Source organism: Manduca sexta, chromosome 24 (genome assembly GCF_014839805.1).
Source record: "Manduca sexta isolate Smith_Timp_Sample1 chromosome 24, JHU_Msex_v1.0, whole genome shotgun sequence".
Taxonomy (NCBI): domain Eukaryota; kingdom Metazoa; phylum Arthropoda; class Insecta; order Lepidoptera; family Sphingidae; genus Manduca; species Manduca sexta.
The window spans coordinates 7,485,618-7,557,706 of NC_051138.1; the positions used below are offsets into that span (position 1 = coordinate 7,485,618).

General features: G+C 33.6%; 1 protein-coding gene across 1 annotated transcript; it reads right to left on the reverse strand.

The window, feature by feature from the left end:
- Window positions 1-32,346: 32,346 nt before the first annotated feature.
- LOC115446672 lies at window positions 32,347-50,283 on the reverse strand. The gene is made up of 3 exons (XM_030173431.2): window positions 50,236-50,283; window positions 34,829-36,425; window positions 32,347-33,466 (listed from the first exon to the last, which is right to left on the reverse strand). The coding sequence occupies exons 2-3, from the start codon at window positions 36,349-36,351 to the stop codon at window positions 32,623-32,625; spliced, it is 2,367 nt and encodes a 788-aa protein (XP_030029291.1). The 5' UTR covers window positions 36,352-36,425; window positions 50,236-50,283; the 3' UTR covers window positions 32,347-32,622.
- Window positions 50,284-72,089: the final 21,806 nt, after the last annotated feature.

The following is a 72,089-nucleotide window of genomic DNA, read 5'->3' on the forward strand; positions in this document are numbered from 1 at the left end:
TGCTAACTACCGTATAGTACGTCGGAATCGTTACAAATTATTTAAATGTTTGAATCCAGTCCGCCTAGTGTGTCGTTCATAATTCATGCCTTCCTCAATCTTGATTATTACAAAGGATGCCAGACGTAGGAAAGCGACTGCTGTTGAGAGATCAATCTGTGTGACCAAAACTTAGTTAAGTTCCAACTCTGAAACTAGAGATTGGTCAAACAGTCCCGCAGTGAGTTGCTATTAGCGTTTCCTGCGCGTAAACCATTGGTTGTGTATTTCTCTAAAATTATTTATGTAATGAACACTTTTCCTCGCCCTCGCCGACAGAGAAAATTAAAAGTGTTCCGTAAAAATCTCACTCGAGTTCATTGCGGGACATAATGTAACTGGGAGTGAATAAACAAGAAATATGCGGTCGCCTGGTGTTTTGTTTCAGCGTTTATAAACCCCGGGGCCTTTATGGTTTATGACTCAATAATATAGGCCATAAAAAGGGCCGAACCCTCGTCCGATCTCACTCTGCCACGATTGAGTCGTCCTGTAGATCCATTCGACTCCTTTAGGACTTCTTGAATAATTCCGTTTTGTATCTACAAAGCGGAATCATTAAATTAGGTATCTACCTAACTTAATGAAAATATACTTTGTGCGCCTTCCTTTGTTGTGTTTCATGTATTAAAGTCGCCATATATCTGTTATTACAAAATGGCACACTCTTACAGACGGCACAAATCTTGTTACGATTTCAAAGCCGACTAATGGACCCTCAGCTTGAATTAAAAAGAAAGTAATTAGTTTTAACTTTGACATCAAAACTGTCTTTGTTTCATTAGTAGGGTGTATCCAGATTGTACGTCGTAGAACTTACTGAAACATTAGAGCACAAGACTTTTGTAACTTTATATAGGCACTCGAAACGCTTAGAACTTATGTGTTAATGTCAATCGTATTAAAAATGTTACTTTAGAACGCGATGACGCTCAAAAAATCTGTACTTATAATGAAAGCATAATGTTGTTACAGGGATAGTTGCTAGCGCAGATACTGCTTACTTGAATTACCTTTGCCAATCTCGACTCAAGCTTTATTCGCGGCTTCGCCCGCGTGAAAGAGTTTTCCGGGATATTTTTTTCCCAACTTACTTGATATGTATCGTTATATCATGACTAAATTACACAAAATGATTATAAATTTTAGTCTATGTGTTATTGTGATGTATAACCAATATGTAAAGTTTCAGCCAAATCCGTTCAGTATTTTTTTTGTAAAGGAGGAACAAACATTCATCCATATATCCATTTCACAAACTTTTGCATTTATAATATTAGTTGGACTAATCACATTCACATTTATGAAAATGAAAATTACGTAAACCAAGTATTTGAAGCACGTATACTACGAATACAAACACACGTGTTATAATAATTAATATTTTCAACTACTTTATTTATCGTATATAAAAACACTTTTACAAACGAAAAACTTGTAACAAGTTCCGAACTAAAACGGTTATGTCAACCTTCGACCCAACCAACACAAATATCCATAAAAGTAATATAGAAGTGAATAAAAGAGCCCAACTTTCAACGCAAACCCGAAATCAATTAAACCACTACCGAAGTTTTTGAAAACAGCTTACTCACACAAATCGGTATAAAAATTTCGAATCAGCTATCAAACAACCCTTAATTAGGAACCTCGAAATAAATTTAAAGCCTATTTACGCAAGGCTACATTTATACGGAATGTTAAAAACTTGAAAATTGCCGGTTAATCTTTTGAGCACTTCTCAGAAGATTATAATAATCTGCACCGTCGTTCGCGATAGATTCATCGATAAACTTCATCCCAGACTTGGGTAAATGGCCTTCCGACTTTCCACAATTTGGTGAAGCGAGAACCTTGCTATACAAATTTTAATACTTTGTGCGTTTATAAATATTAAGCTAATGACAGGTTTTGTATTCATGAATATTAGCCTTCAATTTACGTGAAATGTCGTTAGGTATGTACATACATACATCGCAGTTAGTTTTTTTATTGCTTTGACTGACGAGACGATCTTGCCATTCACTTGATGGTAAGCAATATGACCATAAACAGTAGAAACACCATCCAACACCTTGAATTATAAAGTATTGTATAGAATTCCACTGCGCTCGCCATCCTGTGACATGAGATGTTAAGTCTTATTAAGTCTAGTAGTTACATTGGCTACAATGTTCTTCAAACATTTGTATTTATGATATTAATAAGAAATCATTTGTTTAATATAAAGATTACAGACAGGATAAAGTACAATGTTCATTAAACTAAAGGTCACAGATAGAAATTCTGTTTAAATACAGCACAATCTAAATAGATAATGACAAATTTAGATTCCAAGGAATTTGTACAATAGTCATAAGCTAATGTCTCGAACAGAAGGTAACAATTTTTAAATTTCACAGTTACAGGAATAAGTTTTAAGGTATTAAGTATATTTGTTTCTTGAAGAAATGAGATTTGAACTAGCGATAACTTTTATTTTAAAAATAAAGGCATTATATTTTCTTACGCACTCAATACGTTAAATCTATGAATTTTAGCATTCACATAGGTATATCAAGGATTGTAATAACGAAATAAGCAAACGATCGAAGATCTGCAATGTTTTTGTTCGTTAAATAAATAAAATGGTAAATGAGCGAACGAATTATTAGGTTAGTGGAATTGGGAATCTAATGAATAACGACCTGAAAACCGGGTTTTCTTGTTTTCCTTCTTAAATTAAAGATAAACCAGTTGATGATTACAAGTGGGGTCATAGCCCCGCTCAACTGTGAAGGTTTCCTCTTAAAGCAAGCCGGTAAGAGAAAATGAGTTGTCATATGTTAAGCGATTACCGCCTTCATAATTACCAATAGTATTAGAAACATTGTTTAAGTATTGCCGATCTACAAGTAAATTATTCAGCACAAAACTTCTAAACTAAATCTTCTCCATAACCAAAAATATTTTGGTAGGAGCAGAATATTTCAAATATATCTATTTACATTAATATAACCAAGAACTTAATATTAATGGATTGATAGAAAAATATACGAATTGATATAAAGAGGTCCTTTATCGCTGTGCTATGAAAGTAGGCAAAATCGAAATAAATCAACAGAAACCGACGAGCCGACAAAAAAATGAAGACACGGGATCACGAATGCACCAAAGATTATCCGTTTTTAATGCATCCGAACAATGAGGTCGCACAATCGCAAAAGCCCATCACAAATTACAAACTAATCATAGTCCACCAATTGGGCCGCTCGGAAGTGGTTAATTTTCCCAATCCCGCCGCCGCGTTAACGTTCTGCTCGTAACTGCCTCCCCACCAATTAGCTTTTACTGCCCTTGCGGTCCGATAACTACTCCACAAGACTTATCTGTCGGCCGATCCCGGTATTATGTCCCAGTAAACACCACTGGAATTGTGTTTCAACTCTGTTAAATCAATAAAAGAGTTCAAATTACCTTGTCACGTAGTAATCTTAAATTTGGAGTTAATTAAATTTATTTATTTAAAATGGATATACTAGAAGCGTAGCGTGAGATCAACCAGCTGTGATACGAAAAGCAGCTTGTGTATTTGTATTTACACAAACGTCTTTTGTAATGTATTCCGTGGATATAATAGGTATTATAGAATAGCGGCTTATAATAGATATACCTAATATTATATATTATGGATAATTTAATAATAGTGAAAAAAAAATGCGGAGAAAAATCTGCAATCCTGTTTCTTATTAAACCTGTTCCATATATATAAACTATAATGCTTTACACGCCATACCTAATGAACATTAAAAATATTTTAATTAACTTGTTAGCGATAACGTTTATTAAAAATTGCATTTCCACAAACAAAAAAGTTATAATATTGCATCGGTTTTGACGTTCAAATGAACGGCATTTCCTCGCTCCGACTTCGAATCTCAAACTATTTAAAGTAATTCAATTCAAATTTATTTGCAAGTTGTCATTTCACTCGGTTAAAAAAGATTAACGTTCCAACTGGAACGATTTTCGAGTGATTTTGAGGCAGCAGTCCAAATTTGTCCTACAATCTGTAAATGCATTTTCCCTGTTTGTTCCTCACGGAAGACTTGTCACTGAACAGGTATTCCCACTTTACTATTATAAAACTTGCGCATTACTTTACGAATAAATACATCCTCACTGTTACATAATGTTGGCATGTTTTAAACTTTTTCTGGTTTAAGGTATTAACAGTGCATTGCAATACATGTGAGCTGCGAACCGTAACATACTGAGTGCAATTCAAGCATGCTTTTAAAGGTACAAATGAAACCTGTGATTACATTCGTAATATTATTTCAAATAATATACGACTAGAATATTGTTTTATTTATAGGTACGAATTTAAGAATATATCACATCAATTTATTAATAGTCAGACCCGACAGAGACATAAATATGATAATGCTCCAATTTATTTTTCATTTTCTTCGTCCAAATAACAAAAGCTTTCATAAAAATATTGAGTCAATGATTCATATCTGTAAAGCGGAAATTACTAAGAGGGAAGCTTTTTATCAAACATTTAAAATGCTTGTTTAGAGAGCTTTCGTATAATTACTATACGGAAAGTTAATATACAATTTACACATAATTTTGTTAAATGAAGTCGTGAATATTAAATAAAATTATTAAAGTATTAAGCCGCGAGCCTACACAAACTTCGATTATTATAAATCTAATACTCCGTTAGATGTTACACGATATTTCAACTTTTGCCACTGCAAAAATTATAAATATATTTTAAGCAGGTCTATAAAAAAAATTGGCAGATCTACAGTTTAATTGTAAAGATTTTTTAAATTCCAAAAAGACTTACATTATCTTCTTAATATAACAAAGATAGAAGATGTTATACACATAAATATGAAACACATGTTTTACAGCAACAAAAACAATCATGTTTATATTTTTGAACATCAAAAGAATCCTCTGTGCAATTGTATCACCGGCGTGTCTTCAGCACGGAAGTGTACTCCAACTGGCTCCAACAATTTCTTCCTCGCACACAGAAACATCTATCCGTGTATTGTTTAACTTTCCTCTCTGGGCGCAAAACATAAACTCATCGCAAATCCTGCACAAGGTTTGAGAGCGTCGTCTCAAAAATTTTCCAAGTCAACGAAAGCAAGAAGCGACAATCTCGCCGACCTACGTCTTATTTTTCAGGAGAGCCGACCCGTTACAACGACACAGATTTACATTTGAAATAGGCTGAGACACTCTTTTATTTCGCTCCTTTTATTTTTTCTGTCTGTTCGTATCGCTGCAGTTCGCCGGGCTCGCGCTCGTTTTTGCGCCGCCATGTAAAACTATGTATGAACCATACCATTTTATTAACAAAAATACTGAATGATTTATAAAAACATCCGCCGCGTCATAAGGTTTGAAAGTCCCGTTGGATTTCAACCAAATAAATTACAAAACATGCTATTACCCAAGTTATTTACTGCTTAGTGATCTCAAAGCGAAGCGGGCGCCCGCTTATTTGATTAACGTACTAATATTTAATTATGTTTCACGTCTTGGAATTGACTATACAAATGCAATGTTATTTTTTGGAATAACAGCAAAATAGTCCCCCGAAAATTATAGAATTTATCGTCAAGTTGTATATACAAATATTATAAAAGTCATGGCTAGCGGTGTTTTCCATACAAGCATCCTTCATCTATAATAAACTCTATTTATAGACGAAATTCACTATAAATGTTAATAAAATATTAATCTTCCGAAAAAAATATTTTTATAGCGATGCACCGTATGGCATAATAGCAGGCATAGCCATAAACACACAATATAGTATAATTCATATTTAAATATCTGCACTACTGTACTGAGGTATGGGAATGATTTTGTGTCGTTCATCAATAGCATTGTTCGGCATTAATTAGCTAAAGCCACGCTAAAATGGTACGATTCTGATATCGGGTATCCAATTTATTCAACATACAGCGGTTACAACATAGATACGCAGCTAAATCCGACAATACAAACATGGCGTACTGATTAGAAATTGAATTAATTTTCAATTCGTGAGCTCGCATTGCACAGGCAAGTGACTCCGTCAAAAAACATTTTCTACATTTATTAAAATTATATAGATATGACAGTGCTTTCTCACTAGAAATGTATAATATGCCGCTTAAGATCGAGAATTGTTTATTAACTGAGCTCTAACGCGGCATAAGTGCCGCATCGCACCACGACTCATGGTTGCTTTATTATTAGTCAAAGCAAAGTCGACAGGTCTCGGCCATGGTTAAATTTCAAAAAAATCGCAAACAAACCTGTTAAACGTGAACAAGAAGCAGAGTGATAAGCCAAGCCAAGAAAAAGGAACTGGCGGCGCAGTAACCGTGTCCACACGACTCATTTGGAATCAGTTTTGACCAAATGTTTTTTTTTTATTTAAACAGGGGTTTATGGTTAAAATAAGGGTATTTTAACAATAAATTCAAATTTTACATATACATTATGGGTGAATATTTGAACATAGACATATTCGGTGTTCCTAAAATAAATTCAAATATTGCTCCCAATCGCGATCTTTATCGATTCGATGTTAAGTTTATCGTACTTATATACTATATAAATCAAAGGCACAGTCTGTAAATCGATATTCAGGTCGGAATTTTAATTTGAAAAATGTTCTCGAATGGCAATGAGAAATGACACATATGGTAATTAGTATTTGAAAAATGGTAATTAATATTTGCTAAATAGCAATTATAGTAGGTGCTTGGTAGATAATAAGTTAATAAATAAATACCGTTAAAATCATATATTTTATTATATTTATGAATTATATATATAATATAATATATAGATAAAACAAACATATCTACTCATTGCCACCATTATAATATATAATAATTGTAATGCAACATGATTAAACAATTTTGCTCTTATTAATCAACAAAGTTTGGTCAGCAAAATAAATGCATCTAACAAAACAATAGTCTTGTTTAATTATTACAATAATATTATATTTTTCAAATCAACAGAAATATGAAAATCCCTTATAAGAATGTGTTAAACATCGATCTTGACTTAATTCTTCAAGGAAATAATGCTAAAATGATACAATAACATGTCGAATGTCAACGGACCACCTGATATTCAGAGGGACTAGTTGCTTTGGGTGTTTGGAAATGAATTGTAGACATACTAAGTATGTCGGAAAATTACAATGTGATAGCAAAAATTAATCTACTAATACTATGAATAAAGAAACTATTATTGACGAGTTGGATTGGTGAAACGCTTGTGCTAGACGATCTGTCAGAAGACCCCGGATGTCCTGTTGTTAAAAAATATTATGAATCTGATTCCAATTCAAGTTTAAATATCTTTTAAGTTCCTATGTAATCATTTATCAGTTTGTCTCATAACCTTAATTAAGAAATACATTTACATGCGACTAGTTCAAAATATTATTTTTAGTTGATTTTATTTTTCATATAACAATTCCGATAGGTCTAAAATCTTTTCATCATTTCTTTTTTTGCAATCTTCTAACTCTTGGTGTTAATTCTTAAGCTGATAATATTTTTTTCTATGCTCTTCGTTTTTTTTATAGTTGTTTTTCTTTCTGGTTTTCCTGAGCGTATAATATACGATCAGCTTTAATTTTTGCGTATCTATTTCTAAGCACAATTCTCAAGGCTATTGGTTATACTTCTTCATTCGATTTTTTTATTCCGAGGCATCTTTAAACTGAAAAACAGTGAGGGTAAGCGATACGATCACCTATAAACAGTAGCAAGTCTACCTGGAATTTAAAATTACAACGTACTGTGTGGTACTTCACTGCGGTTGTCATCCTGAGAAATCATAAGGCGTTAAGTCTCAAAATGCCCTATAATTACATTGTTTACAATTTTCTTCGAACCGACACACAACAGTGCATACACACTGTTTCTGGGCGGCAGAAATAGACACTCAAGAGAGCTACCTTCATTTTATCTAAAACTTCTATTGACTGGTGGTAGGTCTCTCATATGTGCGAGTCCGCCTGATTAAGTACCACCGCAATGTCTATTTCTGCCGCCAAGCAGCAGTGTGTAGTCGCTGTTGTGTTCCGGTTTGAAGGACATTGTAGCCAGTGTAACTGCTGGACATACTAAGACTTAACATCTCTTGTCTCAGGATAGCGAGCGCAGTGGAATACCAAACTATACTTTGTAATTCAAGGTGTTAGATGGTGTTTCTGCTGTTTATAGGCTGTCGTATCGCTTACTATCAGGCGAATGAAGGGCTCGTCTCATCATTCAAAGCTAATAAAATAAAAAGAACTATTAGAGAACTCTCCTAATATAAGAATTTATTAAACTATTAATTGCATAACTATACTATTGATTACTTTTTAGGGATCAAATAACGTTTATTGTCTAGAGTTTTAATAGACAAAGTATAAAATCCGATAATAGTACATTTTTGTTTACTTCAACTTCACGCAATACTAATTACAATTTGTTATTGCCAATTGCCGTTTACCAAAATTCAAACGGTAAACACGGTAATTATAACGACGGTAAGTAGTTTTTGCTAGATTTTATTTTATAAAACATTCTTTATACTACTTTATAATTTAAGAAACCATAAAACAGGGCAGATTTTTTATGACGATAATTATAGTTAATCCAAATTGTACATAAGCAACACAGACTTACCACAGCAAGCTCAAACGGAATTGAGAAAAAATAGTGACAAACGCTTTTTCGCGACGATAAATACGAGCAGGGGCCTTATTCTCTATCCCGCACGTTATTTTAACAGTGCGTAACAAGCACGTAACACAACGTGTCATGTTTAGGACTATAGAAATTTGACTTACAGAATACCATTCCACGCACAATTCTCGAAGATAACATGACACGGCCGCGTTACGCGTTTACACTATCATACAGAATAAGGGCCCAGCTCTATCTAATAGCTATTGAAATATTAACAACGAAAACCGCTATTTTTATCACTGACTTAAATTATAAAAAAGAGAATGTTTATGATTTGAAATAATATTTTTCGAGGAATAGCTTTTTACTAACACCTACATCTACCTTTTTAGCCTTTTGAAATCATTTTAGCAAAAAATATATATTTTCACCTGGGGCATGATTCTCTACGACAATGTCGAACTTGTAACACGGCGTGTTTCGTTAACTTCGTGTTATGACTGTGTAAGAGTATTCTGGATGCTAATTTGACATTTCATGAACATGATGAGGTGTGACACATCCGCCTTACGGGCATGTTACGAATTGTCAAAATAACGTGCGGCAATCCATCGCGTCTATGAGCGTTTAGACAAATTAATTATTTAGATACAACGACTATATAATTTCTATTGACGATAGTATCCTCTTTACATCGTGAAAACTCAAATATAATATTCTACCTTATCAGAAACAAAAACAAACATAAATCCTAAATGATCGAATTAATATTCAAACCTATGTTTTTGTATCTTGATAGTCAAATTTGTGTTATGGGCTCAGCGGTGAAAAATAAGCTACTTTACTACTGGCAACCCGACTTTTGACAACAATTGAGGTCAATCAAGTTTATTTTTTATTACTTCGATGTAATATTTCTATTAGTAAATAGATAGGCAAACAAATATAAAATACGAATGAAGGTATCTTTTTAAACAATGTTTTCTTAATTATGTACATTACAATTAATACTATGTAGTTTATTTGTGGTGAAAGTTTTGTACCTATAAAGTTTGATAACAATAAAGATTATTGAAGAAATTTTTACTAGTTATACATTATTGTTGTTATAAGTAATTGGTAGACGTCTTAATCAAGGGCTTAGCCAGCTTTAAATTAAATATCAAAATCTTCAAAATGTGAATATCGATCCAGAGAAACAAAGCAAAAATTTCATGTAGGTAATCCCAATCATTTTAAACAATTACATACAAAAGTATGTAATCATGTTGAATCTAAAATTGTTTGTACAAACACTTCCTTTTTTATTTTAGGAGACCAAAGGCATCTTACATTGAATACTAATGTTAACAAAACTGATAATATCAAATGTAATAATAAAATTATTTACTTTTACAGGATAGTGAATGTAATGCAAGATATTCCAAATAAATAATAGTAAAATATACTCAGTTTTAACAACACATTATCTTTGTTTTATTTTTTATTTGTTGTTCAGTCTTAGATAACATAAGTAAAATTTCTATACATGAGTTTGAATGTTTGTTAATTAATCAGTTTCACCTTAATAACTAAATGAATGTGTATGAAATATGGTACTCAGACAGTGAGCTGTGGATTGAAAAGAGGACTTTTTATTCCAAAAAGATTAATGCCGGTTGAGCGGCTAATAGAAGTTACTAGGTAATAGAGCTATAAATTTTTAAAAATAACGTTTAATAGGCAATATACACTTATTTTAATTATTGGTGGTAAGTCTGTTATATGTGAATGTCTGTCTTGATAGTTATAAGGTGTCTATGGCAATGTCTGTTTCTATAGCCAAGTTAAACTGTGTCCATGCACTGATGTGTACCAGTTTAGAGGAAATTGTAACTAGCATAATTACTTTATAAGACCTAAAATCTTTGTCTCATTCTGAAAACCTACTGTGGAACGTCACATAGTGCTTTGCAATTCCAAGTTCCGGGATGGCATTGTAACTGTTTATGGGCGGTCGTATCGCTTATCATCAGATAAACGGCATCCTCGTCACATTATTTAACTAAATAAAAAAAAATGAGTAAATGCCTTAACAATTTTGCACAAACTGCATTAGCACAACAGCATTTACTATTACTCATATAACAGCATTCGTGTAAAATCTTCAGTAGCATTAAATATATCAATTCAATTCAATTTTTAAAATGTGGCTTTAGTAAACAAATCAAGTAAATAAGTCTATGACATTGACATTTGACAATCATTTTGAAGTAATATTTTTCGTTTGTAAAACAATCACAGTCTACAGAAATTTCTTTAAATTATTTTTATATTCCTTTCATGTTTCTTACATTTAAGTATATACAAAAATGGGATTAAATAAAGTTTGGCAGTGATTTATTCGAGTTACATTATTTAATATCACGAATACAAACAAAAAAAGCCTTTTCAAAAACCGATACTTGCCGATTCGAGGGGATGAAAGATTTCTGAACGCATTAACACATCGTAATATAAAAATATTAAGCATAGACAACCTATCGTATGGCATACACAATACCTATTTATCAATTACGCATCGTGGCGCGTGTATGAAACGCGTTTGTGTTTAGAGCTTGTTTTGACAACACGCGTTTACGGTGTGTTATCGCGAGTGGCATAGGGAATCAACCTACTGTTTTAACTTTATGGGAGAATGGTGACTATTGATGTTTATATAAAGAAATTTCCCGAGTACCCCCAATGCTTGCCACAAATTTCAATTATTTTGTTGGCAAAGTTGACAACCACGCATATTCTTAATATTGGACTAGGAATCCATTTTCACATTCAAGTTATAGAAAGGATAAATATTTATAACGAGCTTTTCTCGCAACTCTGCCCAATGCCGCGTTTGATTGGGAAGTTTACGTAACGGATTACTATTTAATGACACCACCTGGCACGTTTATTCAACCTTTTAAACTTAAATCCACTGTATTTTCGATGAATATTAGCTACCTACAACCAACAAAGAAAATTTAATGAACTAAGAATGCTTGTGGTGGTGCAATTATCCAACTAATCATTCATTGGTAAATATATCTGATTTCATTATTTGAAATTAGACGTACATTCATCGAGTTTATTTTATAAAGTTACAAGTGTTTTAATAGTGTAGTTTCTTAAACAAAACATATAATTTATTGCGAGAGCAACAAGGAAAATTCATTATTCTATTAAATTGTAGCATCAGGCGCGTGCCATGCATTTCGATGAGCGAATGTCAGAGGAGAGGTACATTTTATTCAAGGTTCTTATACTATACATTTGGTTTTACTTGACTTTTATGTACATGTTGAACCAAAGAGCTTGCAAATATAACATCAACCCACTATAACTATCTTACACTTTTTATTTTACTTGGTGATTAATCACGTAGGTTGCCGCTCCTTTACTTAGACGAGAGTATTTACTTGGCAGTACCAGCTGAAGAATTTCACTTAGTTACTCACATTGGATAAATTAACTAAACTATTACTCCATGATATGTAAATGTAGCATCTACTTAAGTCAGTGCAACGAAGGTTGTAAATTACTTCCAAATATTTTTAACAGTAAGTAGTTTTGTCTGCGAGTCCTTCGTGATCTCGTTTGGGTGAATACCCATTTTACGCCGTACCTACTTTATAATATATGATGGCTGGAATTGATTGACATCGATAAATTATATTGGATTAGTGTATAACTATGCAAAGAAATTAACAAAAAACATAAAACATGGGAAAATACATATATATTGATTACTTTATAATTAATTTTATACTTTAATTCATTAGATAACTCGGCCAAGAATGTTCAAATGCTTCGTAGGGAGAATTTCCACTGCTTTAGAAAAAAACTTACGCTAAAAATTCGACCTTCTTTCGTCATAAAAAAGTATCGTCGAAACTCTTTTTAAAGTATGTTTTTTATTACAATTTTTACGAAGTTTTATGTCTTTTTTTACAAAAATATGGTGCTTTCTTTAATTTGGTTTTTACAGTAATATTTGGAACATTAAATTTGCTTTTTTATATTTCTTAAAGATACTCGATAATTTTAAAATGGCTATACATTGGACAAAGACACTTTTTTAAAGTATGAACCCTGATCACTTGTACGAGGTGTTTATTACACCTGAAAATTTAAAACTTTTTCTTTCACAACTTATATTACGACTACTTCTGATTAAAAATAATAAAACCAACTTAAACTTCCTATTGTTCGAGTAATCATAACGAATAACTTTAAATCTGTGGAAGCTTCCGTACTAGGTACCATTCCTTAAGGAAATATAAACTTTTTATTCACATTTAATCCTACATCTGTTTCTTGCTTCGATACTCCTTGTACCAAATTTCTAAATTCACCCCTGAATACTCTATAAATTAAGATCATAAATAAGTTAATATAATTACATTTTATTTACAAACTATTTCTATAGATTAAATATGTGTTTTGCAAAGAAAATGCGTTGATAAGGAGATCAATCTCACATAATCTCACTAAATAGACAACAAGGTGATATACGGTTTTTATTTTTTACTTAAGCTTAAAAAAATATTTATACGACTAAAATACATACTAATAAAAAATATAATCAAGAAGATAAGTACGTGATTTCATTTATTAACGCAATGTCAAAATAATTTTGTACAGACACCAAAATTCCGAAATAGGAAACAATCATATATGACTGGTTGATTAAAACTTGGTTTCTCATGAGTGCGATAGTTTTGAGTGCAAGTAAGTGTGCGGCACTTTATTGTGGCGTCATCACCGCCCGCTCCCCCGTGACAGCTTACACATGAATTCGGGGATAGACAAAGAGTGCGCGCGATGAAAGAGCTTTTCATACGTCTCCTTGCTCGCAGGCAGAGTTTCGCGAGGGCTGTGTATGCCGTGATAACAGTTAATGAGTCCTTCAAAGTCTATACAATTATTCACATCTCATTGTTTTATGAGTGTTGTTCTGTGCTGCGCTACCGTCGTTTCTAAAATAGTGCTTAGTTAATCCAATTCCTAATAGCTAAGCATTCATTCGAATTACAACTAAAAATTATTTATTTTTGTGAAATTTTATTCGTGTTAATGGAAATTAGCTAATTGAATTTGGCATTTTTATAAAACGGCTATATTGACGCAGATCCAGTGTCTGCGTTATTTGCTCCGAGCGGACTGCGAGTCGTTTAACAAAATGACGGGCCCTTTTTATCTTAGTCGGGCTGCAATTTGTTTCTCGCTCTATTTTCCCCCGACCGCAAACCGACGGTTGCTATTTTGAATATGCCTTTTCTCTAAAATTAAACTGAATTTGTTACTTTCCACAGGAATCCTTATATTTATTAACTTTAAAAATCGTCTGTTCGGCAGAAGCAGGGATGTTGATTCAAATTAAATTTCTCAATATTTATGAAGAAGTTACTGAGTGAATATGTTGAGTTACGATGTTTTGAATCCATTTTTTACAAGAGGGGACAATAATGGAAGTTGCTACTGATGTATAATAAAAGTAGCTGTTTCTAACACTCATACTGCATTATCCTATAGTTTTAGTTCTATATAGGATTTACTTAATATCAGATTCGCGACATTTCAAATTTCTTAGTTACGAAATCGAAATATATTTTCCTGAAGTGCCATATTTAGAAACCTCTGGATGTTTTTAAATTAATGCTAAATATAAAGAAAAAATAATATGAAACTGCATAAGCAGTAAGAAATTCTAGTAATTCGGGGTAAAATTTATGAAGATTTCTTTTTAATATGAATAATTATGATCAATAAGTTTTAACTGCGATTTCGCTTTTTATATACGATTAGTTAGAACGTTTATACACAAGTTGGCTGCATATACTCACAGTCTTGCATTTATCAGCTTTTTTTTTTTTTTTTTTTTTTTTTTTTTTTTTTTTTTTTTTTTTTTTTTTTTCGCGGAGAAAGTCCCTTATTACTACCGTCCAGTCTTCGCGGGGGGCGACTGAGCGGTTATGTTGGGGTAACCGTTGCCTTACGACCCGACAATTGAAGCAGCCCGGGACCCTCGGGCGGCGGTCGGGCCGAGTCCCTAACCAATGACCCTAACCTAAGTCCCTACGCAACGGCCTACCAACTAAAACTCCGCGTTGACCCTCTTCGGCGCATAAGGGACGACTGCGGGCTTCCCCGAGACAGCAGGTCCGAGTCTTCGTCCGCGGCCGCCCTGCGCGGTGCCGCCTTGCGGCCCGTCTCCTAAATGTGGGGGCTCCTAAGCCCCTCGCACCGAAGGACGCTCTCAGCGTCAACGGCAGCATGAGGTCAACGCCACACTGCCGTCCATCCCGGGGTCAACCGAAAAATGTGCAAGAAATGCACAAAATGCACTAGGGCGGACAGCCCCTGCTGCCCGCCGACGACCCCTTCGTGGCCCCTATAAGTCGCCTCTTACGACAGGCAGGGGTTTACCGTGGTGGTATTCTCCAAACGCCCCATTCCACAGGGCGGGAGACGCCGGTCAGTCGTCCACCCGGCGTCTCCTACGTCTCCTCTGACGGCGGGAGGGATCGGCCCTCTCACGATCCCTCTCGGCGCTCTCCTTCTGCGAGATGACCGCCTCGCAGAAGTGGGCCACCGCACGCCAGGCCTCCTGGCTGCCGACCATGGAAGCGACCACAGCCGGCAGCGAGAGATCTCCTCCGACGTTGCATTTATCAGCTGGAGTGACCGCATCCGCTGTTAGTTACAAAACGCATAAATATATTTCTTCGTTTGCTATTACAGCTTCATTACTTATAGCCTACTGGCGTCACAATAAAGTTAATGTCAACGCTCATGCCGTATTAAAATACATTGTCATACCAAAATTTAGAAATAACTGTATTAAATATGTCTCTGTATATGAGGAATCAAAATGTATCAAATGTCAAATAATAATGTTGTCACGATATTGCGAAAAGTCACGTCTACTCCTACGCTTCGTGGTCTCGATCGATGTAATAAAATGACGTTAGACGCTATTGTGGCTGCATCATAGGGCTTAAAAATATTACTTATCATGACAACTAATTAAACTTCTAGTGGAAAAAGTGAGAGAAAACAAAAGAAACAAACATTTGTTCGTGAAATTTACTGAGACGTACACCGACATTTATAAGGTAAAAAAAAAAAGTAATAATAAGCGCGCGGGCAACGTGCATCCCTTGATACTGCCGAAATCTATCTCTCTTATATGGCCTCATATATAATCTGTATGTTGAAGATTTTTTAACAAATTGAAGCAATTTAGGGGGTCAGTCGCCTCGAGGAAGCCAGTCGGTGCCAAGCTGGCCGAATTTGTCATATGGGCAAACAGATTATAAACCAAGTATATATGTACACAAATCAATTGAAATTTTTTTTTTCGATTTTATAGCGGTTTCGTATATTACAATTTTCTTCCAACGTTTCGATAACTTACAGCCTTCATTGTCCCGGGGAGGACATCATTCAATGTCTAACATTTGCCTAAGCATAAGAGCTCTTAACTTTACGCAATTCTCTAAGTTCATTTTTATACTAATGCCATATTCCACGTCCATTACTATAATACAAGTAATATTTCATATAAATAACAATATATAAAGGTGAATGGAATCCTCCATTAATAGGTTGTAAGTGAAGGTTAATTATAAATAGATGTTCATTATGGCTCCACCTCCGTCAACAGCCTTTCCTAAGATAACAGTCATAATGTGTACCTTTCTGAGATAAAAATAATGTTGATCTATAATATTAAGATATTGATGTGCCAAATTTCATTCAATTTATTTCAACGGTGTCTGCATAAACTCCTAACAAACACACGACCAAATATCTTCACAAATTTAGTCATTAAAATCTAGCCTATACGTAACATATAAAATAATAAGTACTTATTTAACTATCGAATCTCGAAATATATTATAATCGGAAGAACCAACCAGCAATAAGTAATCATAAGTTAATTTCCAGCCGAATTGCGTATTAATTATCTACGAGTCTGCAAAGATATTTTTATCTAAACATCTTATTACTGGCAAAACCAAATTCTTTATTCTTTATTCTAATTACTTATGTCTTGATTAACAAATTTTAAGAATTATAAAAAGTACAGTTCGTAAAATATCACATCGTGTGCAAAGCTAAAGGGAATTATTCTATTTGATTCGGAATTGTTACAGCTGGTTTGAAAGTTACGTATAACATTTTTTGCAGACCCACTCCAATCTGTTCAGTATAAGTGTTGGGCGCCCGCTCACAGGGGGCGGCGGCGGCGGGGGCGGGGGCGGTAGGGGCAGGAGGGGGTGCACTTCGTTTGTCGCGATATCGCTCATAAGCGCGCACTATCTCTCCGCGCCGCCATCCCATTCACCCGAAATAGTACCTCAAGGAGTTTGGTAATGAGTTCCCTTGAAAACTGTTACTAGCTCCTCACTATGTTTAACGATGCCATTTTTGAAAATTGACTCCCTGCTTTCCACCGTTTTCACGTTTCTATGGTCTATGTAGTATAAGACTATGCCACGCGCGTGTGTAATGTATAACCTACAGTAGAGAAGAGAGTGTAGCAGAGATATTATAAGAGATACAAATATTTATTTTAATACTTCACACTTTTGTAAATCTTTAAAAGTGGTGTCAGGTACCGTCACAGCTTACTTCAATGTTTATCTTTCATCAACGGGGGACATTAATCCACAAAAAGCTGTTATAATCTTAGTAAATCTGAATACGTTAATTAAAACTTAATAACAAGCCATCAGGGAGTGCGCGTTCCGTGAGGACACGAGAATGGTCGGCCATTTTACTAGCATTGGCCGTCCGCAGCCGGCGTTCCAACTAGCTAAGGAAAGGTAAATTTACATAACAAACGAGCGAGACACAAAATCTACGTCTGTCTGCGATCACTAATGTACTTGTCATGAGGAATTGGATGTTCAATTAAACTGGTTAACGTCCGTAAAGTTGTTTGTCCAACTTTATCCAATTGAAAGCAAGTTGTGGCCTTTTACAAAATTTGTTAAACTACCCGCTGCAAAGTTGGGGAAAACAAAATACTTGTCCTCTAATGAAATCTTTTTTTTTGGGATGGTGTTGCGAAACGGAACATGAAAAAAATATATTTGTGAACAGACCGATGGCTCCGAGGTAAACTCAAATTCTGTAATTAAGGCTGCCTTTTCAGACGAAGTAACTGTAATTAGTAACTTATTTAAATTTACTATGATGATTTATGAAATAAATAAAGGCCGGTGTTTTTTCTGCATCCTAGATTGTTTATTTATACCAAACTTTATTTCCACCTAATATTGAGCTCTATGTATGTACTAAAGAGACATTAATAAGAACAAAGAGCCCGAAGGGTGTCTTTCTACCAAAGTACTTATACCAGGTCGTTTTACATTACGCACATTTCAAACAAAGATTTCAGGGTAGTGCTTGTGGCCACGTTATCTTATTACGAGTGTAGTAGTATGACAAAACAAGAGAAATCGTTTTAATAAATCTCATGATATGTATTAACTTCGTTGTCAACGACACCTCATTGGCAAGATCATTGTTTTTCTTATTCCTCTCTTCGTGACTTATCGAAGATGCTTAAAAATATTTTTTTCCAAATGTTTTATAGAAGTCTCTGAATAAAGTTTGTGTGAAATGCGGTCGCATACAGCGTCACTTTAAAAGTATATAACTAAACCTACGCTGCTTGATAATCATAGAATCATTATACTTACATTAAACTGTTAACTTTTCTAATTTCTAAACTCAATTGACCGTTTACAACATAACGTCGTTTATCAGTTTCTCTACTAATTTGATGATATAAACTTCTATAAGTTGAGAAATCTGTTTCATTCCGTAGGTACATTACAAAATTAGGGCAAAAAGCCAAGTAGGCCGCTATGTACGGGTAAGTAATTTATTATGTTATGGAGCTTATGACTTGCAAAAAAAGGAGTGGATACAAGACCGTAAACTTTTATTTTATTGAAACACACAGCGCTCAGCCGATATCGCGTCGGCTAAGTTTCAACGTTCAGAATTTTCTTTATTAAGTCAAAAGGTCGGCTTTCTTCCGCAGAAAATAATATGAAACATGACATGAATTGAAAAAGTTCACCATGGCGAAACACGCGACAGTCCAACGAGTTCTATTGTCGAATACGGCATTTTCCTTAAAAATGCGCGATTCGTTGAGTAAATTGTTAGAACAATACATTCAGCGGTCGCTGCAGTTTCTATTATTCCTAACTTTTTAATCTTAAATCTATATGGTACAAAGCTATCGTTCTTTTTACACATCTATCAAACGAACACACCAAATCAGCGAAATATTACTCGGTGGCCAATTTGCGCGCTGGCTGTAAAACGAGATGTTTTTAACTAAAGAAAAAAACATTTCTAGCTACGCGTTCTGCGTACAAAAATCATATTCGTTATATGACTGGGTTGCATGGAGTTTCGCCACGCAATATCACGATATGTTTTGATTGCTCGATGTGTTTGGTCTTGTACTATTTTACGATTAATATTCTTTAAATACATAACATTAAGAGCTAATTTTAGAATCGTGGAATAAACTTATTTATGAATCTATAAATGTAACCTGCCTGCATACAAAAGAGTGAATACTGAAAAAAAACTTGTTCCTTTTATATTTTATCGTACGAATAACTTTTATCTGTGGAGTAAAAAATTAAATCTTTAAATAATACTACGTTATAGAAACGATCTATATAGTTTATATTTGTCAATTTATATCCTACGTGGAGAATGACCTATAAACTTTATTATTTGAGCGAAGCTTGATTATATCCCGTATTCTTCGCATCTTAAGTAAATGTCAATATTGGTATTTATTAAATACGATGTTCGTCACTGCTAGAGTTTCCACGGTTTCCCATACACGAAAAACACCAGGAAAATTAAATTCACGTCAGGAATAGGTAATTTTATAAGTTATAATGAAATTGAATCAAAGAACGACCAACGCTCTTTTTTTCTTCTGCTGTGCGATCTCGAAAATCCATACAATATTTTCCTGGGCTCGGAATTCGAATCCATAACTTGCCGGTCTACAGCTCTCCTTACAACGACAATAATTGATATGACTACTTTTAACAAGTAACTTTAATTCAACTTTACTTGTATAAACTACAGGTCTAAGAAATTCGAAGAAATTTTCAATTTAATACTTTCAATTGAATTTAAAGTTAGTTTCCTTATTGATTTGATTAGTGTTTTCAAAATGTTAGGTCAGACAGATATTTTTTGTTGTTTTATCTTGAATAAAATTGTGTACTTATTATAAACAAAAATGTATATTTCTTTAAGGTGAAATTTGGTTGATCAATAGTGAATGAAGCGTTTATGTATGCTAAAATTTGTCATTTTTATCTTTTTTCCCGGAACACTTCGACTGTATAGAATGCTTTCATGTTCCGGATAATTAATGGAAAAATAAACAAAGCAAATTTTGTATGAAATGCACAGGGTTTTAAGAATTGTGTGATTCAGCAGATTTATAGTTGGTTTATAAATCGAATATATGAGGTAATCATAAAATATTAATTGGGAGTAACCCGAGCAATGTACCGCCACATCCGCGCTACACCACGCGCCCTTGCATTAGGAGTTAGAAGACAATCATATCTAGACGTTGTACCACTCTGTATCTACAATCATAAATCTTTTTTTCAATCTAAAGTTACTTAACTTTATAGAGAATAGAATCAGATTTTCTTTCCAGCTGCCACGTAAAAACATACAGCGACTAGGCTATAGGGTCACGGACAATATAGCTATTGGCCGCAGATTTTCTTTGTCTCTTTCTGCAAAGTTATTGATAATATAATTCCAAAGGATATTGTTCAGTCTGTCCATCATGTCTATAGTTACTTGATCTGGCTTTACATCTACTGTCATTTATTTATTTCTACAAACAATAGCTGCCACGTTATGCGAGAGTAACTTCAGGCTGAAACAATTGACAATAAGTATATTTTGCCGAGTCTTCACACCGCGAAACCACGCGAGATGATCTAACTCGGTACTGCAGACAGCTGTATACACCTTAGCGTTAAGTCAGTTTTAGAAGTCATGTCTCTCTTTGAAATTTTGAGTATAAACTTTAGAGTACACACTGACTTCATATTCCTTTGATGAAAAATTCTTTACGTGCGGTTTGCTTAGTTATTTTCAGTATGTAAACAGAATAAAGTGGAATTAGCTATATTGTACTTTGCCCCATTGCCATATTTGGCTACGATTTATTATTATTCTTGTTTCAGTAGACCAAATTCAATAAATTTAATTGGTAATAAATCATTTGGGATTCAATCCCTGGATCGATCTATAAAAAAATGACGTTATTTTAAGTCTAAAAACTCCCAATGTCCAATGAAATTGGTTCGGCGGCTACATTAGTTTCATATCAACCTAGCTCTTGTGTGATAGAGGCGTGTGTATGAATATTGTATTCTTATGTTATTTTACGTCACCTATAGTCACGTCATGATTTGACATTCAATGTAAGGTAACGTAACATAGTGCAAAGTAAGTTATTATAAGTAGATACGCTGTATAGTGTATCGCTATGATTTTTATAATTTTAAAGTTTAAGTGTTATTGCGATAATACATCCATCATCATACACATCAAATACTTCTTTATAATTTACAAATGATTTAGTATTCTAAGCTCGAAATCAGTTACCTCATATGCATAACTAGATACAATCTGTGATCAATCACCGGGTGATTAGCATACGTTGTGTAGTGAAATCTAAACGTATTGATGTCGATGTTGAAATAACTAAATATTTATAGGATAGGAATTTTAAATGTGTTTGGGTGCATAAACGTAACCGAGGCCGTGTATCGCAGCAGAGATCGCCAGCAACAAATTGCGGTTAGGCGAGATAAAAAAGGTCCGTCCGTCATTCTGGTAAACGAGCGGACCGCAGTACGGCGCGGCTGGGTTGCGCCCGAAAAACTACGGCCGCGACCCTTGCGGGAAGCTTTAGTTCTTCCTTGAAAAAAATGATACCAGTGTCAATTCTATTTATGGTAGTTTGAAATGAAGTTCTTTGTTCCACACCTAACGCAACGACTAGGTGAAGAACGGGTCGGTTTTATTAACCGTTCATAGTACTCGATACAAAGCGCTTTGGTCTGAAAATAGAAATTCCATTACGGAATTACTGTTCTATTTGTATATTTATATTTCTCTTTGGTAAAAAATTGGCACATACTATGTTCTGAGTTTTGTCTGCCTACAATTTTCGATCCCTTTGAATAGTTTTTGACAGACGAAATATGATTTTCAATCTTGATGACGAGGGAATTGGCAGTATTTCGGAAAAGACTGCGTGAGGATTGCTCTTAAATGGCCTTCTATTACTTATAAGGTTCTTTCTAGTACTTAAGTCTTGAGTTATTTAATTTAGGTGTAAGTTATAGTAATTCCGTTCCAACTTTCACATCTGACGAAATCTTTACTACTGCTGTGGTGCAATAAATCACAGCAGTTTATACAAGCATTCCTCAACACAAAACCATGTGCTGCATTTGAAATTGATTTCCTTAATACTTACTCGGTGTTTCAAAACTCGTAAATACTACACATTGGATTTCCGTACTAAGTTCCTTTGCATGTTGCATCTTACATTCATAGACGTCGGTTGCATGCGGCACGAGGCGTGGCGTTACCAACTTCGCCTTGGTGACTCCAAGTAGAAATCAATTATTTAAATAAAAATACTAAAACCATAGTATCATTATTCTCTCTTACCGCAACGTGTGTGCTTACAAAGATGATAGAAAAATCTTTGATATTAAGAATGCAACGTTGGTAATTAAAAGTGCTTTGTTATTGCTCGTACACACTAAAAGTAAAAAACGACACAAAATGATCTCGAGTTAGTCCGTCTGCTTTTCACCCAATAGATTATGTAACAGTGTATGTTATGTTATTAATTAGGTACTACGAATATGTAATAGGTAAATTTGTATGTATGACTGATTCTCGGATAAAAGTATGAAAATTTAAAGTCGGTATTTTTGTAAAGAAGATAATTAAAGAGTAAATCATAAATTGTATGAGATGTAAATATTTATACGTTCCAAATCACCATTTTAAAATATTCAGTGTTTTGGATGATAGTAAAAACGATTCCCAGTCTAATGCTTTATTTTTTTTCTATTTTTGCATACCAATATTAACGGTAACTATTTAGTTAAAGTAAGACATTGCCAAACCACTTCTTGTTCATTTTACCTCTCACACACACATCAGGCCTTTATCCCCAAAAGGGATGAAGGGGTGCAACCAGGGCAACCACGTTTCGCCTGTGTTTTCCGTCTCATGAAAAAAGTGTGATAGAAGGTGAGCTTATGGCCATATGGGGAAAAATATCATACTCTGGGCTGAAGAAGAAAAACTCAATATCACTGCCCCAATCTGGGATTCGAAGTCACAACGGCGGAGTGGTGTCGTTTCGCGCACATAACACAACGACGCTATCGTGGCAGTCAGCTTATTTTACCTACTACACGCTAAGTCTAGTTTAAAATTATTTGCACTATATAGGTGCAAAATATATAACTCAGTAATGTTATTTTTTGTGATTGAGTACTTTTTTCTCAGCTTACGATATTAGATATAACTGTTTATTATGATTACAAGTTAATCTATTAGTGGAGCATTTTATCTTCGAGAGAAAAAAAAATACAATATTGCGGCAAAAATATGGCAGTAAATGAAAATCGTAATGAATTGTGAAATATACTTAATTAATCCAATACAATATAAAAAAAGATTACGTCCACGAATCAGGCCGTCTAAAAAATACACCGCCCCATTCAAATGGCAATAAATACAATCTTATTTATGTTTCGTTTCGTACTGGCCCCTGTTTTTTTAATCGCTGAGGGCAATTAAAAAGATTCATTTATTTCCAGTTTTAGCTTTTAATTGTAGCTGCGTATTAATACACTAGGTCCGTAGCGCTCATGCAATCAACAGTTCTCGGGCAGTAGTAATATAATTCGCTTACAATGTATTTGTATCTTGGAATCGTTCGAGTTAAACGTAAATCGATTTACGTACCAAAGCTATTAAAGCAATTTGCTTTTCCAATTTTTGCATCGTTTTAGGTTGTTAGAGTCGAGTTGCAAACTTTTAACTTAGCACTTGATTTTGTTTACATTCGTGAAGTCAATGGATTGTTTTAATTGATTTGTGTAACAATAAAATATGTAGATCTTGTTTGTCGGAAACCGGATAAGTTTTATTATTGTATAAGGTATTGTAATGATTACTATTAATTTAAAATAACCATCAGAATTTTTCGAAAGCCAACTCTTTAAAAAAAATTGAGGTAACAATATAAGGTAACGTATAAAAAATGCACCAAATATAGCCAGATTTTGTAGTATTCTACCAAACCATTACCATTTTGTCACATTGTAGGAAAGTTCGCTATTGTATCGTAAGTTCGACGTTGAAGTCGAGCTAATATTGAATATTCCGATACACTCCTTTATATCGTACGTACATTTCCCGTTTCCTTGCAGCAACTGCACCGTTATTACCGTATTTTATTTGACATCTTTATTTTGCATGAACTTAACGCTGCCAGATTTACTGAACAATAACGTTACATCAACATGAAGTTATGTGGGAGGGGGGCACGCAGCGAGGACACGACGACATCGTCGCGACAACGAAAAGGCAATTTACAGCAACAATAAAAGTATCGCTTTTATTGTCGAACACACAATTCGTTCGGACAGCTGTAATTGCGAACACTCGTACTGTCTATTGGTTTCGTAATTTAGATGCCACTGTTTTAACGTCATGTACGCTATTCTAAGCTGGCTAGTTTATCTATTATTCAGCTATATGATGGATCTAAATCTTAACTTAATAGTGCCACTTACGGTTTCAATTAAATTGTGGTGTTGATAAATCCCAAAGTATGAAAATATGATGATAAACAAGGAAAAAATAATAATATTTGTGTACATAAATATTACTAGTAAAATGTAATTTTAATATACACCAGCTTTTTCTCGCGGATTCAGTCTTGTGAAAGAGTTTTCCACTATTAAAGTCCCGCCATATATTTTTCTGGGATAGAAAGTAGTCTATGTCCTGCCCAAGATCTCAAGCTATATCCATACTAAATTTAATCAAAATCTGTTTGGTATTTTTTGAGTTTATCGAGTTGAAACACGCAAACAGATGCGCTGAGGGCTTTATTTTAAAATATTTTTTTTAGAACTTTTTTAGAGGAACAAACATGATGGTTGCGTAAATTTATCCTTTTACGCATCGCATACAACGAAAGCTCTTATAAGGAATAAATTTACCCCGGTTTTGCCATAATTTCCATTGATATTCCGGTGCTATTGGTCATAGCGTGATGTTCCATAGCCTATCTCAATAAATGAGCTAGCCAACCCTAAAATAATGTTTCAATTTGAATTAGTAGTTTCTGAGATTAGCGTGTTAAAACAAACAAACTCTTCAGCTTTGTATATTCGTATATAGTGTAGATTACAGAATATCATAGTTATGTAAGAATAAGCTAACCAAAATCACGTAAGGCCATGTTTTATGTAGAGTTCCGCAGCTGTTCTGCGAACGATGAAATAACCGTAACTCAGTTGGTATGTTATGTCATAAACTAATTTTCTAATAAGTCACGTTACTTTAGGAGCTGTGCAGATGTCAACTTCATTGGCGAATGACGCACCACAAAAAATCTGTCCCAATAATGTGCGAGAATGTCGTTTGATAAAGTTATATACCGATTATTCTATAATTAAATGCCAATAAAAGATCATGTTACTATACATTAAAATATATATAAACTCTTAAAACTATATGTGTTCAAAACGCTTCAGTTATTCAGTGCAGACTAATTTATTTATTTCCACCCACATGCTTGTTATTTTTTTATTTACTTGACAAACTGCCATGACATGGATGTCGCTAGTAAATTTTGATATAAATAATAATAATATAATAATAAACCCCACCTAGAGTAATGTATCTTAAAGGGGCCTCTACGTGTTGGATCCATGTCCCCACGCAAGCCTTCCAAAAGGACCGGCCTTTATGCCGTGATTTCCCGCAGGAAAGATACAATATAATAATAATAATAAACTTATCAAAATAAACTGAACGCCATATAACAAATAATTAAGATATTAAGTATATTTCAATAATATCCAAATCTAAACTACGAATTATGACGTCTTCGAAAGCTGGTAGAAGATAGAAGGCGAAAATATTCAGTACAGGAAAACTATGATAAAATTCTCCATAAGAAATAGATGAAAAATATGTATAACCCTTATGAGAGTAACGGAAGACCATGCATAGCTTTGGGATAATTATTAATTATAGATATAGTTTTTTATTTTATATAATTATATGAAATAATGTGTTTTGAATGATAACCATTCGGGAAATATATATAAAATGATATTCGCAGTTTTTAATAACTAAGGTAACGGAACCATTGATGGGCTACCTTATTTTAAATTCTTCATAAAATCCTTATATGAAGAAATATAATAAAAACTTACTTAGAAATATAATAAATAAATAAACTTACATAATAACAACAACGTGGGCGACGTGACGAATTTGGGCACTCAACATGGGCGGTATTATTATATTGTCGTAACAATGTATGCTATCGATATTTAGGTATCAACTACTTTATTTTATAACGTATGAAAAACAGTTTTATTTATAACAAATTATCAAAGTAAAATAACAATTAAATACTTGGCTGTGGCTTATTATAAAAGTATACAGAATTCGAATTATATGTAAACAAAAGTAACCCACTGAAATAAAAAAGTGTAATAATAGAATGTGACAATAAATCGGCCGACTATTTCGTCATTGTTTTTTTGTGGTGGGCTATCATTGGAACACTTCACTTGAGCTCAAGAAAGTTTTGTAAAAAAATGACAAAAGGCAGGTAAACAACAAAACTTACTTAAAATTCTATGTTGATCAAATTCAGTGTTTTTTTTAAAGTAAAAAAATGCAACGTGCTTTATATGTCTTTTATTTAAAAAAAAATGTCATGGAAATATAATATCTTTGCACATTAAAACAGCAGTGCCTTTAGTGGCAGTTGCAGGTGCAATTTCGTTTATGGTCTCTGAACCATAAACCCACATATTTAAATTTGTTTGCTAAAGTTTTAGTACCATTTTTGATTTTTGTTAGAAATGAATGTTAATTCACGTAAACATAAGAAATCATTAAACTGGGCTATGTTGGGTACTGGGCTATATTCGGTCACCCTCCATCGTAATTATTTTTGTGTGTGTAAATTGTTATATCTATAAATAAAATGATCGCAACGTTCCAAGTGCATGTTTTGCTACGGACCTTCAAAAAAGTGAAAATTGAGTTAATTTACGATATAATCAAATTACAATATGAATAATTTCTTTTATTCTCTCATTTTTCTACCAAGCCAATTTTTACGTTACTAATCTTAATATTTTCTCTTTTGTATTATTTTCAGGCTATAAATTACAAAAGGTTTTTGAAATACAACGGCCGGGCGAACATTCTAATAAGATCTTTGGTACTTCTTCTGTCTCTGCGGTAACCCCGCATTCGCTAAAACGAGAACCAGCATTTTTATATGCTTATTTTTCTTTTGAGAATGTTTTCTGAGGTCGTGTGCATCGTATTTCACGTTCCAGGCTGTAGTTCAACAATGTTTATAATAAAATATTCTTTATCTATGTATTGTGTTGTTTGGAGAGATTATATGGATTTATTTGTTTTAAAGCATCCTTAATCACACATAACAGACTCCTTAGATAGTCCATCTAACCCATTGATATAAGAGTGTGTTTGCTAAAATCAAGAAACTTTTGCGAATACAGGACGCGCTCGATTTTCCTATTGGTTTCTATTGAATCCTACGTCAGGTTAAAACAGTAACCCAAATTACTTTCTCACAAACCTACTACGTGAATTTTAAAATTTCAACAAAATCTCATCAACCTATGAAAGATTAGCCCAGATTTATAGGGAGTAGCAAATAAAGACGTGTGTTTAGGTTTACGTTTGATGACGTGATAATGACCGGCTTCTTTTTGATCAAGCAACCTTTGAACACTGGTTTGGAAGATTATAAATTCTATTCTTTGATATAATATATTTGATACAATACTTAAATAACACAATTTGTCTTTAGTCCATTGAAATGTTACATTTTTTAGGCCTTACCTTGCGTTTTTTAGAGGACGCAATTTTATTTTTTTGATGTGTAGGGGGGGTCAGCGTAAAGCTAAAACCAAGTTTGTGGGGTCGCCACCCTTGTCCCACGGCCGCCATCTTGAAAATAGGGGTTGAAATGGTTTTTACGATGTATCTCTTAAACTATTTATCTGACAAAAAAAATTATAAACATTTTTTGTTGCAAATTAAATTCTCTACAACTTTGGTTCAGTAAGTTTTTGTCGTAGAACTATAAATAAAAATGTTATAAGCGAAAATGTTAAGAAATTCAATTTTAAGCAATGTCCATTGCAACGTCATCAGAACGTGTGTTTATAAGGTTCATAATACTTTTTTTGTACTCTCATTACGTACAACACAAACCCGCGGTTGTCGGCTTGTACGCGAATTACTTGGATCCTGAATCGCTTTGGCACAGATGAAGCAATTGTTCACAAGATCAAAGTCTGGCTCTGGAGCTTCTGAAACTGATGATAAACTACTGGAGCTGCTGCTGCGACGATGAACAACATTATCGGTTCGATTGTCCACGTAATAACAATAACACGCAATATGTACAGTAAGTAAGTTCCGAAACAGTTCTTAAAAATTTGTTTTTGTGAACAATTAATCGTCGCAGCAGCAGCTCCAGTAGTTTATCGTCAGTTTCAGAAGCTCCAGAGCCAGACTTTGATCTTGTGAACAATTGCTTCATCTGTGCCAAAGCGATTCAGGATCCAAGTAATTCGCGTACAAGCCGACAACTGCGGGTTTCTGTTGTACGTAATGAGAGTACAAAAAAAAGTATTATGAACCTTATAAACACACGTTCTGATGACGTTGCAATGGACATTGCTTAACATTGAATTTCTTAAAATTTTCGCTTATAACTTTTTTATTTATAGTTCTACGACAAAAGTTACTGAACCAAAGTTGTAGAGAATTTAATTTGCAACAAAAATGTTTATAATTTTTTGTCAGATAAATAGTTTAAGAGATACATCGTAAAACCATTTCAACCCCTATTTTCAAGATGGCGGCCGTGGGACAAGGGTGGCGACCCCACAAACTTGGTTTTAGCTTTACACTGACCCCTACACTTCAAAAAAATAAAATTGCGTTCTCTAAAAACGCAACCCCAAATGTAACGTTTCAATGGACTACTTAGATTATATTTGTCAAAAAGAGTTAAAAAATGTAGTCAGCCAGATGACTACAGAAAAAAATGTGTCGCAATTTCCCAACATTAGAGTAAGTGAAGGTAAAAAAAGGAAATGTGCAAAGTATCACGATATATAAAGAGCCATTTATTTAGAAATCACAAGCAACCTATTATTTTCCAAATATTGTACAATATCAACGATTACTATCAGAGTTAAATAATTAGTTTAATTAATTTTATAATTAATTTTAAGAACAGATTAGTTAACACCAAAGTCGTATTATTGTAACTAATTTATTTTATCTCACATAAACATTGAAATTAAAATTATAGTGTAAACTTCCGGGCAATGAATGAAAGTAATTTATTATACATTGTTTTAGGGTACCATACTGTTTACCGAAAATATTCAATTGTTATAGAACTTAGTAATCTGTCTATCTGTATATGAAGTCTTCTTTTTGCCATAATATGTAAAAGTTTAAGGGTTTTATTGGTCATGGAATCCGAAAATTACGGTTTATAATTTAATACTTTAAAAATTGTGAGGAAAATGAAGTTCCTACTGAAACATAATAAATGATACAGCAATTGAAAGGGTAAATTCGGTTGCCGCCTGATTACCAAAACTTATAGGGGTACTTACCTACAATCTTGTTAGTCACGAAGGGAGTTCTTGAACCAGTGCAAAAATACAGGAGTAAATCCGAAAAACTTATAATCCCTAGTGGAATTACTACGTGTACTACGAAATGGCCGCGATTTAAATAATTATCACGAAAGAGATGTGATTACGATAAAATATACATTGTACATTTTAATTAAATATAACTTACCTCCAGAGAACCATTCAATATAGCTTATCCAATTATTTTCATAATAATACGTTGTGTTAAAACATTCTAGGCCGTCTACTTAAAGTATATAGATGTTTTTATTTTAATTTCTATTCCACGGCTGTGTTTATTTTTCAACCATAATCCACTTTTGAAACACACGCGGTGGAAGTGCTTTTAACTTTAGGCAACCTGCAAAATGACAGAAAGTTTACTCATTACCATTCGTCCTTCGCTTTTTTTTACGTTCTGCATATATTTTTATCGTAATTAAATAAAACTGAGTGCCTGTTTTGAGAGATCTAGCTTTATTAAATAGTAAGTTATATTGATTTAGTAAATAAAATATCGATCGACGGAAACTGTAAAAAAGGAAAGTATTGTCAAAAATAACATAATAAGTATACAGATACATAACAACAAAAGATAGAAACAGTATTAAAAATAAATTTTACGTAGCAATTATTTTGATTCTCATGACTGGTTCTTGAATAAGGTTTTATTTTCATTTCAGTCGAAATCCATTTGTTATTGGATTAAATAAGACGTTTGAGTTTGCAAGCAAAAGGAATTGTAAATAGTTTTATTCCGATATCAAACTGAATCGTTATTTCCGGAACTGCTCCTCTTTACTTTGTAGTATTTATGCAACGTTTGGCACTGGTTTAAAAATTACTACAAAATGAAACTCTAAATAAGAATTTTCAGCATAGAATAATATTTTGCCAGTATAAAACTTTGCAGGAAATATTTAAATTTATACGAACAGTACGTGGTCGGATACAAAGTTATTTTCCCCATTGAATATACTGATTTGTATTTTTTAAATCAGGGCTTTGAATCTACAAAAACGTATAGGTATGTAAATTATAATTTAAAAACCGCAATACATGTGACAAAATGTATATACACCGAGATATTATAGTCATTTTGTAACTGAAAGTCTAAAATTCTGTATCATAAATAGAGATTAAAAAAAAAACAATGAAATAAATTAAAAATATTAATTATAAACATTAAAATTAAGTTTTACGAATAATAAATGAAAACTCGTGGTAATGCAACCAAATCTCACTTACTACTAAGATCATTACGATCGGTGCCATTCATAACTATGAATAATTGTCGCGACGTTACTATCATTATCAAACTCAAACAATTAATAAATAATATTATTAAAAACTATATTTTTTTTAATTATCAACAGTACAATTAATTCATATTTTTTTTGTACTACAAATTGTTCTAACTAATCACATATTAGTTCCAATACCACTATAAAATCACGGTGTATATATGCATGGAAAGCATCTTAACATTTATCACCGGTCAATTAGAAAACTGTAATCTGCGGTTGACCCCTTGAGCTCTATGTAGTAGTTGATATTGGAACCACTTTGTTGTAGATTTTTACATGACAACTTAATCTAAAACATCTCGTATTCATACTCGTATAAGAATTTAAACGTATCTTCTTGTTGAAGTTTCTTCCGCCGCTCCTTCCGCCTGTTATAACACGTTAAGAACTCGCAGTAATATTTAAAGTTGTTTTTAATGTTTTATTTACTAATGACTATATTTACGCGTTAAACTCAAACTTCTGTTTAGTAATGCAAGAATTACATTCTTCAGTACGTTCAATTTATAACCTAATTTAGTAGTCTTAAATTTATTAAATAATGTTGTTTAATTATATGACTGTTATAAAGATTATAATACGCACATACTTACGATTTTCATCGCCGAGGCAATAGGTTCAAGCGCAACTGTTGCTCACTCTTTTTGCTGTGCGTATTCCGTCCCATGATGTAATAGGGGGTAAGCCTATCGCTATATCAGGCATTTATTCCAGACGTCGTCGGGCTGATACTGAGTAGCTAAAACCAATATCACTTTGCTCGACCTGAGACCGACCCTGAGACCTCAGGACTGCACTCGTCCCGAAATACAGTTACACCACCGAGTCAGTTACGATTATAATATCGATTATATTATACATTCTGCAGACGTTAAATAAGTGCATTTTATCATTATTATATCGCACGGGGGATATTATTGTATTGTGTAAAAAATTTCTTCTTTAGGGAAATGTAGTCATTAACGTACGGTCATGATCGTTGAGTCTATAATATATAGTTTAATTGTTGTACGTTATATTGCAAACCCGAGATTAGCATTGAAATATTCTGTAATTAACTCCGAACAGTTCATAATTAATCGGCCAAACTCCATTCAATTAGTTTGTTGTTTCGTGATTAATCTATTGATTTGTTCGAAAGGCAATTTAAAGTACAATATCTGTTCACTCTTTTAAAAATTGCAACCTCAAACAAGTAAAACATAATTTAATTATTGAAATTGGTTTATTTCAATTCAACATTTAAAGAATGCAGGTTCGCATCTCACTTATAAACAACTGTTCACTTATTTAAGTACTTATCATCGACATCAGTTCAAATTAATAAAAGTATATATTTACAAATTGTATTATTTTTTCTACTAAAACGATCAATTGTCCAGATGTTCCTTAAATTTGAAACATCAATCACCACTAGGTGTTCTAAAACCAATTTTTTTAGACGAATAAATACCCATTTGGTTGTTTTACAGTTATGTAGAACTAGTTACGGTAGAGCAGAGAAGTAAGCCATTCCGGCCTTTGTTGCTGTGATTTGTACTCCGGCGGGCTGAGTGCTAACGGAGATGCTGCGTCAGCCATGGCCACCGACGATGACGTTTCCGTCACAGCTATGCTAGGTTTACCTTTTAAAACTGATCGTAACTCATCATTTTCAACTGCGCGTGTTCTTTGCAAATTTTCTCTAGTTTCTTTCATCCTTGAAAGTTGTTCCCTCAAACTTCTATATTCTTCTAAAAACTTTTCTAACTGTGAAGCTCTGAAATCGAAATCTTCCAATGTTTGTCCAGTGCGTGAATAGTCACGGAGTCCTGATAAATCTAATAGGGGGGTCGCTGACGGCACTGTAGGCTGGTCTCGTGTGGGCGACGCGGGTAGACTTGGATTCCGCCGTATTCGATTTGCACCAGTTGAAAGATCTAAAAAACTATTTGAACGTCGACCCGACGGTCTTTGACGCTTATCATAAGTTCTATCGAGAAATGTAGTAGAGTCCCCTCCGGAACTGTTCCTTCGGCTGTTTAGTAAAGGACTTCTGCTATCACCGTCTTTTCTTCTTGGTATTGTGTAAAAATAATATGAATCGTGTTTCATTTCACTTCGCAGATAACTGGAGGCGCCAAGTGTACTCATCTCTATGAGGTCAGGGTAGTTTTTTTCACTGTCACTACCAGAAAGATCATTGTCGAGTCTATCTCGAGGTCTTGATCTGGGACACGTTCTGGAGTTATTATTGTACCGGTTGTTTTCAGACAATATTTCAACATGTGCACTCATAATGCCAGTAGAATTTGAACTCTGAATGGATTCTGATGTAGCATCCGACCTGTAACAATAGATCATTATTTAGTTTGTGTCACATCTGTATAAAAAACAGATATAGGATCTGGCCTGTTCATAACGTATCTCTAATAGTGGTGAAGGACTACTATTAGACTGGTCAATCTCACTAAACTATCATTATATAAATGGATCGCCTAGTGTATTGTGCAGTGCAAACTATACAATAATACTAGCTTTTGCCCGCGGCTCCGCCCACGTCACTCGAAGTTCGAAGTTTTTCCGGGCGAAAGATTTCTGTTATAAAGGTAACGCTATATATTTCCCGGGATAGAAAGTCGTCAATGTTCTTTATCTCTATAACGAATTTCATCTAAATCCGTACGGCAGTTTTTAAGTTTATCACGTTCAGACAGGCGGATGTGACAGGGGTCTTTATTTTATATATTTTTTTTTAATTTTTTAAGAGGAACAAACTCGTGGTACCTATTTGATGCATAACTTTAAACGTTTACCCATGGCACGCAACAAAAGTTCTCAAGAGAAATTTTTCCCCGTTTTTACAACATTTTTCGCTACTTCTCTGCTCCCATTAGTCATAGTGTGATGATATATAGCCTATAGCATTCCTTAATAAATGGGCTATAAAATACTAAAATATTTCTTCAATTCGAACTGGTAGTTACTGGGATTAGCGCGTTCATACAAACAAAAATACAAACAAAAATCTCTGCAGCTTTATAATATAATAGTATAGATACCTGAATAAAATTTCTCATCAAGAACGGACGTAAATATACCTAGTGAGTCCTCTTAACTAATTTGCTTACTTGTAGATGCAAGGTATACCGACCTGAAAATGTAGGTTTAGCTTATAGAAAAACGGAGTGATTCTATATTTAGTAGTAGTATGGAAGCCAAAGATAGAGGAAAGAGCAAATATTTTTTCCAGGATTGTTGTTAATTTTTATGTTAATAGTTGGTGTTATTCCTTTTCTCATTATAAACACATTATGCAGCCACCCAAACCACACGGTTGACTGGGCGAATATACCACAGGGATTAAGTACGCCTGTGTAATGCGCAGATCCTGTAATATAGTACGAGGACTTATTTAGTGAATCTTTTTAGCCTTGCTATATGTTAATTCTTACGTAATCGAGGTATAATAAGATTTTGTGTTCGGTAATTAGGTTTTTCATGTCAATCATTCATAAATTACCTAATACCTATAGATTATAATGATGACAATATATCCAAATATATTCACTATAATATATAATGTGTTATAAAGTAAATAAATAGGAAACTATTCTCTAGCAATGACGCGTAATATATATTTTTTTTCTAATCAATAAATCAGCAATGCTGCCACATTTAATTTAAGGTAGTCTATGTCTAAAATTACCTCATATTATATTCATTTAGTCGTGGTATGTGCAGGTCACGTTCAGTAGTTCCTGATCTACCACTTATTGCTTCGAAGTCAGCTCGTCGCCAATTTCCATCTAGAGGTGGTGTCATAGAACATTCTCTATCGTCCTGCAAGTCTCCTCTTAAGCAACCTTCTAAATCATCTTCAGGGTCATGAGACGGTACATTTCTGTAATCACCTCTTTTACGACTGTTATCATTAGTCATCACTCGCGGCAATTCTGCACTATTCTTTAAACTAGCATCTATTTTTTCATAACTATCGTCGCGATGATTTGTTGTCACGATTTGCTCGTTCCACCGATCTAACTGTCTTTTTTTCCTAGTTTCATACGCACAAAGTCCTATGAGACAAGAACTTAACACTATCACTGCGGATACTGCCATCCCCGCCATAAGCGCACGTCCACCGAAAGTTTTACTGTCTGGTTTCTTTTCTATTGCTAAGTTCAAAATAGCTTCGGCCTTTCCAGCACGGTTCTCGGCACTACACGTATAAGTTCCAGTATCTTGAATATCTGCCGACTTTATAGTTAAATTACTAATTTGTCCTTCACTACGTAGCATAAACGCTCTACCAGAATTGACATTAGTCGAAGTCGTGTTAGAAAGTAGGCGGCCCGACCGCACCCACCGCACTCTTGGCGCTGGCACTCCTGTCACTTTACAAATCAAAGTCACTTCTTCCCCTTCTATACCTTTTAATTGATTTGAAGTAGCGGTAACTTGGGGTTGACATGCGAAATCTTCCAAGTCTAATTTATCCCAAGAATGAAACATCAGCCGTGGAGGCAATGCACATTCGGGGACTACGGTAGCGGGCACATTTTTCCTTATCATCCAGTCACGAAGTGGTCTCAAAGCGCAAGTGCACTCCCATGGGTTATTTGCAAGTTCTAATCCTTTAAGCGATCGTAAGGGAGCTAAAACTGCAACGTGAACTATTTGTAGCCTATTTTTACTAAGCTCCAAATATTCCAAAGAGGACTCTAATCCTGTGAATCCTCGAGGCTCTATCTCAGCAATTTTACAAGCACTCAAACTTAATCGCACCAAGTGGGGTAGTGACATAAATGATTCATCTTCTATTTTAGTAATTGGGTTACCTCCAAGTTTCAATTCACGGAGCTCGGGAATAGAATCGAATGAGTGCGATGGCACAGCATCGATACGGTTGCGCGATAAATCGAGTTCCACAAGATTGACGAGCGCACGAAACGCGTATTGTCGTATTATTTTCACGTTACAGGCAGGCAGATACAGTCGTTGGAGGTTAAGAAGGCCTGCGGCTGCGAATGCATCATCTCGAAGCGCAGGCAGACGGTTTTCTGATAGATCGAGGAGTTGCGTGGTGGGGTCGAGGCGCGGCGGAACGGAAGTGAGTCCTGCGCGGGCACACAGTGCCGACTCCTTGCCACTGCGCCACTTGCACTCGCAGTGGCGCGGGCAGTCGGCAGAGGCGGCCGCCGCCAGCGAGAGCATTAGCAAAACCCACATGCCCTGCGACAAATCAACCTGCGCCGCACCGATCGTCTTCACCTTCCAGCGTCATGCCCTGAACGGTCTTCCTCCTGCAAATAAAAATATCATTACTATACAGTATAAACGCAGCTACAGAGATAAGCTCAACTCATTTTGAAAGAGATCTGACCAGGTTAGTAATTTATTAAGTATTATATGGTTCAATATAATGATAGCTAACTATACTATATTACAACCTACTAATCATAATTATCAAAAAGTCATTCCGAGGTATTTGTTACAACTTTTGTAATTTTTTTTAGTGTTTGTAAAAGAATTTTAACAAATTTTATAGACATTTTACCGAGCCTTTAATGATAAAACATCACGTACACGTTTTATTAAGTAATACTTTGGTCCTAACTTCCCCTGCGAGAAAGTCTTTTTCCAGAATAAAAAGACTAGTCTAGAACTCGACCTGTCTATGTAGTATATTTAATCCATATGCATTTACCAGTGCTTGCATTTACTTCTAACAAACATTCCAACGTCTTCACAAATCGCATTTATAGTGTAGTCGTTGGTATAGAAATGGAAATAAAACCAGAACATCATTTAGTCACAGTAACAACTTATGTACGAACAAGGAATCTTTTGGATGTAACAAATCACATCCAATGTGTGGTAAATATTCCTTTGGTAGAATACAAACGTGAAGCACTTATCTAATAGTTTCAGAAACATTGAATTTAACGCCACCTTGCCACAATTCGGTACAGCTTAGCTTTCGTGCCAAGTATTAGTTTGCAGCTTTGCGGCTGCTTTGCAAATACAAATAGCTGTACAGACACCTAAAATACCAAAATCCATTATTACACTTTACGGGGACCCAGTAAATCGAACGAGCGGCCATCTACCTAATCTTTATTAAATAATATAGTTAATTAGAAATCAAATTAATCGAACTATGTTAAATTATTCTGTACCAATATGGAACACCTAATCAAAATCCGTCCATGTTCTATACATTTAACCCCCAAGTAAGCCTAAAATTGTAGCATAACATAATTGCTCGTCGTAATACGACAAAGTACAAAATTCGGCAAAGAAGCACGTCAATTGCTTCCACAATATCTCTAACAGAACTAATTGCAGGCTGCATGACGTGATAGCATAGCATATGTTAGGGAGAGGTGGTGAGTGGTGTATGTACCGTATAGAGTGGAAATGAAAAATTCATCTGAAGAGCATGGGCGCTAAGCTGGCTATAATCCGATTCTGTGGTTTCGGTACCACACTGAGTAACATTTCAAAATTACGCTTTTAATTATGCTTTAGTGATCTACAAAATAAAATTGTCTTATGTCTGATGTGGGACGTAAGGACTCTGGTTCCTTATAGCCTTATAAATATTGTGTTATGAGTATAAGTCAGCAAAGTCTTCGAAACGTAGGGAGAAAATTAAAATATAAAAACTGTGATAAAATTCGGAAAAAATGTTTAATTTTAATATCTAACACTTGCGTAAACATAAGAAATCAAAAAAAGTAAAAATAAAATAAATAAATTAAATCTAGGACATGTTCTATCTTATATTCGGCTCACCTTCGATCACATCACGGGACGGAAATCAAGCGGTGCAATGTCAGTACACTGGTTGCACTTCTGTTACTCCTTTCGGGATAAAAGACGTCAGTGTGGGTGTGTTATCTAAATTCGTTCGAAAGTGTCTACAATTCTTACAATCACCAAACATCTATTTTCACAATTATTTGCATTGCAAGATTGTATTTAAGATTAGAATGTTTTAAAAAACCAACTCACTTTTCCTAAATCTATAAGTGTGAGAATATCATTTTCAATCCACACATTCGCAATAAAGCATCGTCGTTCCTTTCAACTTAGCCGCGCGATCCGACAGGGCAATTTCTTATTTACTGCTATTTCTTATTCAGCGTGTCCATGTTAGCTAAAGAAAATAAAGATAAGCTAGATCATTAGTTCTTGGGTTACTACAGAATAATACTAGTTTAATTATACATTGTTCCTATCTCTTTCAATATTATGAGTTTACTGATAAAAGATAAAACGGTATGAATGCGAATGCCAGAAATAAGTTCGGCGTTGACTTGAAAAAATTACATGGAATTTCTATAATTGATAACAACTTTACCTTCATTTAAAAACAGAAAATTCGTAATCCTATGCTATCCTACCCTACAAACAAATAGACATCGATATTTTAAAATTTTGCATACGCACTTTTCCGTCTTTGTCGGAACACTTTATTATGAATCGATCTCATAATTTTATACACAAAAGCACTCAGAAGACTTTATTTATCGACTAAATTTCCGGTTGAATACATCCCGAGGTTAAATGTCCCAATTATTTACGAGCTCGTTTTAACGCTCGGATTTTCGAAGTGTTGCGCCTCTTTCAACGAACTCCTTGTTCAGTTGCGTTTATGTTGAATATTTCACAATCAATAACGAATTGCCTTTAGGTGTCTACTATAGCATTAATTGCTTTTGACTTATCTCCTTTTCAATTTGCCTCATATTTGTTGAAGACAGGTTATAAGTACAATTTTACTTTTACTGCCAAAAAAACAATATATAATATAAATAGTATAAAGTCAGTATGTATGGTAAGAATTAACACGAAAAACGCGTGTGCCCACTGCTCAACATGATGATGGGTTTGGCTCTTCAATCACATATGATACATTTAATGCTTAGGAAAATATAAATATGGACTAGTTTCATCTCTATCTAATACTTAACGAATAAAGGTGTTAGCTTTAGTTCCTAACACCTGTTACGTACAAAAAAAATAACACACGTGTTTTGTAAGATAAGGATCGAAATTCAATAACGTCACATTGCTAATTGTACAAATACTACGACATTGTATTTATTATATGCCGTGTATCCTTTGTTGGAGGTCCTTCAGAAATAAATAAATAATAATAATACAAAACATAAAATTAAAAGTCTCACATCCGATATATGCAGAAAATGTAACAGTGCACCCGAGACCATACAACACATCACAGGCGCTTGTAAAGCAATAGTACAAACTGACTATAAACATAGACATGATCAAATATGCAATATTATCCATCAAAAACTAGCCATTAAATACAGACTATTAGTAAACGAACCTCTACAATCATATTATAAATATACATCTGAAACCGTATTAGAAAATAAATCCCATAAACTTTACTATGACAGAACAATCTTAACAGACAAAACAGTACATTACAATAGACCAGAGATAACGCCAGTCGACAAAAACAAAACAGCCATGTTAATAAACATAGGCATACCAAACACTCTTAACGTCCAAAGTAGCATTAAGGAAAAATATCCAAATATATTGACCTCAAAGACGAAATAGCCCGGATGTGGAAACTACAAAAAGTTTCAATAGTGCCCATTGTACTGTCTACTACTGGTATTATACCTAAGCATCTACATACAGCCATAGAAATGTTAGATTTACCACTGCAAACATTCCCCAGCTTACAAAAAGCCTCCATACTAAACACCTGCAGGATAGTCCGCAAATTCTTATCGACCGACGTTAACGGACAGCCAGACTAAACATTAATTATAGCTAAGCATATAAAATAATACAATACTGCACACTTGGTCGAGGCCCGTGTGTAGTATTTTCTCCAGTTAGAAGAGCTGTGTGCGCAAAGCAAAAAATAAATAATAATAATAAATTGTAAATACTTTAAGCTATCCGAGAAAAAAAAATCTCTTCAATAAGTATAGCCTTTTTTATAAAGTATAAACAATGACGAACAATATTCATGCATAAATAACAATAACAGAGATGGGTTAAAGAAAACGTAATTCAAAATAAATTAAAATGTGGCGATGTTGTGAACTCTAGTTTAATGGATTCATACATAATTTTAACCTCTGTCACTTACGGAGTCGGAATTTGAACGGCAAGTTTCATTAAAATTGTGTCAAAACTGGAACAATGTGCAAGCTGCAGGAAATTAAACAGTGATTGTATTTAGGGAATTTCAATATAATATGTAACAAGCATTTAACGGTCCTCTTTTGGTGCTGCTTCAAACCAGAAATAATTTGGCTTTCATTTTTATGACCTACCGCTTGCTTGACATCAAACCTTTTCTTGCAAATTCAATTATTATACTATTGTACTATTTGTCGAATAACTATACCCGGTGAAATTAAATTAAACATTTGTGATTCTATGACACCACCAATAAATAAAGTCGTATATTATACCGTATGAAATGTTCACACAGTTTTTTTTTCCTATACTAATTATGGCGGTAGTTAAACAAAAACAAAACAATTATTACTGACCTTATTAAATATCATAAATCCCCTTAACAGTAGAAGATGCCCTTGCCCAGCAGTGGGACAGTGTATAATACGGGGCTGGTTATATAGTTATAATTAATCATAAATAAAGATTTACTAAACAAATCATTTAGAAAAAGTTTAAATTAAACCGAATTTATGAACAATAAATATGCCACAAAAACAACTCGCATTAAATAAAAAGAATATAACATAGACTCCTATTACCGCCTACAAAATACTTATACGTATACATGTCAGTATGTGAGAGTAGGTCTCTATTCAATGCTATATTAGTAGTATTTTCCGACGCCAGTGCAAAAGTGCCTTTTGAAAGAAGTAGACTACTTTCCCTCTTTATTGGACCGTCATAACAGGGACTCGCGAGATTTACCGACTATACTGGAATTACCGTCTGAGGCAAAATAACCGTCTTGTTGCACCGTTTAATAGACAAAATACGGCTTTATTCAGTATATATATATATATATATATATTTATCTATGAAAAACGCTTATGTCTAATGATGTCTTATGTTTACGAGAATGTTAGACATTGAAATAAAACTATTTTACAGGTTTTATTGCGGTTTTTTATAGAATAATTATAGGTTTATGTCGTTAATATTATAAAAATAGTAGTAAAATTCGAGGTGTGAACTCACCGCAATACATGACAATTAAATTTCTCGGTTTATTAACAAGGATGGTGTTGAAACTGAAAAGTGGATTTATTAACACAATATTCATTAATATTTAATGAATCTTGTTAACACATTAAATGAATGCATTTTATTTGAAATCATTTATATCAAAGTAGTGATGACAAGAATGTTATTAAGTACACTTTTTTATTTTAAAAGTATTTAAAAATACTGGGTTGGTGGGTAATATAATTCACATTGAGTTATAGCTCAATGGACATTGTCACACAGTAATAGGCTTTCAATCAATCATCAACCGTATAATGTATTCAAATTTAGTTTATCGGTACATAATAAAAATCAAACATTGTTTTCGTACATTTGTTCATGTATTTATCTAGCTCAACTAGCAATTTTAATGACTAATGTTTAATTTTTATTAGGCACCGACTCCAAAATTGGTAACCTGTATATAGGTAATGTTAAACTATTTTTTGGTTTTAGTAGTTTTTGAAGGCGATTTTGATTTTTTGTTAAAAAGTTTTTATATTTTACTTTTTTCTGTTAGTAATAATCATGAGACCAAATGGCACACGCCCTTTCAAACTTAAAGTGAATTTACTAAATCAGTCAATGCCTCTTCGCGTAACTCCTTGCTGTTAAGGAATTGTACCTACCATCATCAGCTTAGCTACATAACATGATTATTACCATACGCAAGTACTTAAGTTACTTCATAAAATTTACGAAAAACGATGTGTAGGCCTAGAAAATTTTGCCCTCGATTTCTCCAGGATCCAGTCATCAGATGCTGACTTGGTGGCTATGGGACAAGTTCACAATCTCCTTCCGAAAAAAAAATAAAAAAATCGGTGCACAAATAGCGGAGTAATTGCGTAACTAACTTACAAAAAAAATACATATAGTCGAATTGAGAACCTCCTCCTTTTTTGAAGTCGTTTAAAAAAATGCCCCGGTTTAATTATATGTTTTCATGGCACATTTATAAAACAATAAAACATAGTAAATGATACGTAGCAATATTGTTTGTAGTAAACTTATACAACGGATAGAAGTTGGATGTTGCCATGGTTTCTGACAATAACAAGCCTGTAGTTTACAAACCTGTATTGAACTGCGCTCGTGTTCTTTTTACCAATTTACCAGCCACGAACAAAATTATTGAGATCACTGCCTATGTTTTCAATGGTCATTTTTCAGAGACTTAAGTTTTTTTTATAAGTTCGGTTGTATTAAAATTAAACTATTTTTCGAATTTAATCGAGGTTTTAATATTTTGGTTTTCTTCCGACGTTTCGAAGACTTTCCCGCCTTCGTGGTCACGGAGGGGACTATCTGGGGGTGTATTATAATTTTTATCGAATCGCACTCTCCTGAGATTTTTTTACAGATTAATATATACAGAGGTATTGTAGATTTTAATGCATAAAAATGGGAACAAAAGTACAAAATTGGTATTATGTAACTATGATTCCATATACATATAAAGGCATTAAAGTGCCCTTTGAATATCTCCATCACTATGAAATGCAATTATTTTAAACAACAAGATACAAATGGAAAAATATTTAACGAAATCTATTTATGAAAAATTATTATTTGCAAACCCCATGTATCATTAAGGCAATTCCATTACTAGCTATAATGTTCCAACCAGAAACTCGCAATTTTATCACTGACACTTGATTCGTTTTAAATAATAATGTCGCCATTTAATTTTGTAATGATTAGTTTGCAACATACACTTCATATAATGAAGGCATTTATTTTATTGTATCATTAGTTGGTAACATTAACGCTTGCTAAATATTTAATTTCAATAATTATTGTTAGTCAGCTACCCTCGTGCCTCATTATGGAAACATTATTCTAACGCTAATTATTTTAAATCATGTAATCCGTGGGCAAACAAGCTCCTCATAAACAGATGATTTTCACCAGCTGTTCTGTTTTTTTGAACAGGCTTTTCGTTGTTTATTGGGAAAAGCATTTTATTTGATTATTATATGGTATTCGTCCCACTACATTTTAAACAAATATTTATCGTAGGTTAGTTTTCGTCACTATGGCTTCGTAACAAAAATATGTGTGTATAGGTACATATTTTGTAAGATTTTCCATTGCCACACTTAAATTATTGGGTCCAGGTGGAACGATCACTAAAGTTAAAGTATAATTACAAAATGAAAGGAAACTAAATCTTAATGCCAGTTGCAAACTAAACGCCAAGCTAAGTCAGATTAGCTTAGCTTACATAGTTTGCGGTCTGCACATATAACAAAATATCTTAACTATGCGAGCTAAGTTAAATTAACCTGCTGAGTTTTCAGTCTGCAAACCACATTATTGACTACTTATTTTTTTTGTGTTACCGCCGTTAAATTACCGCAAGACGTGAATTATCTTTGCATAGTTTCTGGGGCATTGAGCAGCAATATATTGGTAGCACACCAAATATGTACCTAACCCCAAATGGAATATAGTACACACGCCGTGCGCGGCGAAAAGCGTGTAAAGATCGGATATCCCTTGGGACTGTTCATATTTCTCAGATAAAAACTTTCATGTTTCAGGTATAGCAACTATTTTAACACATGAAAAATTTTACAAAAATTGGTTGTTAGATAGCGCTCCTAAAAAATAATAAATGCCTTCCGGTTTTGCAAAAAATAATATTATTTTAGTTACGGTAAATAAAAACTAATCTTTTTTAAGAAAATATAATAAAGTTCCACCATATATTGAAAATGGGCGTATGATTCAGGCATTTTTGTTTGCATTTAATAGTCGGGATTCTATTGCGTCAGGTGAATGAATCGCCTTTATTTTTTCAGAATATCGGTTTTATAATCCATTTGCGAAGCATACACTGCTGCGTTCAATTTAGAGATTAAGTATAGAAATTTTATTCTATATTCTAATATATACAAAATGGACACAAAAATACAAAATTGGTATTACTGGTATTATTGATTTCGATTCTAGACATAAATGCACAATAAAATACAATGCTTTAGCATTGTATTTCATTTAATGTCACAACCGCAAGAAATTAAATGAAAAAATATTTGCATTCTCAAATTCTATTTGAATTTGCTTTAATATGTACTAAAATAAATATTAACACATAATAGTGTAGACATAGGAAACAGATGGAATAAAACCAATTTTGCTTTGCGGAATGTATCAGGAAATAAACTAAACTCGATTAAGCTGTTAACATTTCTTTGAGTGCACTTATCTGGCTTCAACTAATCAAAATTAAATGGAATGTTGGACGGGTAATACTGTATACTAGTTTGTATTACGTTTTAGAGAAATATCTAACGTTAACAAAGTAACTTAACATTTAAAGGTAAATATTCAAAAGTCCGTTTGAGTAGGCGGCCATTCTATTTTTTAGTGCGTAAAAGTTTGTCTCCTTTAAACAACGCTCTCATAAAAACAAAAAAATATGTATATATGGGAAAACTACGTTATCCTGCTATTTTATACTGGTTGAAGTGTCACTGACACTATGTTTCTAATGTTATCGTAATAATTATTCTCATATTTAGGGTGATTGTATGCTTCGGAAACCCAGTTGTTTTTCCTACAAAATATGGATGTCCCTGTATGATATTCATTTTGCAATATCATTTAAGAGAAAAACATCCCAAGACGACATAATACTTAATAGGTTTAGGTTACTCAAAAGAAATTGAAGTTTATAGTTATGCAATGCACAACAGTGGCGAAGGGTGAAATTTTTCAAAAGGTAACCCGATGCAAAAAAAAAATGGCATCAGTTAAGATATCGGGGGCAATTTATCGAAAACAAAAACTAAGACAATGAATTAGTCTTGATTCGAAATCAACAATCATTGACATACCTACTAAAGTACCTATTATGCGTAAATTATTGAATCATTCATAAAATCGAACAATAAACGTAGATAATTCTCCTTCCATTAATCATAAATTTCTAGGTATCTATTAATTTGTTAGAATAGCAACAAAAGTATTAAAATTATAACCACACCACCAGCTACCTATAAGTATCAATTTATTTTCAACATAAAACTGTTAATGTAATTTCCCCCTTAAAAAATAGGTATCACGTTCGCCAAACAGACCAACAGTTTAAGTGTGTGTAAGTTTCACCTACATGATAAACTTATATATTTATCAATTTAAATAATCAAGAAAGGTTTTATTCGTGAACTTTTTCTTGTGCATCGTCGTGCTATTTTAAATTCAGTAAAATATAATATTAATTTTCTTCTAACAAATATTTTGTGTCTGAAATCAAAAACGGATCAGATCTACTTCAAATATTTAACCATCTAAATACTAATATGTAAAATCACAGACTAATAATATACTTACGTAAAGATAGACATTAAACTTATCACAGGTAGCCATTTCCATTATAATACACATTTATTTGTAGTTTATAATTAAACAAAGCACTAGTCAACTAAATATCACAGAACTATCAAAAACTAAATAAATATTACAATTTATACAAACACCGCAACTTATTAGCATAATAAATTATGACGTTTGATCGACATAAAAAGTGACAACAATACATAGTCGGTTAACGTGAAGCCGAAAAATCTCGAGTTCCCTTTGCCCATATCATCGGCACGATTCCGACGAACCCCGGCATAGAAAGTCATAGAAAGTGCTGCCATCTATATTAAAAAACATACTACGACATTAAGCCGCTTGACAGCGGGTTACCTTGCGCCTGTGGCGTCACAATATCACTTAGGTAACGAAATTTCGGGGAAACTAAATAAAAGGTGCGCTATCTTACATTATTAAAAATAAGTAATCAATATCGATTAAATTAACAAACAACGGGCTAATGGCATCGGCCATTCTATCTATTTATCTATCTTCATCTATCGAGATGTCATTATTAAGTTATCAATAATTAATAAGTTAAGCTATTATAATTATTCTCCATTATCTGATATGTTCTAAATTTATAATTTACCTATTAAATATTTTATTTAGTATCACCGAAAACCTAAAAGGGAAGCCGGTGGGAATCGGCTTGTATGGACGCTTCGCCACTGATGCACAATCATTTTGGTACAGTAGGTATTTTATAAAAAACTCCGACGTCTTGTCGTCGTCGTCGAGTTAAATGTTGACTACCTAATGTTACCATGGGAAAACATATTTCAAATCAAACATTTAATATTCTGTTTTCATAAGGCGGTTTTTTAGCTTGTGATTCAAGTGCAAGTGGGAAAAAATAACTAAAATAAGCACAATGATAGAGCCAATTGGCCGACAGGTGTGGCAAGGTGTGGGTGTGTTTATTCGGAGTCCACCGAATTACTGTCGGGAGACGGTAATTTTTACAATTTCCTTAGATTTTAATATATTCAACTATTTATTATTATGTCCGTATTTAAAAGTTGTACTATTCTGAAGTAATTGTTTATATTCTGTCGTAAAATATTCAAATAGTCTAAAATTTATCCCTGCGTTAACGCAACACTGCGTTACTTCAAAATGTAACGCTATCCTATTCCATCGCTAGACCTATAACGGTACATAGTTTTTATGGCTAACATTACAATGAAATATTATCTAATAGCATCTACTAATAAACAAGCGAATGACATATTTTTTGTGATTTTTGAAGCATAGTTAAAAGTATGAAAGAAAACTATATTACAGAGATTTTTTTATAAATTGTCAAGCTTTAAAAGGTGCTTGTCTTATACGATAGCATTAACATAATTCGAAATACAACTACGTTATTGACAAAAATAAAAAGAAAACATCTAGAAAGACATCGCAGAAGAAAAACGCAAGGACTGTTCTTATTAAAAAAAAAACCGGACAAGTGCGAAATGAATTCGCGCACCGCAGGTTCCGTACACACTTATGGGCAAGGTATCTTTAATTATATAAGTGCAATAGTGCGCGCATCGAAAACTTATTCCGCTTTTCCGAGTAAGTTTTAATAATAAATTCGTTTCTTTTCGTTATTAAGTATTAAGGTTTTCTTTTTTTCCCTTTACATGTGCTGTAAGATCTTGCTTCATGCCAAATTTCATGATTCCATATAAACGAGAAGGACCCTATAGGTATTGATTGAATTCGCATAACTTACATTAAAACCTTAAACACTTAAATAAATCAAAAATGCAAGGTAAAACTTTGCTGCTAGCATTAGCACACATTATAGAATTTTATTCCATACATCTACAACGACTCACATCATCAAAGTTTAGAATATTTTTTTTGAATATACTCTACATTTTAGGCATCGAAAAGTAGAATTTTAAGCCTTCGTGTTCTAGTTCGAATGACAATTGAAACCCTGTGGTTTGAATTTTAACACCGAATATTAACTCTCAAACTAGCGGAGTTCCATGTAGTAAATTTAAATTTTAAATTAGGTATAACGTTGATGCTATAGGTGTGATTATCCCGACATCAGTACAAAAACCATAACACTTAGCCATCGCTTCGCGAAAAATTCCATTCATATGTCAGTGTCTATAAAAAGCACCATCCAAAAATAACGCACGAAATTTTATTTTTATTTCACGCAAAAATGCATGTAACAAAATGAAGTGTTCGGCAAAATGTACCAGTAGATATAAAGACACAATCGAATAGTAAATTCAGGGCACACCTCCGTGAATAGGGTTGAATGAGCGGTTAGCAATACCCATGTTCCAGTGGCTTTGTGGCACATGTGCGTGTCCGCAAATGGCAGTTCTTGTTTATACTTGTACGTGTCGACGCAAGTCAACATGCGTTACTTATCGATTGCGCTCTTCGTAATGTTTCGATATCAAATCGTGAGCGTCGTGCATGTTGTGATAATACGTTTATCTTTTGTGAAATGTTAGGGCAATATCGTCGATATTATTAGTATTATACATGTAATATTTTATCTACATGTAGTTATTTGACGTCATGTACACTTTTTCCAAGTATCAATAAGGAACAAACAAAATTTTAAAGCATGTTTTTCTTATCTGTACAGATCATCCTATCTATATATTTATATGCCCTACAGCATTAGCAGTACACGTATTGTCATCACTTTTAGAAAAAAGTAACACACGCAATCTGGTTTATTAGTACCAATTTGCACCTTGTATATACCATCCCATTATGTGATAAGGGGCGAGCCTATTGTCATTACTGTCACAAGTACTAGATTCTGGGATGATATTGAGTTGAAAAACCCAATTCCACGTTGCCCGACTCGAAAATGAGACACTGCAGTCGTACCGTAATACATACGCCACCGAGACAGAGAAAGAAAAGGGGTCCCCATGTACTTTATAAACGGCGGTAAATATAACCTACCCAATCCTAAATATAAACTGTCATTCCTGTAGAATTTGTCGATTGGTTGAAGAGGTAAGTGTGGTTCTTAGTGTCTTTTCCCTATCTGTACATTATTCCACTTCAATACAACGTCTATAACGAGGCTACTTCGACTTATTTTTAATGTTTTGACTATTCATTAAACAATAAATCAAATCAATTAAAATTATTGAATGTTTACTTGGGTTTAGAATAATAAATGAATCTTATAAAACATAACGTATTAATATTTCCCAAAAGCTATGTCCAACGCAAGGGTACGTACTCAGACGTCACGGCAGTCTACTAATTTACTGAATAAACACCGGCCAGTCCCAGAACATGGCTCAGATATACGTCACTGTATCTAAACATGTTCGTTAGCTGTTAGATATTCCATTATAAATGTTAACTGTCGAGTCGGTCGCAGAGAGCACTGCCTCCTATTGTATTCCACAAATTGCTGAAGTAACAAGGAATATAACTGGTCTTTTCATGAAAAAAATTGGAATAGGATTTCGAAATGGCTGAGAAACTTGTAGTAGACCCTTGAAGTTTTTAGTTCAGAATTATTTCGTTACTTTCTCGAACCACAGAAATGTTTATAGAATGGGTTATAAGAATTATAAGTCAATAATTATTTGTTTCTAAAGTTATACATTTTTAGGGAGATTTACAATGTTCATGTTGATTTCCTAATTGTTTGAATAGTTCTTTACGAAACACCAAAAAAATCTTCAGCAACTACATTAAATAGTATAGTCTTCAGACCTAACATTTTCCTACCTAATGACTCGGTTCCAGTACTTCATCACTTTTAGAGCTTAGCACGTTGTACTCAACAAATCGTCCTATTACAAGAATCATACATGTCCAAACACGTTATATGTTTACAGATGCATTTTTTATATAAACAATGATAAATAGACATACCTAAGAAGTTCTCAACAGGAATTTTGTGCGAAGTCTACCAATCCGCACTAGGCGAGCGTTGTGGACTAAGGCCTAATCTCTATCAGTTGGAGAGGAGGCCGGTGCCTAGCTATTGGACAGGCTGATTTTATTATTATATTATAATAAATAGAAAAGATTTGTCCTCCTGACTCACCGTTAAAACATAAAATGATTACTGCACGTATATTCCACTTATACCAAATTATCTGCACGCAAAACTTTAAAACGCTCTTGATAAAAGTTGACATTTTGCAAATGTAATTTTCTTCTAATGAGTTGAAATATTCGATATTATTTCACGTTTATTTGTATCAAATTAGACTAAAAATGCAATATTATTGACATATGTTTAAGAGTGCCAGAATAAAAAAAAATGGTTATTGTAAAATTATTACCATAGCACTATTAAAGTTAAAATTAACAAATGCCTGAAGCTTTGGGAAAACAGAGCATTACCCATATGATTTTTATAGGGCTTAATTGTAATAATTTGACGAGTCAGTAAGAAGAGGTTCTACATGCATTGGATGTCGATTATGTATAGTACGAAAACGCCGCCGTCATCAGCTTGTGGGATGCTGAATGATCGATTACACTAATTTACCAACTCACCTCAAATTCTCACTGTGCTTAGAAGGCTCCTGTTCAGGCGAATCTGAAATGATATGGTTACACTTAATATATATTTTACCATGAATGGTATGCGAGGGCTTCCACATTTTAATTTAATATTAAATGGATTGTAATATTATATAAAAAAACATACACATCATAAACATAACTGTATATATCAGAAGTAAATTCTAATAAAATAAATAGACCATTTAATAAATTATTTCTGAATATATAAAATTAATATTCATATGTATGGTTCCTCTGAGCTCCAAAACGCCAAGAGCTAATTAATTAAAGTTTTAGATAATATTCTGATTAGCCCATCGGGTTATTCTATGAAATTTGGTCGTGTTCAGACTACCAGAAGTTATCAGTTTATAGATAATTAATGTAACCCGTGTGAAGCCGATACGGGTCGTTATTTCCAAGTCTATTAATATATTCTTCCCTTAAAACGTGAACATTTGATCTTATAGTTTTTTTATCACTTTTACGATGCCACTCTTCGAATTAACCACATTCACAGTAACTCAAAATATCGATCTCTGGTATTACGAAAAGTCGAGGGCTCTCTTTGTGTTCTCTACCGAATCTATCACCAAACGATCCGTGGAATTGTTTGGTTAATACCCACCGAATTTGAGTACAAGTTGGGATTTCGTTCTCACCAAACGAATAGTTGGCATTCCTCTACAGTGCGATTAGCACAAAGTTTTCTTCCCCGTGCAACATTCTTGCGGAGCCAATTTTCGCTTGCAGTGTTTCAATAGTTACAATTTAGAAAGAAAGACAGCCTCATAAACATTAGAAGGTCCGGCACGATCTCAGTAATATAATTTTGCTAGTAGAGATTTATTATAGACGTTGATTATTCATAACTGGACCAATATTATAAGCAACAGGCACGTAAAAAAACGTGCAATACAAGTTGAGACGTCAAATTGTTGGTTGGAGTGACAGTTGCGAATTTAAATACAGTGCTTCGTCATTTGATATACTCAGTTCAGTGTTCAACTAGCTATCAGAGCATCACTAAGCTAATTCAGCGTTCGATTGACTGTTGAGTGGTCATTGATCAACGATTCGTGAGTTGAAGCAATAACATTCAATCATGAATATCGCGAAGTTTTCGTCACGTATTTTTGGGCGCCGTATGTCTTCCGACTCCGATTCTCAAGATTATATATCCGAAAAGTTAAGGTGCAAATTTCACAGAAATAACCCACCGCCCCATTATCTTCTTTTGTACAAATAACTATCCCAAATTATATATATTTAAATCAATAACTCAGTGTAACAACGCTACCAATTAAAAAAACACAATTGCTTAACTATTTTCTGGTAACATATTTAAATATACACATTTTTCCTAACTCATTACCAAAGGAATTCTTTAACGGTTTAATATTAAAGCCATCACATTATTTCATAACTTTACGTCACTCCTGTTATAAATCATTATGCAGTAAGAACGATAAAGACAAAACACGCGATGGTTAAAATGTGGTTTATCAGGTATATGAATAATGGACTATTTACTCGGCACTCGCTCTAACAGCGGCCTAACTGTGCACCGTCACGGACAAAAAAATCATGTCATTCGCCGGAACTCCGGTGCTTGTCAGTTGTCAGTCACTATTTATATCATGGAGTTAGAAATTGCTTTAGTAGGCAAACGAGCTATCAGCCTGCCCGCTTCCCCTCTTGGACTATAGTAATGAGCGTTATACTGTAGAAGATGAGCACTTTTTAAGGATTATTTTAAGAATGGCATTAGTGACTAGATAGATATTATAATGCGCTAGTTCTTAAAACGGCATGTGGCAGTAGGTATAGGTAACCGCAAATAAATGAATACGCAAATAAAAATCAAATGTATAAATGAGAAAGTAATTAATTTGGGATGTCTGCCTATCAATGTATATGTATTTATTTGGGGTTGACCGAACATAAGTCGACGCTACGGTCTGACCGATATGCGAACGTAAATAACTTTTGGTCCCTGAGCTTCTAATCAATGTAATTTGTATAAAGGGGATAAATACCATTCATTAAAATCACGAAATTTCCAAAGTTAAAAGTTTAGAATTTAGATAGATGGGTTCCTATTATAACTGATACTAATAACGTATTTAATGAAATTTTAGGGTATATTGCGGCTATACTTAATCTTAGAAATTCTGTTCTCAATAGTTATGATTAGAATATACTTAAGTAAATAACTGCCAGGAAATGACTGTGATTCTTGAGAGTTAAAAATGATGTTACCTAAACTATCTCAGACTGCCTCTCAGTCATATCGCTTGCGCGGTACGACAAAGTGATGTGGGTTTTTCTGCTCAGTATGAGCCCGAAGACTGACATATCTACCCGATAGGTTCGCCTTCTACTACATCATGGGATGAAACACAAATGGCGAAGAATGTATGCCCTGGTTGCACCATTGCTTACCCCTCCGGAGATGAAGGCGTGATTTGTGTTTGTCCTTTAGAGTATTATACCTCAAAGGAACCCTTATACAATTACTTTGTTGTCCGTATGTATGTCAAGATCCTTTTTCTCAGGAACGCGTATAGGTATCAAAGTTTATAAAATACTTGAGTATGCGGTCTATTTCAGTTCAGGAAAATCAAACTTGTAAGTCAACGCGATCAAAGATGTGACCGTTTATGTCGCATATTTTCGAATATTTTGCGATTTTACAAGTAAACCTTTATTGCACTTCCCATAGACCATAGACCATATGACAAGAAGCATAATAATTAAGTATGTTGTTAGATTTTTGAGAAAGCTAACCCTTTCCATTCCACCAATACTGAACACAGCTGAGACCAAAATTATTTTAATACATCAAAAAATCTTTGTAACATTGGAACGTGTAAACAATTTAGATTCCTACACACACGGTTTCAATAAACACAAAACTAAAGTATAACTAATATTAATCTTAGTCATGATTTATATTGTCTTGACACTCCGTTGTTTAATAAGATAATAATATCTCTTCAAACAATAGGTGTAGGAGGAAATAGACTCTATTGAGTTACCTGCTAAATGAACTTAATGGGAACGATGCACAGACAAACCTAAATATTTTATTATAATAGGCACATTCACAGACACTGCCGACTCAATATATAAAATGGAGAAGCATTAAGTCGTATTAAAATCAATTGGGGGTTCTGAGTTGCACATCAGACTACCAAAATAAATAATATACTTTGAAAACCAAAGTTTTAAGTGAATTTGTTATTAATATTACTGTCCTTTTTTACATACTTATGTAAACACACTATTTAACCACAGATTTATATAAAGTTCCTATTATTACGAACAATATATTTTATATTTCAAGAAAAGTTATACGAAACGCATGAATGAAAACCCACTGTATTCATAACGAAGGAAATTAATGAATAAATCCCTTCTAGGCTAATTTCGGTCAAGGCGGCCAAACTTAACGGAGATCAATTATACCTAAATATCATATCTCCTGCGTACCCGCAGGAGATATGATAGTGCACAAGTGCACAAGTCCTACATTTTCATAAACCGATGAGATGACAAACCGACAGGACCAGGAAGAGATCAAACCCGAAACGACGGCTTTACGTGCCTTATGGAACACGAGGATATTACATCGCCAACTTCCTGACTCCGAGCTGCATATTAGTCATTTTTATTATGGAAAACCCCAAAAACAGTTATTTTGGCCCGACCCAGGATTTGAACCCAGGACCACAACATTGTAGTCGTATTCGTACAATTACAACTACGCCACCAAGGAAGTCAATTCATGGCATTATAAAGACGGTGATGAATTCTATTATTTAGTCGTCTGGAACAATGATTTTATTCGTCTCGCCAGACTGTTCCACTTCCAAATTTAAAAAAAAAACAAATATTTTCCTAACATTTGATCTGTATTCTGAGACAGGTATAATAAAAAACCAGAAAGTCATATAAGTATACATCATTGTCCCGGTGCGAGGACCAAATTCGTGGTTACGCCGCGAACCATAAATTCTGTCATTTAACCATAAAGCCGTCGTCGTTTTTGACGTTTTGAATATAACGTCGTTCGGAAATTAAATATGCCAACTTTGCTTGATATGTGAATTGTATGAAATAGACGCTTTGCAAACTGCGTGTGCTGCAACGGCGCATAATCATATCGCACCTAATTCACATAAGCTAGTGAAAATTATTGTATTCTTTACCGATCCCGTTATGTCCCTTTTTGTTGAATTTTACTTTTAACTGCACTCATAGTAATTTTTAACATATCTTTGCTACATATTTCATTAAGCCATTTCATACCTATAGTCTCAGATTCATTCCATTAGAAACGGATTGATTACATTTTAGAGATCAACATCATTATTCAACAACGCGTACCCTGCGGTCGTACCGCATTAACGAATGATTACATTAGGAAGTCATATACGTGTATGTAAATTTGCACGATTTCCAATAAACATTAATCAAGCAAATCATATGAGGAGACCACAATTCGTTCCCGGTTCCAGTGTTGATACTACGCTCCAATACATTTGCATTTGAATACATTCGGGTAAAGAAATCGATTGAAGTCTCATTATTGTTGACAAATCACACACACGCGCGTCGAGAGTAGATTCACAGTGATATCTTATTTGCGATACGATGTGTATCAACTGCGTGGCTGTGGTCTCAACGGAGATTTTTGGGTGAGACAGAGCGTAAATGTATGAGTCTAGTTCATAATATAGAACCGTGTATAATGCATATTTACATGAAACTTGACGTATTTTCATTTGGTTTTAGGAGTTTGATGTTTGAGCGTGGTGGTTGGGTGTGCTTAATTTTTTTTTATTCAAATAAATGACAAGACGAGTAAACTGCTCGCCTGAAGATAAGCTTCACGTCTGCATTTAGAAAACGTCTTATAATGCTGGGGAATTTGTAATCCCAGTAAATTAGCATACAAAATACAAAAAAAATCGTTAAAAAAATATTTATGTTATTTTACCTCGTAATTTAAATATAAAATAGCGACATGGTTACATATGAAATATCCTTATCCTTTGTTACAATGTATGAAATAAATTATTAATATACTTCTTAGAAATATTAATGATGTACCGGCTCAGTATCCATATTTTAAAGCTAAAACACTATCACAGCTGCGCTATATAAGCTCCAAAAGTCATCATAATGGTCGTGTATTCAGGTTTACTGGCCAAATAAAAACATCTACAAATTACGCTCAAAATTCCGTAGAGTGAGCAGTCACATGAGTAATTAAAAAGTTGTAACAATAAAATAACTGGTTATAAAGTTGTGTACAGTTAGTTTTGTGAAACAATGTAGCACACGTGACCTTATCTGCTATATTTATACCCGCCAATTTGAAGAGTTCGTTTTAACAGCGTCATTTGCGTGCGCAATGAACAGGGTCATTCGGCGTGTAATTCTAGTGCGCCCTTTCGTCATCACGCGATCGCGTGCCGGTGCCGGACCTCGGTTTTTGTAGAGCCGTCGCACTACCCACCGTCGCCTACCTACAGCGCAGCTATCCGCTGCCAACTACCCGTCAAGCAGCCGACTTGACCCAAATGGAACTCCGGTTTTCATGTGAATAAGACCATTCAACGCAGACAGCTTTTGGAATCGTAAACTAAATTTATATCCCTGGTTATTGATTTCTTTCTTTGCTTTCATTAATAATAATGTTATTCGGGTACCATGAGTTCCTTATACAATAAAATATATATTTTTTCTTAAGAATCCTGTCAATGTGACATTGAATTATTTTTGTTTTCAACTGACTTGACAAAACAGTAGGAGGTTCTCAATTCGACTAAATGTTTTTTTTTTTTATATTTTGTCTGCTTTAAGATTTTATCTTATTACATATAATAACACGCATTAGACCAGTATAGTAGAGTAAACGATGACTTGGTAACGGCAATTATAAAAATCCATAACATTAGGTACATACTAATAAAGCTAAAGCATTGCTATATTTGTATTTTCTGCGATTGTTTGTTTTGTTTTCTTTTACTTCTCCAGACAGCCAAATAAGGTCCTTACCCTCCTTGACTGTATATGTCTTTATTTACTTTCTTGATTTTATATTGTAAATTCGAAAAAAAAATATTTTTAATGTTTGCTAGAAGTAAACACAGAAACAGCTGGACGGATTTTGATAACATTTGCCATGCCACCAACTGATCATGCCTTTGATTATCGTCTAACTAGGCTCTGTACTTTTTATTTTTAGCTCTCATGAGAAATAATGTTTTTTTTTTTAAATAGATGGCGCTGGTATCATTCACGTGCTAAAAATCGCTACAGTATTTTTGGGACTTTTCAAACAGGAAAAGCTTCTCGCGCGGGCGAAGTCGCTAGCATCGCTTAGTCGGTAGGTGAACCGAATAATCTACTTAAGTACCCTTATGTAGGGAATTGTCCAACAGTCAAATGTTCACTCGTTACGATTAATATCATTGTTAGTTAATTTCGCGCAATTATAAACCTTACACAATCACTGCTAAATAAAATATAAAAATATGTGGAATATTAAACGACTCAACACACATACATAATACGTTCTTAGCATTAAAATATCGCAGGAACTGCTTGAGACATATCAACATATGTAAATTATTCCTTACAACAAGAATGCAGCTACGTGGTAATGCCGTACGGTATTTTCAGGTCGCACGCATTGACCCCATTTACACGGGCTCGTGGCTGAAAATGCCCGACAAGTTTGTATTCAAATAGGTCCTTATACATATTGCAACAAAACACACTTTAAACAAATGTCGCACGCTTTAAAAACCCTATCAATCGCCGTTTTTGTTTTGTATTTGTGACACGGAATACATATATATTGTCAATATCAATACATTCACGATCACACCGAAATATTGCTTTCTATTTACATATATTTTATACAAAACCTTTGCATTATAAATACAATAAATGTATGTATTCTATCCTTGAATATTTTTGATATTTCGTACTTTCCAAAAATAATCAGTAATGTGGGATAAATAAAATTATAATTAAAAAATGAATGGCACAGACTACTACAAATTATATTTTATTATTTGAAAATGTTATATTTCATCTTTAAAAATAATGCAAAAATCTTACTAATTTTAATATTAGAGGTCAAATGTAATATCTTTACAAGAAACCTCTTTATGCGATCAAAATACGGTTTCTTGATATATTTATTCAGGGAATAAATATGGCCCAGCTATGTTGTTATAATACCTTCTATCTGCAGTGGATCATTACAGAGTGAGGCTCATTATATTACGTGTTCAAGTCACGATGAAAGTCGCGGCGCATCCAATTAGTAAGCCAAATGCAGAAATATGTATGCACTGTGTACACGAACTCTTTATGAAAATATCTTTCTCAAATCCACGTCGATGGATACGCGAAACTGTAAACTTTTTAATTTAAGAAAATAACAATCTCTCAGAAAATATTGTCGTCGAAAACTTTAGCGCGGCAAGTATTTTGTCAGGAATCCTTGTTAAAAACTTTCTTCGTATAATGAAAAATCGCTTTGTTTCAAGTACAATATTTTAAATTATGGAATCAATAGACATTGACGCTTTGTCTCATGACTTTATAAGGTCGCAAAAATTACTTTAAGCTGTTTAACCGAACAAAGGCAATAAATCAAAATGGATACGCTCTTTAAATAAAATCTTTCAATGTGGTAGGTAAATGCCGATCTACAGAAAAAGTAAACAAGGAGTATAAAATATTCGGTCGACTGGTATGCTGCCTGCATAGCAATATGGGAATTTTGGATATTGGCATTTCTAAATTACGATAACTTGAGCCAATGGAACACAAACAAACTTGAAAAAGGGAAACGGTCATAATTGATTCCCATCACGAATCACTTGGCTGACCTATTCTAATTAAGACAAACCGATTTAGTTTGCGAGTGCGAAACATCTTCTTTTAATGGATCGTCAATATGGATAGCACACAGAATTGTAATATGAAAAGATTAATAAAATAAAATAAGGCATATTATGGATTTGGATAAAGGAAAAATAATCAAAAACGTAACCTAGAATTTTGTAGGGGAAAAAAGTTATGTAGGGCCTGCAATATTCACAAAAAATTTGAGGAGTTTGTGTAGTTTATAATTTAAACCCATTAATATAACATATTCATTTAAGATATTTCGTATATCCCGATAAAAGTTACTATAATGTTATACGAAAAAAAAGCAACATAAGTAGCTGAAAAACCATAAAATTTCGAATCACCTATTCACATTAAGTATAATTTTTTTTCTTTATGTGAAGCATCTAAGATTCTTTTTTTTGTGAAGTGAAGTTTTTTTGTTAGAAGTGTATAAATTATTTGAAGTTTTGAAGTTTTTCGACTACGTAGTGGTTGACTATACAAATACAAGTAGCAATTTCACGCGTCAAAAACGGCATATGTAAGTCTTGTTATAGTTTCCAAGTACGTTCTCACCAGTGTCCACATAATATAAATATTGTACTAATTAACACTCGCCGATAATTGCGCCTATCTGAAAGGTTCGGCGATGGACCGTTCACAAAAAAATCGATATTTCCAGAATGTCGTGGAAACTCAATAAAAGAGCTTTTAATTTTATTTGAGAGTTTCCGATTATTCCAGATCTTTAGAGATTGTGCCACAGACGTCCATGATATGTACACGCGGCCAAGTATAAAAAGGGCGCGCACAACCGCTGCGAGTCAACTTGTTTGCGACGCGATCAAGAGCGATAACTACAAGTGGCTTCCAAGAAAATACTTTGGATTGTGTAACCGCGTAGTAATTGTGTGAGTATTTGAGTACTAGTAGTTTTAATTCACGTGTGTCTGTTACTGTTTTAACTTGTGTTTTCATGGTAATAAAAGCGTTTTGCAAGTACAATCCGATTTGTCCTTCTCTATTTAGAGCCCTAGGACGCATATATATAGAAAATTTGTTAGGTAAGAGCTTCCTCGTGCAAGTTGCAACTACCACACATATTTACTTGTCTGTGGACTTGTTAGATAGGGAATGAGGGGAGGGTTCTGGGAATGCTTACGCCACCTAAATCATGTCTCAGATGATAAAGTGTTTGTGGAGTGTACTTCAACGTCTGACGTTCTATTTTCATTTTCTTATAGATACATTGATGTCCATTCTATAGACACGAACGTCCATATAAACTATTTTTACAAAATCTGAACTAAAGTGTCGACCAAAACGTCACTTTTATAACCTACTTATTCACTTGTACAACTAATAATTTTAATTATTTTACTAATATTTTTTATTAAAATCCTGCTTCACACATAGACTCGAGTTTTTATATCAAGAGCGCCACTCTGTACACAACCACAAGCTGTCAATATTGACCATTCTAGTCAATATAAATGGATTGCAGTTCAATGCAGTTGAACACAGCGAATGTTCGGAACGCCAAATCTAGTACGTAATACATATATATCGATGTATAGATATAATAAAGTCTATGTAGTCCATTGAAAAGTTACATTTGGGGTTGCGTTTTTTAGAGGACGCAATTTTATTTTTTTAAATTATAGGGGGGGTCAGTGTAAAGCTAAAACCAAGTTTGTGGGGTCGCCACCCTTGTCCCACGGCCGCCATCTTGAAAATAGAGGTTGAAATGGTTTTTACGATGTATCTCTTAAACTATTTATCTGACAAAAATGTATAACATTTTTTGTTGCAAATTAAATTCTCTACAACTTTGGTCCAATAACTTTTTGTCGTAGAACTATAAATAAAAAAGTTATAAGCGAAAATGTTAAGAAATTCAATGTTAAGCAATGCCCATTGCAAAGTCATCAGAACGTGTGTTTATAAGGTTCATAATACTTTTTTTTGTACTCTCATTACGTACAAAACCAACCCGCGGTTGTCTGCTTGTACGCGAATTACTTGGATCCTGAATCGCTTTGGCACAGATGAAGCAATTGTTCACAAAATCAAAGTCTGGCTCTGGAGCTTCTGAAACTGACGATAAACTACTGGAGCTGCTGCTGCGACGAGGAACAACATTATCGGTTCGATTGTTCACGTAATAACAATAATACGCAATATGTACAGTAAGAAAAAAGTAGTTTTCACTAAAGTTAAAATTGTGTCTAAAATCATTCGAAATCGTCTTCACAATTAAAAACAGAATAAAATACATCCGCACGTACAGAAATATATAGCACAACTAAAAGATATAAGTTGAACAACTTCAACACAATATTATCAGCTATTCTTACAATAAGAGAGGTTAGAAATAATAATAATAATAATAGCAGGCAGATGTTCTTTTGTTCCCTAATGGTTCCTTGGGTATTTGGGTATTAATGAGTGTACAAAAAAAAGTATTATGACCCTTATAAACACACTTTCTGATGACGTTGCAATGGACATTGCTTAACATTGAATTTCTAAACATTTTCGCTTATAACTTTTTTATTTATAGTTCTACGACAAAAAGTTACTGGACCAAAGTTGTAGAGAATTTAATTTGCAACAAAAATGCTTATACATTTTTTGTCAGATAAATAGTTTAAGAGATACATCGTAAAACCATTTCAACCCCTATTTTCAAGATGGCGGCCGTGGGACAAGGGTGGCGACCCCACAAACTTGGTTTTAGCTTTACACTGACCCCCCTACACTTCAAAAAAATAAAATTGCGTCCTCTGAAAACGCAAGGTAAGGCCTAAAAAATGTAACATTTCAATGGACTAATGATAGTAAGTCATTTCCATCACATTGACATATATCATGAAGTATGTGTACTATTTACTAAAGAAACAACGAAGATTCGTAGGTACGATTGACTTGCCAATTTTATTGAAAATAAAAGGATGTTAAGTCTCAAGGCATGGCTGCACTAATGCTGAAAAATCATCTCGCCTTCATGCAGAATGACTTTCCTGCAATTATCAAGTATTTACTATGCCTCTATTTACCGCATTAAAAAGAAGGAGAATTATTTATTACTTCCAACACAACACGATGCTGGTTTCAATGGAAGGAACAAAACAAGATGGAGTTTAATCTATCATCAAAATGCCCTCAGATGCGACTGTCAATTGACTAGCATAATTGCTTTTATTTCATACTAATACAATTAATAAATGCATTTTAGAAAAAGAGCAAGGTGATAACGATTTAAGCAATGACAAACAAAAATACTGATGGAATTATTGAGAAAAATAATACTTTAGTTAACTAATTACTAAACATATTTAATAGGTTAAATTGAAAGATTTCACAGAAAATAAAAACCAATATCACGATTTACCGAATTGTTATATATTTTGAACCGAGAATGCCCGGTGACCCTCATCTAAAGAAGCCTTATAATCTGTCGACAACATTACTGTCTTATGACAAACACGTGTAATTTATGTCTTAAATATTACCCTTCTATATATAGCGCAGTACGATCATATTAGGAAACGTTATTTATTGCTTCGTCGCTAAGAATATTGTCGCGTGGAAAGTTATCGATGGAGAAAACAGCACCGCATTTTTACTGCGTATTTTTTTGTTTAAACAACAAACAGATCTAGTACAAACGGTCTGATTCATAATCTTAGTAATCTTCAAATATCAAACTTAGACATTAAAGTATTGTACATTGAAGGCAGTCTATAAAAATTAAAACTCCCATTGGCTTTTATTCTAATGATGAAGAACAAAGTGATGTGAAATAATGTTTCTTTAAGTCATATAAGTTATAATATTGCTAGAATAAAATATAGGCTGTGGCTCTAACCGAGCCTCTTCAAACATTGCGAAACAACGAACTCTAGGTTAAAATTACAAGTAAAGCCAAGTAAAGAGTTCAAATTAATAAACAAATTGATAATTTACATAGCTTAGCATGATCATACTTAATTATCACGTTTATTTACTAGATCGAGTATATTAAATAGAACGACTATACACTCAACGATATATTAAATTCCGTTGGGATGATGTATTTTAATTTTACAGAACAAGCAAACATTAATTAAAATAAAACATTTCACAGTAATTATACATTGTATATTTTATTAGTAGATATTAAAAATAGCCGAGCACTTTCAATTCTTAGTATAAAAATTATTGACGTGGGGGAGAACGTAAAGTAGGTGTATTAATTATAATTGATAGAGTTTCAAAAGCAATCTAGTTCAAACAAGTGAATTACATTTACAAAGTAATTAAAAACAAGTTAATCGCGTAACAAAGTCATTAAACTACTACATGACTCAACTAAAACACAGTTAAAAAGAGCAATAAAACCACAGTAACATTGCAAGCACTCATCTCAGATCTTTACGGTTCATGGCTGCCGACCTACTCCGCATAGGAATGCATACTTTTAAATCCCGAAAGACAACTGCGAATGAGAGTTCCTACCCTACAAAGTAACACTATAGCCTTCTTATAATCCTTTTACATACTCTTCGTATTTTCCTTTCGCGATCGCTTCTGAAACGTGGCTCGAGGATTGATCACTGTGTGTCGCAGTTTCTCTCAAGGTAAGGCAACTTTAAGTGTAAATTATTCTCCATTACGTAGATTGATTCACATGTGTTCGTGTTCGACTAACTGCAACTACAGTCATCTCGCATACTTCATCACTTTTGGTGTGATAAACACAAAGAGTTCGAATATTATATAGAGCCATCGATATAATATGTACTACGTACTAAATTTGGCGTTCCGAGTACTCACTGTTCCACTGTAAAATTGTTTGCTGTTCAATTGAATAAATGGTTATAACATTGACGTTTTGGTTGCTATTTTAGTTCAGATTTTCAACAAATAGTTTATATGGACGTTCGTATCTATAGACTATACGTCAATTTATAGAGCTGACATTTAGAAAGTTTGTCATACAAAAATGTTGCACTCTTTCGATGGTTACTCAATCTACATTGAAATAGTAAAAGACCAATGTAAAATACTTCATATTTTTCCATACTGTGATTTGCACGTTTTTAATGCGAATATTAGCTGTGTTTTATATATAAAGAGGCTGTGACATCTTATCACACAATAATCCAACGACTCCTTACCAATTGCTAACTTTTAGAGTACAGATGTAGTCCTGATGGCAGTCTTTAATTAAATATACTATTAAATGTTTTTAGATGAACATGTGTATATATTATTACACAGTATATTTTCCGAAATGAAGGTAGAGGAAAATTTTATTTAAAGAAATATGAACGCAACCTCTTTGTTAATGTAATTTATTGTGACTACATAGGTTTCTTCTAAAAACAAAAAACTGTACGCACTGTCTTCTTCCAAGCTCAACTAACTATTGCAATTTATTATTATATCATTAATGAATCTAAATAATATTAAACATTATTTATATTCATTAAAATTTTACAATTTCAAACAAACAATTTCATTTCAGTTTGCAAATAATATCTGAATTGTAATCTGTCGTTCTCGCCATACCTGTTATTGAATTGAATTTTTCAGGTCTAAAATAGGACACCTTAAACTTATTCCATGTCTTGCATCAAAGTATATCCTCGGATTGAAAAAAAAATAGAATTTACACAATTACGGTTTTTTTTATATTTATACTTATTCCCTTACACTTAATAAGGACTTTCTGCTTCTTTGTCTATTTTCTTTTTTTTAAGTTTTCCTTTTCACGAGGCTTACTCTAGCTCTTATGAGTCTATTACTCTTTTTATATCCTTTGCTTTATCTTTTGAAAAACATTCAACAAGATCTAATCTTCTATCGTTTTCTTTCTTTTACTCTCTGCGTTACTAAATATGATATATTGTAATATTACATCACATTATTTAGTTCACCCATTTTTTACTTGTTTCTAATTCTGACTTCTTTTACACAATTATGTTGCCTTCCTATTGGCTATTGACAGAAGCGTAAAATTCATATTTCCAACTTCATGTAGTGTTTCTGATTCATTTCGTCAAGAGTTAAAGACAGATTAGTGTTCCCTGAGAGCTTAACTCCATCGCTCAGCGTCATAGAATGGGAAACCACTGACGATCCTGGCTTACAGAAGTTGCTTTAACGCCCGTGTAAAGGATAGACTATACAGGGTGTTTTTTCAAAGAGTATCCATATTTTATTATTACATTCCAAATATATATAATGACTAATATAAAATATTTAAAATGAAGTATAATTAACAAGTTATTTACATTTCAAAATATCTCAAATAGTGTTCGATTTATGGTCAATGTTTATACGTTTGTACGCGCGATCATTGATAACAATCATACAACCATACACATAAGCCAATGTGAACATGTGTTAATTTGCCGACGAAACGTAAACCGATCCTTGCCTCCTTAGCGAAGCGACGCGGGCACACAGTCTGATAATGATTATTACCTACACATAGCAGATAGTTCTGTACTTTTACCGGTTTTAGGACCGTCATAATAAATAAAAACTAAAATACTATTTTAACATTTTAAAATCGCAAACCACTGTTAGTCTTTATTATGGCGTATTTAAAAAATTGGAATCAACTATTAACCTTCAACAATACGGGTGGAACCCTGAAGAATTCAGTAACATCCACACGTAATACTCGCTAACACCGCATTGTTTAGCTGCCTCATTGGCACCAGCACGAGGGTCCCGCAAGAAAAACTCGATTACCGCGTTTTCGATGACCGGGCGTATCACGGCATGTCCTCCTTGATCAGCTTTATAAGAGGGTGTACTGAACTGCCCAAACTCCAATAACCTTTGGTTGGCTTCCAAATTCGTTCTTTGATTGGGTGCGCGGGAGATAAATACTTACTCCATTGTCTTTGAAGACGCGGTAATGTTTTATGTTCATAACTTTCCCAACTTAAAATGTAGCACTGTATCATCCCATAATATTCACGGATTGAGTAACTGACTTTAGTTTGTTGAGCCATTAATAACAATTATGACAAATTTGGCAAAATACAAAAAATTAAAAAAACACGGGCATACGTAATTAGGTCACGGTCAACACTGGCGAGCGGGAGAGCAGAGAGGTGGCGGCGGCGGACCGCGCGGGCGGAGGGGTAGGAGGCCTCACGGGTTTTGTAGGTAGATAGGGAAGATCGCGATCGGCGCGGGCGCCTGCACCGGCCGAAGTGCCTGGGCAGCGGGCGGCGGGCAGCGGGCGGCGGGACGGCGGTACGGTGCGGCCCAAGCGTTAGATGTTTTCGAGCCTTTCTTATCGTATGTTTTGAATGTGTGCGTGCGTAGGTCAAAATTAGGTATTACTATGAATGTTTATGAATGGCTTGTAGTACTATTAATAAACACCTTTCGTATTGTCTGTGTGTTCTGTTTTTTAGGGACAATAAGTCGGAATTTTATGAAAAAAAAAATATTGTTTTTTATTTCATGAATCGTATATACTACCGATTCTGAACCACCTGTAAAAATTTGGCTACACTTTGAAAAAACATCCTGTATATACAGTTGGCAATCCGTACGTTTTAAATCCGGTTAATTGGCCCTCTATCAGTGGCGAAGGGTGAAATTTGTCAAAAGGTAACACGGTGTAAAAAAATTGGCGTCAGTTAAGATATCGGGGGCAATTTATCGGAAAACAAACACGAATGCAACGAATTAGTCTTGATTCGAAATCGACAAACATTGACATACCTACTAAATTACCTATTTTACGTAAATAATTGAAACATTCATAAAATCGAACAATAAATGTAGTTTATTCTCCTTCCATTAATCACAAATATAAGTACTTAGCTATTAATTTGTTATAACAGCAACAAAAGTAAGTATTTAAATTATAACCACACTACCTCCCTATAAGTATCTATTTATTTTCAAAATAAAACTGTAAATGTTATTTCCCCTTATAGAAATAGGTATCACGATCGCCAAACAAACCAACAACTTAAGGTTACGTACATGATAAACTTATATAATTATAATCAATTTACATAATCAAGAAAGGTTATTCGATAACTTATGCTTGTATTTCAATTCAGTAAAATATAATATTTATTTTCTTCTAACAAACATTTTGTGTCTGAAATCAAAAACTTTCAAATCTACTTCAAATATTTAACCATCTAAATACTAATATGTGAAATCGCAGACTAATAATATACTTACGTGAAGGTAGACATTAAACTGATCACAGGTAGTTAATTCCATTATACACACATTTACTTGTAGTTTCTAAATAAACAAAGCGCTGGTAAATAAATATCACAGAACTATCAAAAAATAAAATGAATATGACAATTTACAAACACCGCAACTTGGTAGCATAATAAATTATGACGTTTGATGGACGTAAAATGTGACAACTATACAAAGTCAGTTAACGTGAAGCCGAAAATTCTCGGGTTCCCTTTGCCCATATCTTCCGCACGATTCTGACAAACACTGGCACAGAAAGTCATAGAAAATGCTACCATCTATATTAAAAAACATACTACAACATTAAGCCGCTTGACAGCGGGTTACCTCGCCTAATTTTAACGGAATTTCTGGCGAACTAAATATAAAGTGCGCCATCTAGCGTCATTTAAAGTAAGTAATCGATATCGATTAAATTAACAAACAACGGGCTAATGGTCGATAGATGTCATTATTAAGCGATCATTAATTAATAAGTTAAACTATTATAATTATTGTCCATTGTCTGATATGTTGTTAATTTAAATTTTCCTATTAAATATATTGTTTAGTATTACCGAAAACCTAAAAGGGAAACCGGTGGGAATCGACTTGTATGGACGCTCCGCCACTGCCCTCTATTATCTATAATATATATACGTAGGCAGAAGAGCACCACTTTTTGTTAATCGTGTTCCATCCCTGATGAAGAAAGGCCGAACCTATCGCCATATTGGGCTCAAGCTCAAACACTGGGATAATACTGAGTAGAAAAATCCAATATCGCTTAAATTGAACCGGAATGCGAATCCTGAACACCACAGAGTTATCATACCGCGAAAGCAATGCAACTACGCCACCGAGGCAACTGCCTACGTAAATAATAAATAACTAACTATTTAGTTCAAGGCTCTTTTTCATTTACCTACAGTCTGCATACTATAAGACAAAGTACTGTAATATTATTGTTATCGCACATGCGCCACTGGGTAAAGTCACTTAGAGGCCACCGGCAAGCTGCGAATTAATAATATACTTTTACAAACCGTATGGTATCGCCACTCGAGCACATGTAGCGTGTAGTGGCTATTTGCTACGACCGCGTCTACGGCGCAGCGTAGCAGTCACGGAACGATTCCACGATAGCCAGTGGTTGTCGTTTACCAACTATTTTCGACTGTGGAAGTTAGCTCGTTCTTACTTATAGCGAATTTCTGTTATTAGTTATCTTTTCATTCGTAATTAAATTGATAATTGATAAATTTAAACATAATTTATAAAAATAATTATATATATTATGTTTAAATTTATCAATTTAATTACGATACACTACACGTCTTTGTTTGTAACATTTAAAAACTTTTGCTGTATATGTCGGACATTAAACAGAATCTTATAAATTAATTATTATAATACCGTTCCACATTATCAAATTTTAAAATGGTGCGGATGTGAAAAGTAATTAAAACGACCACAAACGTATATTGTATAAAGCAAACATACCACGCAGGAAGCTGTAGGATTGATGCCGGTTGGATTTCAAACATGGGAAATTAAACCCGTATACTCATAGTATTTTCTGATGTTTGGTTTTTGTTTGGTTTAGATGCTATTCAATAAATTTTAACATAATTTAATGCTATACGTGTATTTTCATAGTTTACGACGATTGATATCTATTTAATTAAATAATAATATCAATATATTCATAGAATTGATGGATAAGTTTATGGGCTTTTATACCGACCTAATCTAAACTTATGATCTTACTTTACTCATATCATAAATACGAAAGACTGTGAATAAATTTCGATGTTTGCTAGCAGAACACAGTATCAGTTGAATAAACTTCACTAAAAAAGAAAAAATCACGTCTCGTGTAGCTTTTTTATTGCAAAATACTATACAGAAGGTCTTTTATTTCAGAAGTATAGGTCATTGACGTGGGCGGCACGTTGATGTCATATCAAATAAAACAAGTAAAATAAATTAAAACAATATTGTTATAAACCTACATATAGGTGCACTGCAAAAAGATATTTGCATTACAAAACAGGTCCCTACTCCTAAACGAAGTTTACTAGAGCCTCAGCGATGTAAATTATATTCTACACTGGCTGGGATTTTTAATAATTGCAGGCAGATTAATATCCACGTGGATGCGTCTTTTAAAAGTATAAATCTCTTTTTGAATTTCACTCATAAATGATATAAAATAAGTTGTAAAAGATCTAAAAAGAGTTGTGATTTAATTTCACATAGATTCCATGACGCGCATTTAGGTGGCAATATAATAAAATAAACGCGATATCATTTAATGTAACATTAAATTATAGGGGTCAAGTTACCATCAGTTTTTATAAGTCCGCCATTCTTGGTGTTCATCTTCCATCAATGCTAGTCGTGATATAATGTACTAGTCTAAAATGTATGCTCTAAACTTCCATTAAACATTTCGATATCGGCATATCTAGTTGAAAACAATTTGTAAATTTGATATGCAATGGACTCCTGCAATAATCATAATAATAGTCATCACTCATGATTTCAATACCAGAGGAACTGTTATGCGTTGCCGCTCTTGTTAAAGGAACGAGGATTGATGTTGGCAAGCCATTTATAAACCCCTGGCAATCTTACTGCACAAGACGTAACAACAGAGCTGTTATTTCACGTCGATTTCCTATGAGACAATATTCCTCGGATCGTTGTGACTCAAGCGTGTTGTAGACGAAACAAGTTTTAGCGTGGCAATTCCCCGTATAATAGTCGTTTTTAATAAGTTTTAAGTTCAATGTAAAGATAATTATACTATATATTATGTCTGTTTTATAACAACATCTTCATTCATTTTACGATTTATATAGGTAGACTGTTGACATTGCCGGCGAGATCTCTCTCTCCATTAATTCGTCACAGCGACAAGAGCTTGGAGTTGGCAGTCAGAACATTCTCCGACAGACTCCTGGTCGTCATTCTCTACTACAATGTAAGTAATCGCTCGGCGCACTTGTACGCTCACTATGGACCAGCAACAAAACTATCGGGACTATATACTGCTTTTCGATGCTTATAAACCCATTTCTAGTTTCTTGCTCTACTCGTTGTTCGTTCGTCGTCGACGGTAGGATCCTCTGGTAGGATCTTAAATGTGACAAGTACCTTGTGTCATATTGTATCATTATGTCACTTATTACAAGAATCAATAATAAAGAATTATTTTAAAATTATTTAAAGTTACTAAAATTTTACCAATTACTTTGAAACATTAATATTTAATGTTCTAAAACAAATATGACAGCCAGAATTAAACAATTTTTAATTGCATAAAATATATTCCACCAGGTTAATTTTGACATTGCATTAGTAAATGAAACCACATATTTATCTACTTAAAAAAACATTTTACAATATGTTACTTGAACCGTAGATGTAAAATAAAAAAGTGAAAGTTTCGAACAAAATAAATATTAATACAATTTAATTTTAATTTTACGTGCCCTAATGCCACTACTATTGCAGCAGGAACAACATACTTTCAGTCAGAAATACACTCACGCACAGGCCATTTTCGCAGTAAACTATAAAATTATCAAAAAAACAGAAAACTATGACCATATTTTTTGGTAAAAACATTCATTATTAATCAATGATTTTTAGCACAATGTCATCAAAGGTGAAGTCGAATATGTGGTTTGATTTAGTAACGCAACGTTGAAATGGCCCTGTATATATACAGAAAAAGATTATGTACCAAGGGTTAATTATAATAATTACAACGGTGAAAGAATCCTTAATAAGAAAATCCCATATCGTCGTTGTAGGTGGAGAACTAAACAACTCGGATTTTGGCCATTTTGGACTTTCATCATTTTTGTGTTGCCCAAAACATGGCGCATATTTTGGCGTAACAAGCATTTCATTATCTTATCCCGTTTCGAAATTATAGCTAGTTTTATGTTATAAGTGGAGAAATAAATATATTCAAATAATATATATTTTGTTGTAGAAAAAGTAAATAATTAAATAATAAAATCAATAAACTGCGACTTATAATCTGTTCAATAGTAAAGAAATTAAATAAAATGAGTTGTTTAATTCTTCCTCGAGTCTATTGTTTGTAAACAAAATTAATCAAGTGTGTAGAAGAACTAAACAACTTGATTTGTTGAATTTAGACATTGAAAATCCTAATGGTATTCACTTTAATAAACTCTATAATTGTAATTACCTTATAATTACTTTACCATATGGTTTCTAGTGTGGCAAAACTAAATAACTATACGAGTTATTTAGTTTATTTCAGCAAACTTACAAAACATTGTCGTGGCAGAATTAAATAAGAAGTTTTTATTTTTTTATATTTTTATTCTTCAGGTCAGAGTTTTTTTGTTAATGCATAATATAATAGATAATAATACCTAAGATATATAAAAATACCGACATTAAAATTATTTATAGTTTTTTAGTAATGCTTAAAAATAACGAAAAAAAACAGTTAATCGCGTTTATCTCGAAACTAGAAATTTTGAGTTATTTAGTTCTCCACCTACAACGACGATATCTTAAAGTAGTAAGTATTCAATTACTTGCCCATTATTAATTCTAAAGCATCGATATATATGTACTACGTATAAGATTTGGCGTTCCAAACATTCACTCTGTCCAGCTGAATTGAACTGTCATCCATTCAAACTGATTTTAGTGTGGTGTCAATACTGATGCTTTTGGTTGTATATGCAGTGGCGATCATGATATAAAAATGCGAATCTAAGTGCAAACCTGGATTTGTATAAAAATATTGTTCAAATAAGTAAAATTATTTGTTGTTTAAGTGAATAAAAAAGTTTTAATAGTGACGTTTCGATTGCCATTTTAGTTCGGATGTTGAACAAATAGTTTATATAGACATTCGTGTCCTTAAAATATACGTCAATGTTCTAAAGCATTAAAATATTATTAATTTAAAAAGCTCGTCATGTTCCTGCATATAAACTGCGTAAGTAGTTTTGTGGGGTATGGTATCAGTATATATGAAGTTGGTGGAATGCTTACGCAGTTATAAAAATAAAAAAACGCACGTAAATGATAAGTTTTAAAGTGCATACATCGAATTAAATGCTGCGGTCAAAAAAACTTTTATGCTTGTGGAGCTGCGTCCTTAAACTAGTTCAGCATATTTCCACTAAATGTGGTGCACTCTATTCCACCGCGAGCAGAGTGTATTGCAAAACAAACTATAGAATAGGGTTTGGAGAGTCGGCGAACGACCCGAGAGTATATACACTTACTATGTTTAAAACTTTTAAAGAGCCTCAAAGAGATTTCTTAAAACAACAGTTCACATTAAACTATATTTCTCACTAGTCAACCACTTTTTCAAAAACATATAGCCACGAAATTGATTTCGTACAAGAATAGCAAATACGAACACCCGTACCAACAGTTAATGAGATTCGATTCTACCAAAGGAGCCTTCTCCAGACAAAGTCAATAACATTTCAATTACAAATACGGTAAACTAAGTTGCCGTCGGGTAAGTAGATATAATTAAATTACGTGAACTTTAATTGTAGGTACTTGAGTAAAGTACAATTTCTAATTAACACTAAATTGTTTCATGATAAAATACGACGTCAGCGGAGGCTTTCGGGCTTCAAGAATTTAATTTTAAATAATATTTGGCTCCGAACAGCTTCTGC

Excerpts from the sequence above, each read along its gene's own strand:
- LOC115446672 (XM_030173431.2), bottom strand. The coding sequence starts at position 36,351 with ATGTGGGTTTTGCTAATGCTCTCGCTGGCGGCGGCCGCCTCTGCCGAC. Across the intron at positions 33,467-34,828 it reads CTAAATGAATATAATATGAG|GTCGGATGCTACATCAGAAT; the intron begins GTAATTTTAGAC and ends CTATTGTTACAG.